The sequence below is a fragment of the Uloborus diversus genome, chromosome 8 (genome assembly GCF_026930045.1).
Source record: "Uloborus diversus isolate 005 chromosome 8, Udiv.v.3.1, whole genome shotgun sequence".
NCBI classification, from domain to species: domain Eukaryota; kingdom Metazoa; phylum Arthropoda; class Arachnida; order Araneae; family Uloboridae; genus Uloborus; species Uloborus diversus.
In genome coordinates, this window is record NC_072738.1 from 124261568 (window position 1) to 124333656 (window position 72089).

General features: G+C 32.9%; 2 protein-coding genes across 2 annotated transcripts in view; one reads left to right on the plus strand and one right to left on the minus strand.

Annotated features, from left to right (window-relative positions):
* Window positions 1-14817: 14817 nt before the first annotated feature.
* On the minus strand, window positions 14818-54734 carry LOC129227502 (WD repeat-containing protein 13-like). The gene is made up of 13 exons (XM_054862077.1): window positions 54531-54734; window positions 52551-52606; window positions 47702-47787; window positions 40279-40333; window positions 38166-38364; window positions 33850-33990; window positions 32775-32943; window positions 29168-29225; window positions 29004-29087; window positions 25145-25203; window positions 24884-25003; window positions 20729-20853; window positions 14818-15110 (listed from the first exon to the last, which is right to left on the minus strand). The coding sequence occupies exons 1-13, from the start codon at window positions 54607-54609 to the stop codon at window positions 14923-14925; spliced, it is 1419 nt and encodes a 472-aa protein (XP_054718052.1). The 5' UTR covers window positions 54610-54734; the 3' UTR covers window positions 14818-14922.
* Window positions 54735-65301: 10567 nt separating this feature from the next.
* LOC129227236 (ras-related C3 botulinum toxin substrate 1-like) overlaps window positions 65302-72089 on the plus strand; it is a 56740-nt gene continuing 49952 nt past the window's right edge. The window contains 1 exon segment of the mRNA XM_054861746.1: window positions 65302-65459. Coding sequence (XP_054717721.1) covers window positions 65425-65459 — 35 coding nt within the window. The 5' untranslated portion in view covers window positions 65302-65424.

Here is a 72089-nt window from a genome sequence, read left to right on the forward strand (position 1 = left end):
ACTTGTATTGGATGAGGTTTTGTTAAAGTCATCCAAAGTGGCGGAAAGTGAAAAATTGTTTTGTGCAGAAAGTGTGCCTCTTGCTACCAAAGACTCATGTGCTCAAATAATTCTTCAATCAAATGAGCCTATTTTGAGTGAAATGGCTAAAGATCATTCTACCATTTCAGAGAATGGTATTACGGAAGAAATATCTTGTGTATTAAAGAGAAATGATCAGAATGATGAATCACTCGAAATTGAAGCTCATACTCAAATAGGTTCAAGTACTCATGCGTCAACAGTGCAAATTTTTAATGAATTGGTTGATGAAAAGACTTTATCTCAGTCTGATAATACTGATAATGATCATGGTTCTACGTTCGACTTGAGTAAACATGTGGATGTACCACAATGTGACAATTCTACTAATACTACGCCATCGTGTACTATCAATGATGAAAATGAATTGCTTATGTGTTCTTCTGGCATAGTGATAAAAATTTCAAAGTGCGATGATTGTGATGATAATTTAGATACAAATTTTAGTGAAAAAGAAAATACTCCTGCTATACTTTTGCCCTCTAAAAGCACTGTACCAGAAATAGTAGTCACACCAGCTAGTGAGAGTGACGTAGAAGATGAATTGGAAGAATATTTACGAGAGCAACTGGCATTGTATCACGCACCCTCAGACGATAATGAGGACTTCTCTGTAACTTCACATTATACTGGACATCCCTTTGAAGATTATTTTGGGGATTATCATATACCAAGAGATACCGCTGGCTACACGGAGGCTTTTAATTTTGAATTTGATCATGGTGAATTTTTTGAAGACCTAAATGAATATCCAAATGAAATATCTACTGAGGATATAAGCAAGTCATTTTCAGATTCATGTATGCAAAGAGAAAGGTCATCTAGTTTGCCTTCAATGCTTGAAAACAGTGAAAATTTAGTTTCAAAAGATTCTAGTCTTGCATACAGTTCTTCACAAGATTTAACTCGCTTATAAATAATGAAAATACATAAGTACATAAGTATATATATATATATATATATATATATATATATATATATATATATATTTCTTATGATATATATGTAGTTTATGCTTTTTTATCCAGTTATTGGTTGCATATTTTAAGATTGACATCCATCAAAAGTTATTTTAAACAAAATCTTTTCATCAACAAGTAATAGTAAGTTTTGATTTCTAAAGCTTTTTGTTTCAAGTGCAAAAAAAAAAAAAGTTTAAAATTAAGTCACATCCAAGTGATTAATTCACCCTTGAAATGACACAGCATAATAAAAATTATTGTTTATACTGTTTGTGAAAATCATAAAAATTTTTATTTATTAACTTTCAGAGAAATTTCAGATCAATAGAGACATTTATTAGAATGCATTCCTAGTCAATTAAAATAATTGGAGAACTAAATTATATATCTTTATATATTATACTTGTTATCTTCCTGAAGCAACTTTTTAGACACTTATTTTGACACACATTATTTTGTATTTAATTGTCGTTATTTTTCAATGTGAAGTTATGCTCTGTGTTTTGTGAGTCATTTTTATTTTATTTTATTGAAATGAATTGCTAAATGAAAGAAATGAATTTGTGTTTTATAGTGTTTGTGCTGATGTTTCAATTTTAGCTATCATCAAAATTTGACATTTATGATAGATAATAATGAGTAATAACATGTCCTTTTGTTTACTATTACTTTTGCAAAGTACAAACAAGTTTTAAAACTTGCAAATGTGTATGTTTTCAATGTCAAAGCTGGATGAAATTTTTAATTCACTTTTATGGAGTTAAAAGATTTTGACTCATGCACAAGAAAAGAAAAAAATTGGTTACTTAAAAAATAAAATAAGAAATCTGCATGTTGTGTGTACATGAAGAATTGTTTAAAAAGTAATCTTTCCTTTTCTTGTATATGAGCCACTCTTTGATTCCATAAAAATAGTTGTGCAAAATAAAAGTAATTTTCAGATATCATTCATAAAATTCCATCCCTTCATCTTTGAGTATTAACTAGGGAAATAAAGGGCTCTAGTACCCTTAGAAATCTTAGCATTTAAGTCATAGGCCTGTATAAATTTTTCTTGCTCTAAAAAGTCGAATCATGTATTTGGGACTAGAGGGAAAAAATCAATTTAATTATTTAGCTTTAATCATAGAGCTTATTAATTGTGTAAATAATATGAAAATAATTCAGTAATCTTTATGAATAATAAGCCTTGAACTTTAGTTCTATCTGTTAAGAGATTTTACAAATCATGTGAAACAGTGAGAAGCAAACATATGTAAGTGCCATATTAAAAATTTTAAAGATAACCAGTACAAATGATGACCTCTCCTCTTCATTGGTGCACGGGATAGAACTAGTAGCCCTGGTAGGTGTTGTTTTACAGCATGATTTAAAAAAAAAAGTTTCAATGAAAGCCTACCTAGGACCTGCACTTAAAATGCATTTTACTCAAAACTTCAAAATGTCCCCTTACATCCCTTTGAGTCTCACTGGTTCATATGTTTATGCTTTTCTTGAAGATAAAATTTGGGGCTTTTGCTGTCAGTGATTGAAAGTAAAGTAGAACCTCTTTACTCCGAACTAATAGGGACTTGGGTGAGTTTGGACTACTAAATTGTTCAGTTTACAGAACATATTATGCTTTTCACATGTACTCTACATGAGAACAGCTAAAGCATAGCAGCAATGGATCATAAATGTTACGGGAAAGAGAGAAATGTTTTACAGTGTAAAATATTGTTTATTTAAATAATAGTAGATATGGAATATAAAAAGTATTACAGTAGGGGAAAATTATATTAATAAACATTACTCTGTGCTGTAGGGGAAGCTGCTGTACCCACGGACAAAATTTACTTTTCAATTTTCGCTAATCTCTGTGAATGGATAATCAATTTGCAAAATTTTTTGGCAGAATCTACAATTTGGCTAATTTTGTCTGGTAAAAATTTCAAAGCTCTCAAGTGCAAAAAAATTTTCTTTAAAATCACCTTTTATGTCAGTGGGTGTAACACCCTGTTCACCCCTTGGACAGGGGTCTTTGTACCCATGGACATATAAAAAATAAATAAATAAATAGGTCTGAGGATCTCAATACATTTTCATAAGCCATTTTATATTGAAATACTTCAAACATCCATTGAAAATAACACTAAACAAACATCCAACAAAAATCAAACTTTGAAAACTAACAGAACACTTAAGGTTTTTCCCATTTTTTAAATTATCCTTAATTTTTAACATCAGTGAACACTTAAAAAAAATATTACTCTTAAGTGTAATATGTTTTACAAAAGCCTATTATGTTTAAGAAAGTCTTATATGTTCACAAAAAATTAACTAAATACATGAGTAGTATGACTCTCTATGTACCTATATAATGACTTCAAGTTATATGAAAATTGAAACCTTTAACGAAATTAACTCATTAAATAAAACTTAGTTTAAATTAACCTAACAAAAATATAGAAAGTCGACTTCAAATAAAAACAGCTGGGATTGATGGCCTGTTGATCTCACAACAGGTAGGAGTAACTTCAATTATATCTTTAAGCCTTACTTCAAATTCATCATCATTATTGAAAGTAAATTTCGGACGTTGGTGACAAGGATCCATTTTGAGGTACTTCATATTGTAAAAAGACTCAGGTGTGACCCAAGGGCACTAAAAATTGCCGTCCGTGGGTACACATGGTCCTTGGGTACAAAAGTACGCCATTTTGGTTTTGCAAACCAGTCACATCAACTGGACCAGTTTCACGACATTAAAAATCAGAAACAACACCTTATAAACATAGGGCAACATGATGCCAACAATAATGAATAATACAATACACGACGTACGAAAAAAAAGACGTACACTTTTTTTTTTTACTTAGATCTTACTAAAACCAAAAAATTGTGATTGAATCAGGAACGTGCACAGGGGAGGGGGGGGGGGAGAAGGGATACCTGTTGGCCCGAGCCTGAAAGGGACTTGAGATTGGTGAAATATATGTAGACATGTCGGGGTAAACTATGAAGGGGGTTCCTGAGATATTGGAGAGGGTTGAGACACACGTGTTGAACTTCCCGTCCAATCTCTCTCCATAATACCCCCAATTTCCCAACCAACATCCGTGGGTACAGCAGTTTCTCCTACTGCTGTGCATAATGTGCTTATTAGTCAAAGTTTTAAAATAAAAGAAATATTTTTTTTTTCTTTCAAACTTATGACGCAGTGTGTTTTTTGCCTGACAAATTTGCTAAATTAATTTTATTTACAGCACATGTAACGTAACATCTTAGTGCATTGAGTGGACATTAGAATTATGGGGGTTCGGATTAAAGAGGTTATATTGTATATCAAAAACACACAAATGATTTAGAAACCTAAATTTAAATAACTGAGTGTTAAAAATGGAATATAGATATATGTTCCTTTAATTTTGTATTTGATTTCCTCCATTTAAAAAATGAATTATGTAATTCAAATTGTTCCCAAGCGTTCTTTAAAGAGTCAGTCTAGTTACTAAGTACTGCAAGACTGTGTCACATATTCTGAATCTATATGTGGCAAATATTAACATTTATATTTTAAAGGAATCTGTAAATGATTATGAGAAAACAATCTTATTACATTATTGCTAGAAAACTCTACTAGATGGAAGAAAGCATCAAAATGTCTTCAACCCTACCGATATTTCTTAAGAAGTTGATTAATCCCCCCCCCCCCAGTGAAATAATCTATTTTTCATTTTTGCTATTATGAGATTTTCATTGCGCTGCTATCTCTTTTATTTATTTATTTATTTTATATGAAAAGAAAATCATGGTGCATGTCAAATTAATACCTGCTGTAAAATAGTGAGATGTATTTTATAAATTATTACCAAGATTTTGTGTGCTTAAATTATTTTAATAAAGTGCCATATAAACATTTGTTATTTATGTTTAGTAGCCATATCTTTAAAAAAAGAATTTTTTCTTTTTTTTAAATTTCAACTTATTAATTGCAAACTTTAATTTAGTTATGTTTTAATAACCATAATTGGAAGAAAACAAAAAGAGCTTAATTCACTTTTTTCCCTCTTGACAATGCTCAATTGTGTCCCCCTCCCCGTTCTAAATAAATTTGTGTGTTAGAGTGCTTTGTGTTTGTAGGGGCAAAATATGTTTTTGTTGTCTGTGAAGACAAATTACTATTTATGTAAAAAGTTTGAATTTGTGTTATCATTTTGTTGTATTGAAAGTATTGCAAATATATTTATCAGTATTTTTTTTTTTTTGTTTGTTTGTTTATTGAATTTTGTATGTTTCAGAAATAAGGAAATCACAAAAGTGAAGGAGTTGAGCTCCTGGTTATTGCAGTCATTTGTTTACTATTGCACAATTATGTTGTTTAGGTATAAATTAGAATATAAATAATCAAAACTGCCTCCATTATTTTCATGTTGACATTAAATAGTTTTTGACAATCAGTTGTTGTTGTAGCATTTTGTCAGAGTGCCTGATGTAAATAATATTTTTCTCATGCTTTATTGCGACATAAATGTCAGGAAGGAAAAATTTACCTGTAAAATTTCTGCATTCAAATTTTACTATCACAACAATTTTTCCCTAAAAAATCTCTCTCAATACTAAAACCATGTAAAACTTAAAGCTTTTGGGAATATGTTTGAGTTTATGCCATTGAAATAGAAAGCCTGGAAAGGAAAATTTTCATTCAAATTTAACATTATTTGGATGAGATAACGTCGGATCCAGCATTTGGACCATAGCTGGGAAGCCCAAGTTTCAAGGGAAAATATCACATTTATTATGGTGCTCTCAGTTTTGGTTTACTACGAGTATTTTAATAATTTGTTTGTTATAACAAAATATTTATGCTTTTTATTTTTTTTTAATTGAACAACCAGTAGTTGATATTGTTACCGAACTGATTTTAAGGATTCATAAACCCATATAAATATCATAATACTTAATTAGCACATTTTAATTGATCATTATAATGATGAATATGCATGAATGAAGTTTTTTTAATAGTAAAATTTTTGAAGTCAAAGTCAGGTGCATGTATTCTGTAGTATTTACAAAATTTTGTTGTACCTACTCTTAAATTAACGTGATTCGTTTAATATAATATTAAATTAACAATTAAAATTACTCCAAACATTAAAAGATTTTTTTTTCTTTTCTTTTTTTACATGAAATTTCAAATGTCTATGCATTAATTATTACGACTGTTTAGTTAGCGTAGCCTTTAAATGAAATGGTGCTCTAAATCCTAAACAACTACTGAGAAAATTTGCTAATAAAACTTCTAAATGTGGTTTAAATGTTATGAACTGATATCAAATTCTTTTGTATAAAATTTCTGTATGCTAGTGATATACAATTTGCTCAAATGTAAATGCATTACCTATGCAGTAGATGAAATACTTAAATGTTAGAATTAAATTTCATAAAGATTTAAAACTGATTTTTCATACACCTCAAAGTAATCTTTCTGTTTAATGTTAGTAAATTTTCAAAATGATTTGACACTTCCGCATTTTAATCAGGTTGTTGGTACATTTTTTAAAATATATTTTAATAAAATTATTACATGTTAAATTCTTTGAAAAAATTAAGAAAGCACATTATGTATCAGTTCATGTGCTTCAGGACTTTGTTCCTATTTTAGTTTTGTGTTTTCAAAGTACTCTCAAAGATAATTAGTGTAAACAGTTCTCATTTATGCAAATTTTCAATTTAAAAATCACTAAATGAGCCGTCCGTAATTAATGCTTGTTATTTAGATACTTATAGAATAAAGTAATTTGGTTTAAGCTGCTCAAAACTGAATTCTGAGCAGAAAACTTTTGACATTTTTTGAAATGAAAGGGTTACACATTACAGGGGTGCCCGCCCTAACAGCAAGGGCATCCTCCCCAATATTGCAAAAGCAACCCTCGAAGGAAAAATTCCCCTTATCCCCCCCCCCCCCCAAAAATCAATAGCATGGTCTATGCCATGAACCCTTGCAGGTGGGCAAACCTGCATATTATTTAATACTACACCATTTGGCAATTTAAAAATTTACATTGAATTTCTTTTGACATCACTTTTGTAAAATGTCACAAGTGGCATGTCATTTCTTTTTTGTTGCTATTGTTTATTTTGAATAATATCATAATTATATCGTTGTTGCTTATTTAACAATTTTTAGGATGTTTTAATTTTCGTTTTAGAAAAAGTTATAGTAAATTAATTTTTGCTCATTAAAAGTTGTTTTTGCCCTGGCATCCAATAGGCTTGCCAATTGACAACCATAAAAATGATTAGATACGTTAATCAAATAAGTGCTGAATTAAAAATGTTTCGAGTGTGTAAAGAAAACTTCAAGTTCTTCATCTTGTTAGTCTGACATCTTTTTATAGGAATATTGCCATGTGATGCTTTGAAAAAGTTATTGAGTTTTATGCAATGTTAGAAAATGTAATATAATTGTGCAAAAGTTGTTGGCGTCTCAGAGAGTTATGAGATTATTGAGATGTATTTTTGTACCTAGTATATAAAATTGTAATTTATGTATATGAGTGTATGTATCGTTTAAATTGTATGTTATCATGCACAGTTATTGATTTTGCATGCTGTGTATTCTTACTATACACATTATTCTATTCCTCTGTTTAATACTCACGTTCACATGGAGGAATAGCATGTAATATAAACATATCATTTTAAGTAACATTAAGATCATTTGATTTTATAGGAAACCATCCTGTTCTTTTGTAAACTTAAAATAATCTAGGGAGTGATTTTAAAAGTTTCATGAATATGAAAACATCGCTTTAAAATCTTTTACTGAAAGTAGTGTAAAGTTGATGCTGCATCAGTACAATTCATTAGTCTTTTAATTATTTTCTTGTCGTTTTCCCTTTGTTTAATTATACATACATGATGATTGTAAAGTTCTCACAATTAAGAAATCAGACTATTGTAGTACAGTGGAACCTTGAATTTACTTTGTCCATTTCGTACATTATCCCACCTCCAACGTCATTTTCCACTGGTCCGTGAAAATTGTTGTACTGATAAGGTTAAAATTTTCTGGATTTTTTAAAAATTCCGCTTAATATGTTTGTCCTACTAACAGGTCAAAATCATTTTTTCCAGGTAAGACTAACACAAGCGTTGTTTTCTTCTTCTTTTTTTTTAACACAAACATTGTCTTTTTTTTTTTTTGACCAATCACATTGCTTATTGTTCTCACTTGATGGTTTTTTGATGTCCTATGATTTTATTTTACCCCCGCCTCCCTCTGCAGCACCACCGTCGACCGGCCCCTCACGATGCTGCTCCTCTAGCGAAAACCGTGTCCAGGTTGCGTCCAATCCTACACACACACACGCATACATACACACACCCACTCACACACACCTACACACACACACACTTGTGGTTGCGAAAAACATAATTTGAATTCAAGATGTCAAAATTTAAATTAATTTTTTAAACTTGTTTTGAAAAAATATTTTTTTTTTTTTATAGCTGTTAGAAGCCGCTCTGGAGTTCTTTTTGTCCTATCTTTTTTCCTTTGCAATTGAGGACCCGAGTTGCTGACACTTTTCTTGAAAATCTTCCAGAATTCGATAAAGCATGTATCATCTCATCACGTCAGGAATTGCTTAGATATTGAGTTTAATACCCACTTCTGATGATAGGATGAAGACAATGAAAAAATAATGGAAGATTTCCCCACAGCTGATTAAGCGATTCAAAGTATAAAAACTCAAAAATAATTTTTATACCATCAAAAAAGCAAATTTGCTACTAAACTAAAAGTCAGATTTGCAAATTGTTAATATAGAACATGCTATAAATGAATAAATCTAAAAATAAATAAAGATTACCTTACATGGCCGTCCATATACAAACTTTTAAGGGTGGTCTCAGATATTTCCCCCATGGTTTAGCAGGATATTTTCCCCATGGAAACCGATTTCAGTACAGATTAGAGATAGATTACTATTACAATTTAACATTTTTAATAACTTCTTCATTAATGGCTGGAGAAGAAATGTTTTTACATTTTTGCAAAGAAAAAAGGATTAAAAGTAAAAGAAGTTCTAATTTCTAAGGGGGGGGGCTTGAGCCTCCACTTGCCCCTCCCCCCCCTAATACGGGCGCCTATGTTTCCTTATACACTACGTATCTGTCAACCTCCCTACTCTTAGGAGAAAAATCGGTAAAAAATCGAAAATCCGCCTATAAGTCTTGCCCCTACTTTCTGAAAAAATTGGGGACGTTTGACCTCGATTTTTGAGTGCAAACATTAAAAAACATTATAAAAATGAAATGTGTTGTTTTGAAAAATGTCCAATTTTTATCGTTTTGCACAAAAAGGTTCATTTCTGTGATTACAATCTTTGTAAAGGGTTTGACTTCGCTGTTACGATATTTATTACTTGTTACTTTTATTTTGAATTAATATCAATAAAATTTTGCACTAAAGCGATATTATTATTATTTTTATAAACATTAATTCACGACAATCGTGAAAAATTGTGAAGGTGGTAATTCCTCACTTTTCGCATAGTTGGTCTTTTACTGTAATTATTTAGTCTTTATTTCACAGCCATACCATGTAAAATTATAGCAAAATATGCATGTATTTGCATCTTAAGCATCTGTTTTAAAAAAATAGACTAAAATCAGGAAAGTGTTTATGTTTTCAAGTGTTTTTTCAAGAATAGCTCGGCGAAAATATTCAGAAATTCGCTCTGCATATAAGTTGACCATCTAACTTATAACTTCATTTTTGTACTAAATTTCTTGATTTAAACTCAAGTATATACGTTTCACATTTTTCCCACTAGTTCATGGGTAAGGGTCAATTTTTAAACAATGCATAGATTTTTAGCCCCGCCCGCCGATTTAACAATTTGCCATTTGGTATGTCTGTTGTCACTAGTCTAACATAAATGTCTAGTCAGAACGTAAAATCAGGGTTTCACTGTAGTTGGAAAAATTATGGTAATCTTAGTTAAGAGAACTATTCACATTATTTCAAGTGGTTGAAATTTATTTTTAATAATGTGATGCAATATCCTATGAATCGTAGGAGTAATACAGGTCTACTCAGTCATTTAAAGAACAAAATATGAAGTTAACAAAAATTAAATAAATTAAACTTAAAAATAGCCAAGATGAGATAAGGGAGACTTTCGGTTTTCATGATTTTGGCAAACCAGGAAACTGGGGCAAAGCAATTGTAATGTGGTTGTGGTGAGCTTACAACTCTAACAAATAAATAAATTAGGCCACAAGAAACTATTAAATTTTCTACTTAAATGTAAATTATTTTCCAAATGGAACAAATTCATTAAAAAACATTGAAAGTTTCATTGAAATGCAAAATAATCCTCCAACTCCGTTTTTAATCTCCAAACCACCGCGCAAGAGTAACCCTGCGGAAAACTCACCAACCTTCTAACACTAAAATATTTGTTTATTCTGTTATAAGATACTTTTTTTTTAAAAAATCCGAAGAGTAGATCACTCTACAGTGGAGCAACCAAACCGCATTGTAATGCTGTGGTTAGAATATGCATAGCATTCACAATGCTGCCAAGTTATGTTTGTCCCTTTGGGACAAACTTTAAGGGGGTCTTCTTTTGCCAGTATCCTTTTGTTTATGAGGAAAAAAAAATCTTATAGCTGATGCTACCACATGTGAAAAGACCAAAATGGCTTTCATTACTTAAAATCCTAAGTATTTGAATTTAGAAAGCTGATCAAGATTTATCATTGCAAAAACATTTCCAAAATGAATTAGTTGACTTCTGAGTACCATCAAACCCCTATTCAATTAATACTGGCTAGATTTCCCCCATATTTTATTGTAAGTGTTGATTCATTGACTAAGTGCTTCGTCAATAGTTTGGAGAGCCTGTCATAAAATATGCAGCACTGAAGCTTTTTATTGAAACAATTTTTCAATATTGTCAAAAATACTTATTATAAAATTTAAACAGACAGGTGCCAGCAGAAAATCTTTTTTTTCTTTTATACATACAAGTATCTCGTTCTTAAGTAGTCTTTAATTATCTTTTGTTAAGCCTTTGAAGAAAGGGAGAATCAAGTGACCTGAAGTTTTTTTTTTGTCATTTTCTAAAAATATCTACAAGGTGACTATGGGAAGATAGGAAATATAGGACACTTTTGATGATTTTTTTTGAAAATATAGAATATATATTAATACTTCTACCTTTGTCCCAACTATAAAGAGCAGATGTTCTGCATGGGTTTGGCTAGTGATGTATAATTTCATTTCCATAGTGTTTATAATTTTTTGTTTTTAGAAATTCATATTGCACCCAGTCAACAAAAGTCACACAACTCAAAATTTTAGTAAAACATACATTGAACTCCCAATTATACGCAGAATAGGGTGGCACGGTAACCGCGGATAATCGGTAAAAAATGATACTAGTGTATGCAATAGCTTAAAGATATTAATAACACTCACACATTCATTTAAATTACTGCTAAAAATGATCACAATGAATGTAAAAATTTTTATAAAAGCTAAAAACAAACACTAACATAATTTTTAAATGATTAGACCCCTATTTTAAACGAAAATCGGTGGCACTGCTACTCAGATTGACGTCAAGGCTTCTCCCCCACATTGCTTTTCTATTCGTAGAAATTTTGCAAACAAAGATTCGTTTCCATCCGAAGCAGAATGCTACCAATTTTTTTCTGGAGTAGGACTGAAATTCTAGGACTTAAGTTTCCTGGAATAAGTTAGGTTGGGCAAAAAAATGTGAAGGGAAGAGAAGAGGATTTTTTTTTTTTTATTGAATAAGTGGTCTAATTCTCTTGAGAACTGCAGGTGCGGTGACGCTGGAATTTTGATTTCGTGGAAAGGAAGAAGAAGAAAGAAATAAGAGAATGTCTTATATATATATATATATATATATATAGAGAGAGAGAGAGATTTTGCACTTGCAAAGATAAAATGGATGCATTCTTCTACATTCAGTAAATCATCACACTTAAAAAAAAAATCGTAAAAAGACGCGAGAATAATCTGAACCGCAGAAAACCCTACCGCCAATAATCGGGAGTTTAAGGTACTAATTTATTGACTTTAAAATCTAAATTTAGTGCTCTTTCACGCCACAAAACTCTCACAAAGGTAGCTTACATAACTGGTGTGCGGTGATGTTAAAACAGTATAATCAATGTAATGATACATCATTAAAATTTCATAATTTAGAAGTTATATTTTCAAACTTTTAAGATTGCATTATTAATCTAGACAGCAAAAACTAACCAGTTAACATCACATTATAAATTGTTTGCACATATTGTAATATTTGAGACTAAATCGCTTAAAACTACTCTTAGGTCTCCTCCTTGATTTGCTCCATTGCTGTTTTATTTTGAGCTGTGTCACTTTCCTTGCCAGGTGCGACATCTCTATAAAGATGAGAGAGAAAAAAGATTTGTACAACATTTATACTTTATTTGAAAAGGGTTATTTTGTATAAGGTTTACATGTGAGAACTTTACTTTTATTATGACAACTTTTTCAGACTTTTTTTCATTCCTTACAGTAACAGACAAAGTGGGAATGTTTTATTAAATGTTTCATTATAATTAATTCTTCTGTTTTCATATAACAGTTTGATCATTTAGTCGCTTTAGATATATAGTTGATAAATTTCAGTTTGCAAAATCAATTCTTCACTAATATTTTAGGCATCTACCTTTGATGTAGTAATTTAAATGGACAGTTTTTATCACAATAAGTCCCCACAGTGTCTCTTTGATACTGCAAATAAATTGAAGCAATACAATTTGCTGTAGTTTTTGGTCCTAAATACAAGCAAAAACATGTGTGCTCTTCTAGTATGAGTTTGTATGAGTGATTATTCAATAAATGTTAGATTGAAAATTGTTGTTTTTATTTATTTATTTAAAGAAACTATAACACTAACACATGATTTTATTTGTTGTTCAATCCATTCATATGGATGTGACATTTTCATGCATATATTTGCACTTTATTCTCGGGAATTTTAAACATTGACTTTTTAATAAGTGTTCCCCATGGTTGTTTGGTTTAAACCAAGTTTTTTTTTTTTTTTTTTTTTTTTTTTTAATTAACCAAATTATTTTCCCTCATTTTTTTTATAAATTTTACATGTTATTATGAAATATAAAATCCAATCAATGCAAAGTAACCAGCAAAGCTGTAGAGATAAATTACAGATTAATAAATTTGCAAACTTTTTTTTTCAATATAATGCAAGTTTGCTAAATAGTTTCTTTTCTTTCTTTCCTTTTTTAAAAATCAATGCAACATTTCTAATCAATGCAAATTTTCCTATTAGGTACATGAATATAAAAGGTAGCCAACCATGGTTTTCTAAAATTCCATGAAGAAAAAATCCAAGTAGCTTGTTGTCCTTATTTTTTACATTTCAAAATAGCCCCTAAAGCATATTTCAGCCAAAACTTCCTTCTAATTTTTTTAATTAGTTATAAGTTAGTTTTTAATTATTTAGAGAGAAACTGTCAGCTACGCTTAATCGGGTAACAAAAACGAATACCCCCGTTTATTCAAGTAAAACCTCCTGGAACAGAATATTTCCCCATAGACGCAATGTTAAAGATCCTCTCTCAAACGAATAATTTCCCCAAATAATTGAATAACATTGATCAGCTTTCGCAAATATTTTTCTTGAGAAATTTTTTTAACAAATTAGAAATAAGTTATTGACATGAAAATGTAAAACGATACTTTTCATCATCAACGGGTGAGAAAAACATTTATATTCCATCAAATTTCCTCGATTCTATCTAATTTCTTTTGTCTTTGCCGTTACAAAAAAACAAATATCGCAGTTGATAAAGAAATATACCCATTTCAGACAATAATAGACTGATAAAATATGAAATGTAAAACACTACACAAGGAAGGAAAAAAAGTGTTCCCAAAAGACCTTGAGCGAGCAAGCAATCAACTATTACGGAATTTTTCAAAAATAATTTACTGAAAAAAGGTGCCAAACCAATATTTCATAAAAGTTACTTTTAATAATTTTCATATGTACTTAGATTATATATACTAATTATTAAACTATTTTGTTTTTGACTTGGCTTATTTCAAAAACTTATTACCAATAACATTATTTCTTTTATATAGCTAGTGATACATTATTTTTTCGTTTTAAGACGAATGTTGTCGATTTAGAAAGGTAAAGAAAATTTCCCCACTTAATCGAATACTTTTTGGAATCTAAGATATTGGATTAAGAGGGGTCGGCAGTAAATCATATTTCATTGAATCAATCCATAGTGTATATAAAACTTAAGTCTGTAAAATAGTCAAATTACAAAAGAAAAAAACTAAAGTCTAAGAGCACTTAGAGTAGGCATAAAATGATTCTAATATCCACACACTTTTGGTATCCACAATGAACGATGCAGTCAGAGTGAGAAAAAGATTTACAGTAGAACCCCAATTTTACACATTCTGTTGGGTATTATAAATATTATAGTTAATGCACAATACATTTTTAAAACTTTTTTGTGTTATTTAGTTTTCTTTAAAAAAACACTGGTTAAAAAATAAAATCAGTAATTTAAGTTAAAAAAAACTGGCTGGTCCATGATTTTTTTTGTCTAGTAGTTACTGGTCCACAGGTCAAAATTGAGGAATGCTGATAGATATGTGTTTCGTTTGTTTTATATTTGTGTGTCTAAAAAGTTCTCCAAAATCTAAAAAAGATCAAAATGTTTCACTTATAAAAATACTTTTATTTTTTAGGAAATATTTATAAAATCCAGTATCACAATACAAAAAAAAAAACACTATACATGGAATGTATTTGAGATTTCATCGAACGTTAGAGATCAGCTACTGTCTTTGCTCTCGTTTCCAAATTATAACCATTCCACGAGCATCACTTGAAGCTAGCAAACTTTCATCATAATTGAAGCAAACATCAATAACCGTTGCAGAGTGACCTTGCAGTTTATTAACACAAGGCTTCTTTTCGCGTTCCAAGTCGAAAAAGTAAACACAAGTATCTTCACTTCCAGTCACTAAATAAATGAGAACAGTTGAATAAAGTTTTGTTTACATTACTCACCAAAAAAAAAATAAACATTCTAGTTAAGAAATGGGAATAATTGGGAAAAAAAATGGAAATTTTGGAAACTATTTTTTTTTCTTTTTTTTTTCTGATAGGTTTTCCACTTAAAAACCTGAATTTTTGTAGATAGGTAAGCACTGAGAAAGATAAGACGTTTCATTTCTCTATTGTTCAGGTGTTTTATGCCTTGTTTTAAAAAACAATAATGTAAATAAAATAATGAATTTTTAATTTAAAAATTAAAATAGTTTTCGGAAATTTCTGTTTTTTTTCTGTTCGCAACTTGATATTATAAAAATATTTAATTGACTTTTTAAAACTTGCTACAAGTTATTTCCACTTTTAGTTTTCTAACTGTAAAGCGTTCCTTTTTATAAATGTTCATTTTCATCTTTTAAGAGTATTATTCTGTTGTGTTTGTTGTTGATACTTTTTAAAATTTGCAATCCTGACAAGTTTTTGTACAAAGTTTCTATTAACCGAGATTTTCAACATCTGAGGCATTAGCGGTCCCAATTAGCTTGGATAATCAAGATCCTACTGTATTCAGAAATTTATAATATTTACATTTCACTGGTTTTTTTTTTTTTTTTTTTTCTTTAAATATTTTTTTTTTTCATTCAGTATTCCACAAAAAAACACTAACTTTGATAATGCAAGATCTGACATAATTTAATTTTCCTGTACATCAAAGTACTATTTGCTCTACTTTTCTCACTGAAATTGAAGCAAAGTGATGTAAGTGCCAAAATTAAAAATTTGGAGATAATCAACACAAATGGAAGGAGAACCGCACCTCTGTTTTGAGACAAGAGATTGTACTTGTAGCCCTGGTGGTTTCTGTTGTACAGCATTATTTAGAAAAAAAATTCAATGAAAGCCCACCTAGGATCGGAACTTTAAACGTGTTTTACTTGAAACTTTAAAAAGTTCACTTACATTCCTGTGCTTCTCACAGTCTCAATTGTAAATGTATCTACAGAACAGTCAATAATATCAATTTGCATAAAAGTTGAAGTTGAAATTTTGACATATGTTCATATTATGGGTGTACATATAGGTACACACATACAAATTATGTATAAATGCATGTAATGCACTTCATTAAAAAAAATAATAAAAAGAAAACTAAGCAACTTTCTGTTTAAAATTTTCAATCTCCAAAATATAAAAAAGGGGCAGGGGGACCTAAAAATTTATAAAACAACTAAACAATTTATAAAAAGCTAATGATTAATTGATGATTTGACTCATTTGGATAATTTTTAGTGTGTTGAACAAAGGAAATGGAAAGGCTATTTCTATATTGATAAAAGTTTTTTGCATATTTCTATTTAAAAAAAAACACACACACACAACATGAACTGCATAAATTGTAAAATTTGTAACATATGAATATAAATATTAAAAACTCACATTTTAATTTATAAAAAATCGATTTTTATCCCAATATTTCCGCTGGCTTTTTTTCGACTGTCTCAAAATTTACAAATACAAATGTGACAACCAGCAACAGGCTCTGGGCCCAGCTAGGTTGGTCCTAGTCAATTTATTAGTCCTCAATGAAGATCAATGGCCCTCTTAAAGCTATCCATCCCCTTGCTCATTACCGCCTCTTGCGGTAAGCTGTTCTAAGTGCCCACAACCCTACTAAAGTAGTAATTTTTCCTGATTTCCAAGTTAGCATGAGATTTAAATAGCTTAAAACAATGATCCCTTGTTCTGCTTTCAGTACAAAAATTTAATCCATTAACATCTTTCATTTTGATACATTTAAATAACTGAATCATGTTTTCTCTGACTCTCCTTTGCTCCAGGCTATAAATATTAAGCCTATTCAGTCTGGTATCATAATCTAAATCTGAAAGTCCCCTTACTAGTCCATTTACCCTTCTTTGACCCCTTTCCAATACAGAAATATCTTTCTTCAGACAAAGCGACCAAAACTGAACAGCATACTCCTAATGGGGTCTTAAACTCCTATATAAAGTCAGAAGAACCTTCTTTGATTTGTTTGAAATAGATCTACTGATAAACCCAAGCATTCTGTTGGCTTTGTTACTTGCAATGCTGCACTGTTGACTAAACTTGAAATCCCGATTTATTAAGATACCCAGATAAATAACGTTTTCTGCCTGACTAATGACTGAACTCTGTAAACGATAACTCGTACGCTTATTTCCATGACCTAAGAATAGCACTTGACATTTCCTTACGTTAACTGCCATACCCCACTTATCCGCCCACTTAATAATATGTTCTTCATTTTCTACAATCCCCATAACTTTTACATCATCAGCAAAACAATTCATGCTTCCAGAAATATTTTCATTGATGTCATTCATAAAGATAATAAACAAAAGAGCCCTAAAACTAATCCCTGAGCAACCCCGCTTAAAACATCACTCCATTTAGAAGGATTTCCCTCACAACTACTCTTTGTATCAGCTGAGAAGAGCAACATGTGGTACCTTATCAAAAGCTTTTTGAAAATCAAGATAAACAACATCCACACACTTTTTGTTATCTAAAGCCAAGGTGACCCTGTCATAGAAATGCAATAAATTAGTAGCACACGATTTACCCATACTGCAAACTAGTCAACAGACTATTTGTCTCTAAGAAATTCATGATTTTAATTTTGATCAAACTTTCGAAAATCTTACAAATCACTGAAGCCCAGGGGCGGCAAATAGGGGGGGCAAGAGGGGGCGGTCGCACCCCCAAATTTTTTGAGCAGAATGATAGAAAATGGGTGAATTCAATTTATGTAAGTCTGAAATCAATGTTCATTAAAGGAAATCTCGCTGTTTCTCAGCAACTATTTGATGAAACTCGACACATTTCCAGACTAGAAAAGGTATTTTTCGTTATTTGATGATGACTTAGAAATTCATGAAGTATTTTCGGCTCTTTGAAAACATAGAAAACTGATAGAGAACCATGGTCAATTTTAATTGAAAAAGACATTGCCTCATATAGGCTAAAAATTTCACACTTGTGTGGTATGTTCAATATGAGAGGCTCGTGAAAAGTGGTGTGGCAGCATGGTTTTCACAAGAAAATTCCTTGATATTTTACATTCACTTTTACGCTCATTCTTTAAGCGTATATTTATTTAATGAGTGTTCATCACTTTCTTCTGCTAGAAACGTTTCAGCTGCTCAATACATTATGATGCTTTCATAGAAATTTCTTAAAAATGCATGTGATTATTGAATAAAAAAAGACATATCAACCAAATACCTTTTATGGGGCTCTATAATTATGCAATCGTGGAGTGACACAAGATAATCTTCAAGAGATAAAACGATAAAAACATTTCTCCATAACTTCAAAGCAGTGATTTGATGACTGGAAGAATTATTGCAAAACGATTCTTTCAATGGTGAAAAAGCTCATGCCCTTTAGCATGTATGACTTCGTTTGAATTTTTATCCAATTTGTTTGCATCGGTAAAAGGTTTTTGAAAAATGCTTTACTCTATCAAAATCTATATCTTTAATCCGCTACTCGACTGTTCAAACCACAGTTCAATCTACAATTATTGATCTGTGCACCATACTACCTCAGTTCAATCTACAATTGAAACTGAAAAAAGATTTTTTATAGATGTATATTTCAATCAATCGTGAAAATTTTCAAAAGAAACCTTCCTCCGAGCCAATTTCTCCAAAAAAAAAAAAAAGCAAAAAAAAAAAAAAAAAGAAAAAGAAAAAAGTGACAAAAATTCACATGATGATGTGAAGTCAAACATTGATTTTTGAATAATTTGTATGAAGTAATAGATTCAGTTTCGAATGAAATTAACACAAGATTTGATGATAATTATTTTTCTGTATGGTTGGCTGGGATTATGGTTATTTGGATTGAATTTTGAAAACGAAAAATAAAATGTTTCAACTGTGAGTAAAATTTTTAGCATGAGGCAAGAAAAATTACAAGCAATATAGAATGGTTTTCACATCCAGAGACTGCAGTTTCGTCCTTTTTATGGACTCATAAGTTTGGAATAGTGAATAACAGAGCTGGAGGCAGATGATATCTCATTGAAGCTGAGAGCGCCGACATGACTAGATTATTCAATGATGAAGGGTTTAAGCCCCTCACAGTTTTTGAAGTAGCCTGGGTGATTTTGAAGAGCAAGATATAAAAAGTGTTTTCATACATAACTTTGTGTTACTTCAATTATTTTTAACTATTACAGTCAGCTCAGCTAGTAGAGAAAAACTTTTTTTTTATGTCTCAGGAGGTTAGAGAAATATTTTCGAAGCACAAGGGGGGAGGGGGGGACTTTTTCATTTAGCTGAACTGGCAAAACAGCACGACATTGGGCACTGATAGATTAATAACACAATTCCCTGCTCTTACGAATGTCAAAAATCATGCATTATAACTTTTCCAAAAGGTATAAAAACTTTAGTAGCGAGATGTTTTGTATGATAACTTTCTAGTCAATGAATCAAAGTTTTAATTGTTTCTAAACACAAATTTTATTCATGCTAAACCAATTTTATGACAACTTCTCGTTACCTAATGTGTGTATTGTTTCGCTTTGGGGTTATACATATTTAAGAAACTCGACCCCCCAAATGAAATGGTGAAATGCCGCCCCTGCTGAAGCCAGACTTACAGGTCTATGATTCCCAGCATTACCCTTAGACCCCTTCTTGAAGAGGGGCGTTATGTGAGCCAGCTTGCAGTCCTCTGGCACTGTCCCCAAGTTATAAGAAGCATTGAAAATATTTAAAATAACATCCACTAATTCCTCTGCACATTCAACTAAAATTTTTGGAAAAATATCATCTGGTCCCGGAGCTTTAGTTGCTTTAATCTTTTACAAATGAAATTAAACCTCCTCCCTGGAAAACACAAAATCCTCAAGCTGTATAATAGCTTGTGTCTTGTTGAGATACAGTTATCGTTAAACACAGTGGAAAAAAAGTTATTTAGAACATTTGCAATGTCCCTATCGATTTGGATTAAATTTTCATACTCATCAACCAATGGCTTAATTTGACTGTTTCAAGCTTTCCCAGAATTAGCGTAAGCAAAAAACCTTTTAGGGTTCCCATCAATGTCATCTGCTAACCTTTGCTCCAATTCCCTTTTCTGAATCCGTACCAAATAGTTAAAATTTTGCGTCATCTACCGAATAAATGTGATATAATTACATTAATATTATAGATATACAAGGCTTTTTTTAAATTAGAAGGTAAGTTTTGGTTTTAAACGAAAACTATTAAACAGAAATTTATTAGTTACATAAAAGCTTTTTTCAGCACAAATCAACTATTTGCCTAGGTTTGTACTGATAAGGTTCATAACAAAAGTTATTTGAAAAATTTTCGATTATACATCGCTTTCATTTATACAGTTTCATCTTAGTCCTTTGAAAAGACATATGAATGGTACTTTACTGTACTTAGATCCCTATTTTGAAAAAATGCCCTTTGTCATCAGGTACAGATTTATTTTGTATGGAAAACATACTTTTAAAATGCATTTATAAACTTAAATAATATAAAATATTTTCATTAAAAATCCTCTAATAAGTATTAAACTTACCCATACAAGCTCCTTGACGAAAAGACATAATTGGACAGAATGAACTCCTGATCATGGCCAACTGAGATCGATGTTTTATGGAAAATTTACGTTTTAATTCCAAGCTTCCGTCTTTTCTTACTATGCTGAAATTAATTTTTCATTGAGTAACAAAATTTACTTCAAATCCTTATTGACATATTACTTTACAAATGTTAAGCTTAAACCATAAGAAGAGATATGCAATGAAAACATATTTTCAACATTTCAACATAATATTTTCACTGAGTATTCAAAAGTAGAGGCACAGTTTAAAATTATTTCTAATATAATCAAAAAGTATTTTCAGCGGATAAAAATATGAACTATCTTCAACATGACATACACCGCCAGTTCAGTCATTTCCAGCCGAGGACTGCAGTTTCGTGCTTATTAGCATTCATCAGCCTGGCATAGGAAAGTGACTGAGCTGGAGATGGAAAACCTCTTAAGAAAGCCAAGAGTGCCAAACAAACTGGTAACTAATATAGAATTGACACAGACCAGACGAGTGACCGAAGCAATGGTTCAGTTCAACTCGAAGATTGAAGACAAGGCATGGCAAATTCAGTAAATTACAGCTAAAAATTAGTGCTAATAAGCACGAAACTTCAACACTTTTACTGTTTACAGTAAAACCTCTTTTATCGGGATTACCAATACCAATCAACAAAGTCTGGATCAAATAATATCAAGATTGGAGTCTGGATCAAATTTGAAGTTTTGTTTTACTTTTGCTTTACTTTTATGCTCATGTGAATAGTTTTTTAATTCATTATAAATGCACTAAACATTAGCTGTTTTTGTTATTTATTGATGATGAAACATTTATATGCCTGTACTCCAATTAAACGCTAGGCAGGTCTAAAACCAGGCCCGGATCTACATACCTGCAGACCTCAATTGCAACAAATTTTGCAACATTGTTGCACTATTGCATGTATTGTTAAAAATGGCTTGTTGATAACACTTTATCATCAATTAGGATTTTTGATGATGCTGAAAGAGGATCTACACTGTTAAAAAAATTTCTGAAATTTTACAATAAAAAGTACTGCCATCTATGTTGCCAGTTCTTTTAACCGTAAAAAAATCTTATTTTACGGATTAAATATATTTAGTACCCAAATGTTCTTAAGAATGATTTTAATAAGTAAAAAATAAAAAACAACAGGTCAAAGAATCTTCAATCTAAAAGAACTACACAAAGCTGTAAAAAAATCAACTGGCAGCAAAGCAGAACCTACGACTCTACTGATGCAAACTGTATGGGTGCCCACACTTCCTAAGAGCAAGGGGTCACCCCCTCTCTAAATACTGCAGAGACCACCCCTCTCCAAGAGCAAAAGCCCCCCCCCCTCCAAATGAGGAAAAATACCCCTAGAAACAACCACACTCCCTGAAAATTTCAATGGCGTAATCTGCACCATAATACCCTTAAGTGGGCACTAGGGTGTCCCAAAAAAATGAAAGTCGTTTTTTTAAAACGCATACCCTCTTATTTTTTTCCTTTTATATCAAAACCGTTGGAAAAAAAGTTTCATGCAATTTGAAGCACGGTAACCCGTGCCGACTTGCGCCTAAAGGCCTAAACGTGTAAATAGCACGTGTATTCATATAAGCAAGCGAATGCTGGCGACGCGATACTTTGCAAAGCTCAAAACAGCTGTAAATAGTGCACAGAAAACAAATGAAAACAGAAAAACATATGTTGGGGGAAGGGGTCTTATCCGTAGTAATTTGCAAACCGTCAAACATGTCAGTACGAATACATTCCGGTCAGCGAGCGCAGTATAGTCCTTCCATAGGGAATGAAACATGGCAGTGGAATTGCAAAGTTTGAAAAAAGGGATATTTTTAATAGGAGTCGTAAAACAACAAACTACGGGCTTGAAACTTCCCTCTAACGGACAAGTTCTGTCGGTTTTGTTTTATAACATTCGAGAAGTAAATTTAACCATCAGTGAAAGTGCAAATATCGCTATTCGGGAATGTATCATCTTTTGGGAAAAGGCTCGCGTTCCCACAAAATCGTTGCTAAATTGTGTGAATAAACTTAAAAACCTGTATCAAACCTAGAGAGACTTACAAAAAAATGCAGAGGAACTGCAAGAAGTATTCAGGCAGCGCCAACAAGAATTTTCAAGTAATTTAAACAATTTATTCAATATTGCACATGCTGATGCACTTCGGTTAATCAAAATAGAGGAAGATGGGACTGTTGCCTGCTTTGAGTGCTCAAAAATCAAAAGAAGATCGCTTATCTATAGTTATTTTATATGGATGTGACGGAACAACTCATTGCTGAGTCTAAACTGGATAATTCCACAGGAAAAGAACAAAGGCTGTTTGAAAGGCAGTTTTAGATTGGAATCTCGAAGACAAAGTTAAGTTGTGATATTACAGCTTCCAGAACAGGTTTTTTAAGTGGTTCTTGCGCTATTCTTGAGCAAAAATTTGATAGAGAAATGCTTTCCTTTGCTTGCCGCCATCACAAATATGAACTGATCTATCTCACTTAAATACAGTGCTATGGAGGAGCTGCGGAGTTGTTCCGAACTGTACCCTAACTTGGAAAATTTACTTGACTTTTACCGTGCTGAACTTACTAATATTACGCTCAGGGATGACTATCAAGAGTTGACAGAACTGCCTATCATATTTTTAGGTGGAGATACAGAAAATGAATTTAAAATAAGACCACCGGGAGTCATGCACAAAGCTCGATGGATGGCTCGAGCGATTTACTCCCTAAAACTATTATATTTAGTTCACAACTAAAATTAGATACGAAGGAAAATGAAGCATTGTTTGATGTCTGCTTTTTTGTAGTGACAATATACGTGAAACCATGGCTTCAATGCATTTTGACAGTCAAAGCACCCAAAAAAGATTTGTGCTTTTGATAAAAGTGTACGAAAATGTGGACCCAATTATCTCAAAAGCTGCTCTACAAAAATTCATCCAGCTTTTATGGTATAGTCAATAATATTTCATTCCTTTATGTGAAAAAGACTGTCTCAAAGCTTAGTGCAGTAAACGATGCAGCTGAAAGAGCGGTAAAAATGATGCAGAACTTTCATGGTTTGCTAACAGCTGATCAGGAACAAAAACAATCTGTTACGTTGTGTTCAAGAGCAGAGGACGTTCTATTCTGACTGCAAAAAGCAAACATTGAATTAAAAATATGTACAGTAATGTTTCTTTTAGTCTAATATAGTTGTAAATATCTGCTTTAAATAAATTGATGTCGCGTGTAGTAATGAATTATGCAGTTAGCAATTTTTCCACTGTAGTCGCCTTACAGGATTTTAGGTCCAACTTTGACCTCAAGTCGGCACGGGTTCCCGTTATTAAATTGCAATGGAACTTTTTTCTCATGTTTCTGAGGTGAAATGGAAAAAATTTGGAGGGTATGCGTATTCGATTTCACAAATTTTTTTTTCGCCATTATATCTTGGGACACCCTAGTGGGCACCCCTGTAAACTCCACTATGTATTTTCTACTCCTACACTTATTCCTGATTTAAACTATGTAGTCTGCTTTTTTCTTTGTACAACAACCAAAATTAAATGAGTTAACCGTTTTTACATCAATACTTCCTCTGTTGAACAACAAAAACTTACATTTACCACTAACACATGCAAAGCTACGGGTGAAAGTTAAATGAAAGTAAAAAGATGTATGTCGCCTGAAGCATCTTTTTTGGAAAATTTAATAATAATAATAAGTAAAGATCCTACAAATCAGAGTATGTAAAAAGCAGTTGAAAACTTGGTAAAATAAGATAACGTGTTTACCAGCGCAAATAAAACCGTTAAAAAGAGTAAAACTCAGAAAACAGAGAGATGTTTCGACACTATCAAAAACAAGCCTCTTCATCAGTGCATAAAAGAAAGAGTGGTTGTCCAAGTGCAAACTAAGGGTCAATTCAGTGCTAGTCAAGTGTTCACTTGATCACTCAAATCAGAGTAAACTTTATGAAAAGACTCATGTGCCAATCATGAGTCTTTCATCATATTGTCATGCCTGCCTGTAATGCAGTTGAAACACATTTTATGTTTCATTATGATTTGTTGCTGAACACAATACTGAAAACATGACATATTACATATCCAGAAAACTCTAATGAATACCTGAATAACAAAACTGAGTCATTGGCACAATTAGCTAACAATGAAGGGTCTCTGGCTTCTCTACTTGCCCAATTCCGGGCTGAAAGACATGTGATTGCACAATTTTCAGCAACTAGGATCCTAGAAAAGTAAACCTTTTATTTTAGTTACAGAAAAAATATTTTCTTAATACTTTACCATTTACAAAAAAATTTAACTGATGTAACAGAATAGTTAAAATTACTTCAAGTTTTGCAGCTATAATGTAAAATAGATATTTACTTTTTCCCTTTGGTCAATCTGCCAGTATGCAAATCAAACAAATATGAAACAATATACCCCTAAACAGAAAAAGAAATAAAAAATAAACATATTTGAAAATATGTTATATAGTACATATGGTTCACTTATTCAAGAAATTGTCATGTATAAAAATCATAAAAGGACGGATTTAAGAATGTTTACTAGGATAAAGATGTTGCAAAAAATGCAGCGGGTAAAACTGTTTGGAGCGACAAAAATACTGACTTTACTGACCAATACTGACTAAATACTACTGACCAAATACTGACTAAAATTTCAAAACTTAAGAAACTTTGGTGTAACAAAATAGGATATCATATTTAGTGAAATAGATGCAATGTGTAATATTTGTAATGTGCAGCAACATAAAGTAAAGTTTATTTGATACAAATTTTGACTGAAAGTTGTGAGTTTAATTCATATATTTGCTGAATAATGAGTAAAACTTTTTTGAAACTAGGAAAATAAATTAAAAGATCTTGTAACTGGTCAAAATATTAAATTATTAAGAGCAGTGTTTTATTCACAACTTTCTTTCTTTGAAAACTCACTGGAAAATGCAACTTCAAGGAAAATTCTTATATCAGAAATTACAAAGTGAAAAAAAAAAAAAAAACCTATATAAATTATACATTTAACCTTGTTAATTTTTAGTTAAAAAATATTTTAGTAAAATTTAGAAAATATTTAGAAAATGGTTTTAATTACTAATCTGCAAATAGTTTTCTATGTGTAGAAACTAAGTTCACTTATACTGCAAGAACATATGATAAAAGTTAAAGGCAGCAAATAAAGATAACAATTTAAACATAACAATTTTTTTCTTATCTCGAAATTTCCCACAAATGTAGTCCTACTGTATACCTTATTGTTCTGATATTATCTTCATCTTACTTTACTTTAGACAAAAATAGGAAAAGAAATTTTTTTAATGATGATTAAATACTATTATAAGAATATAAAGCATAATTAATGGTTGTATTAATTTAATGAACAGATGATATATATATAATCTAGAAAATCTGCAAATAAATTGAAAAATACTAGTTTATATAGAAATTAGTATATAATGTGTCGTGCAAATTTATCATACACACAATACATTTAAAAATATTATGGGAGTGAGCAATGGGACTATAGTGCATAAAAAATACAATCAATTTTTCGATGATGCTTCAAGCTTTACTTTTGTAAGCAATTTATTTAACTATTTTCAAAGATTACTCTTGCATTTATATACAAAAAGAAAGTATCAGGAGGTAAAACTGTTTGGAAGGTCAAAAATACTGACTTTAGTCTCCAAAATTTTTTAAACGGTGACTAAACACTAACAAACATTTTAAAATACTGACTAACTTTAGAATAATAATCAGCGTTATTATGTGTTGTAAAATGGATGCCCGGGCAGTCTGGCACCCAGAATTTGTCAGATCCTGACCATAAAAATAATAAATTTTTACTGAAACTAGGAAAAAAAAAATTAAGTTAGAGGATCCTTCAAATGTTCAAAATTTTACTTAATTATTAAAAAAGTTTTTCACTATCAATCACAAAAAATTTTCTTTTAAGACAACTGTAAAATTACTTCAAAAAATTCTAAAATCTAGAACAAGAGATGGAAGGTAAAATGTCTAAAAATTGTACATTCAGCAAAGTTCATTTTTTAATCTAAAAAAAATAGCATATATTTGTTAATGCGAAAATAATTGTATATGTTTCTCAAAAAGCTTTAAGCATTTATATTTGAAAAAGGAGATAATGATGAAAGATTGTAAGAGAGAAAAAAACTAAACAGCCTAAAAAGAAAGCCTGAGAACTTTTTAGTAAATCCGAGAACATATTATGTTCAAACAACCTTTAGTTGTAAATAAGAAGTACTGGGTAGAAACTGAATTCTCTATCTTATACCGCAATAAATGCATCAACACAATTAAAGTTACGAGATATTTAAAAGAAGCATAAAAATATATTTAGTCTTTCTTGAGAATAGTACACAAACAATGCTGTCATCCACTTATTTGTTTGTTACATTTGTGACAAAAATAGGGGAAAACAATCAATTTCCTGAATCATTTTTTGAGAAATAATCAACTCTTATTTACCATGTACTGCATGATTAATTGTTTTGTACACATTTAAAAATAAAATATACACACTATGATCTTATGCAATGATAATTGATAGATAAATAGAGGTAAGTACTACATGACGTGTAACATAATAATTATTCTCCTAATAAACTTTAAAGTATAGGAAAGGGAGTTCACTTTTTTCAGCGGAAACCAAATTAGCAAGCTTGTATGTATGCTAATAACGCTGACGTACAAAAGATGACAAAAATGCAAAAAAAAATGAAAAACGAAAAATTTGCAGTTACTGCTGTTTACCTGCACATGGCAGCATATGCCTGTATAAGTGTTCAGAGAATTCTTATGGGAAACCATAAGAATCCCAATTTTAAATTGGGTAAATTATGTTGCAGAAAACCAGGGTTTTTGGAGTTGCTCCGTGAATTAATCCTTACTTTCTCCATTCCAAATTTCAGAGTTGTAAGCGAGGAGCAAGGTGAATGATTCTAGAGTAGGGGCAAAGCTAACTTGGCAGCAGTGTAATGGCTGCTTTTTGAGGAGCCTAATACGTACACTGTCAAGCTAGGCTTTCCCTAACTATAGTAAATGTTTACTGATCTTCCCTTCTGAACTAAGTTGATTTTCTGTGTGAGAATGTTTTGCACATAATTCTGATTTCAGTTACTATACATTGTAATGAGTTTTACAATCTTTCTGAAAAAAACTCGGATGGTTTGTAAAAAAAAAAAAAAAAAACAAACAGACTGAGAAATTCTAAAACTACATTTGAAATCAAGAGTTCTGACTTTGCTAACGCTTTGTGGAATAAGTAAGATATACCTGATCCTTAAATAAAAATTGAATTCATCCAACATTTTTTAATGCTAACACTGATGCTTCATAAAAATACTAGTGGTACTCGCACAGCTTTGCCCGTAGTAGAAAAATGAAAAGGTCATTTGGTTTACCTGTATATTTACAAATAACGGATGATGAATTTCTCACCAATTTGCTATATTCATTTGTTTGCCCATGTTACGGACCCACGTTATGACAATTTGGTAATTTACTCGTCCACAGTATGATAATTTGCTCGGTAAAATATTCTTAAAATTGGAATAGGAAAAGAACAAAATCGAATTTTCAAAAAATCGCTTTGAGGTGCTCACTCTTATGCTACAAACTAATTCTGTGCCAAATTTCATGAAAATCGGCCGAACGGTCTAGGCACTATGCGTGTCACAGAGATCCAGACAGAGAGACTTTCAGCTTTTTTATTAGTAAAGAAAAACAATGCAAGAGACACTGAAAAATATGCTAAAATTTTACAATGCAAACAAAGAAAAATATGGCCGAATGATCTGCGAAAATATAATCACAAAATTCAAATACTGCCAAAGGGTTGCACATTGCATTTGTACGCATTTTTCTATACATAATTAGTTGCATGCCTGTGCAATTACTACTCTCTAATCTTACCTAAAAATCTAATGATAAACTAATTAATTTTCTTTCTAGCATGCAATATCAAAGTTATACACATTTCAAAACGTTTTTTTTTTTAAGTGGGGGGGGGGAGGGCATGGTAACCTGAAAAACTATGCATTTTTATAAGTATTATACTCTAATTTATTATTAAGAGAATAGGGCAAATACAAATAGGATGGAAAATAAACTGGTCATCGATTCCAGAGTGACAAGAACTTACAGCATGCTGAACAAATCCAGAAATAAATAAGATAAATATAGCAAAATTCAATTAAACATACCTTATCATCTCCAACCCACAGTAGCTTCCCAGAAGAATCAAATACAATGGATAATATACTGCCACTGGTTTTGCTACTACCGCCCTATTAAATTAGTAAATTTTATTCACATAAGAACAATAACCACGAATTGTTTATCTTTAAAATAAATAAACAAACATTACCTTTAAATAAATTCCAGTGGATACATTCAGCACCTGGACCATTCCTTTGTTATTCCCAATTTATATTTGTATTAAAGAAAATAAGATAATTAAACCCGTCATTCATAAATAAAATTGCTCCAGGGGATTTGCTCAATCTGAATATAGGGTCATTCCATAGAGACGAATGTAACATTCAGAGACTCTGTTTTGTTGCATAACATGAGTTTTAAACGTCAAATAATCATTTACTTGTGGTTTTGCACAATTTTATGCAAAAATATAACTTTTATGTAATATTCATGCAATAAAACACAGTATACATCACATAAATTAGTTTTTTAAATTAAATTACTGTAGTGTGATGAACTTGACGTTTTTGCAACCTTGAAAATGCAACATGATATCCAGCTCTCAATTTCCCTAAAGTTTAGGTAGAAAACAGTGCAATGCTATATTTTCATTCCTTAACTTTATTTTTCATGCAGAATAATACTCATTTTTCTTATAATGTAGCAGAAATGAATATTTCTTCAAAATATGACGTGTGACGAATGTAACAGTGAGGAAAGCAACTCTGAAGTTACGTATGTCACGGTGAAGACTCATTTAATATTTTAGACCGTTACGTGACTGAATATTAATTAATAAGTAAGCAATGATAGTACATCTTTGTCTTAAAAATAAACACTTTTTTCAACAAATTTTCAACATGGATTAAATAAATGCTTTTTTATTAGCTTGGTGCAAAATTTATTTTTTTCTCCTCTGTTTTAAATAGAAATTCTTATGCAAGAGGTTTGAATTTTGGATCCCCAAACTTTTTGGGTAATGGAAGTTACGTAGTTGTTTTTTAATTGTTGCCAGAAATAATGAAAAATTTTAATTTATTTTTGTCAATAAAATTAACAATTTAACTTCAAGGCTCAAGTAAGCATAATATATTTGTGGATTTTTGTAACTTTAAACGTTTCAAATAATGCAGATTTTCGAGAATTTCTTTGATTTAAGTGAAGTTAACAGTTTAAGCACGTAATCCACATTACTAAGGTTTAGCCTTGAATTTAGTTTGTTCACTTTTATTACCAAAATTAACTTCATTATTACTATTATTTTTTATTGCTTTTGGCAACAATTAAAAAGCAGATTTTGAGTAATTTTTAGTTTTCTCACAGCTTATAATCTATTTTCTTCATTAAAATACACAATCACGTTGTGAATATGCCTAAGTCAGGCGCAGAAAGAACAAGAGCGTAGCGTGAGAGAAAATGTACAAATGAAATGGCAGTTTAGAATGTAAAAAAGAAGAAAATATAAAAGTTTTACTTCTATTGTGGGTCTTTACAACCCACTTTTATTTTTAAATCACTGAAAAGCGGAACTTCTTCTTCCAGAAAACTATCAAGAAATGTAATTTTTTTTACAAAACCAAAATCAATATCAAGGATTGTTTCTTCAATAAGGTTTATTCCAGGAACTTTTTGATTTTCATTTCTACCGCAGTAATTCCAATATTATTATTTCGCAAGATAATATGAAAAAAAGTTGCTGCTTTTTTTCTGTCATTTTCTTTTTTTTTAACCTGTCATTCTTGCACAGCTTTAACTCTTTTTTTTTGAGCTTCTGTTTTTTCCATAAAATACAACCAAAGAAAATTCCACAAATATGTGTTAAAAAATCGAGTTTATTGTTGCCAATAAAATATTATGCAGTGATGTTAAAAAAATTAATTTATTTCAAAATATATATTTTATTTATTTGGTATTGAGCTAAACGTTTGAAAGATGCAGTGTTTGTTTCAAGCGATTACATTCGTCACAATCAATTTGTTATGTTTGTCACGCTGATAACTAATAGCTTAAATAATTTAATAAAAATTTAACACTTTAAATGCCTTCTAGGTAGCTCTTGGGAAGAGGATAAAGCAAAAATTTTCTTTTTATAGTCCTATAAAAAGTGTGGAAGAGAAAATACGACGTTTCGTGACAAACGTAATAGGTCGTTTAACACAGAATTCAAATTAAGCTGAACGAGAAAAAAAAATAAAAATTCAATTAAAGAAATGAAAAAAACTCAAATCTCAAAATATAAGCAATAACTGAAAAAAAAAATTTACGTAAAATGTATGCTTAAAAAATTACAGGTTGCGTTTCTTGAATGCGTTTTAGTTAAAATTTACATCATGTTCTTGAAGATATTCAAGCAGTAATTATTCTACGCAGGGCATCCATCTTGAAAAATGTTTTACTAGATTCGAAAATTTAGAATGTTATCTCCAAAAATGATGTATAAAACATTAATATTGATTGAGTTTAAAATTTTGGCCTACAGGATGACATTTTCGTAGAATGAACCTACATTAGAATTTGTTTCAAAACACTGAAAACAAATGCATTCAAAATAATGTCAAATATAACTCTAATGTAAATAAGCTTCTATTAATAAAGGGTGTCACAAAATTTGAATTAAATAGCAAATCAAGTAATTTAGTGTTGGCAACGAAAAATAGGTAACACACAGTTGACAGTTTAGGGTTTGTAAAAATGCAGCACAGCACTAAAGAAGGCTTTTTTTTTAAATGTGTATGCAAGAATGAAATACAGTAGTTACTCCATTTAAAAGTTTATTTTTGTAATAAAAAACTATTTTCTAACTAAAAAATATTACAAAGAAAAAAATTAAACAGTCAAAAAAAGTCCATATTTTTGGTCTTTTTTTCTGAAATATATGTTACAGTTAAAGGGTTAAAATGTAATAAGGCAATTCCATGGCTGACTGACTGACATTTCCAAAGCAAAACGATAAACATTTTCCACATTCCATGTAAAATAAATATTATTTAAAAAATATTTTTCTCTGGTTTATTGTTCCTTTTAAGCATAATTTAATCTTGTGACAGAATTCCTTAAATATTTTTTGGATGATTTTTAAAAAAACCTTTCAAACATGGTAACTGACTGACATATATTCTGCCATCGGAAGGAAAAAAGCAATATCTTCAGAAATGAGATTTTGAGACATTTGAAGCATCACGTTTCGGATTTCATACTAACAATAGGGAAACATTGGAAATTGACCTATTTATAGTGCTTTATTTTCATCAGGAACCAATTAACCAAGCTTGTTTGATAAAGCTAAAGTACAATAAATGACAAAAATGCAAAAATGGGAAAATTTGTAGAGCTGTCCTTAAACTATCCACAGTAGTATTGAGCTTTAACGTCAGTCAGTTACCCCATATTAAACTATTTTTTAAAACTCAATTTAAAATAAGTTTGAAAATTCAATTTTTCCATCAAATTCAGCTTTAAAAGGACAACAAACCATGGAAAAGATGTGACAAAATGCTTAACGTTTTGCTTTGGAAATACAGTGGCCGCCGCTTTTATGAATCATGTTTGTTCTAAACAGATTTGACTCCATAAAACCGCTGATTCTATAAAGCGGTTAATTCATTTAAAATGGATTTTGTTCTGTTTTTGACGATTTGATTCATTAAAGCCTTTGATTCAATTAACCACCGACTCAATTCAATGGCATCCACTGTAGCAGTCAATTAGGTGGAGAATTGCTCAATAATGAAAATCAAGAGGTATTTGACATGACTCTTTATATCACACTGAAGGATATCACAACCATATTATTATTGAATGGTTGAAAAGCACAACACTGTACAGAGGCAGAAAATGGATCTTCGACAATACGAATGCAAATACCAAGAGCAGTATCCCAAAGTCTCACAGTGGCATCCAGAGAACAGGAAAGTATTAAATCATTTGAAATGGACCATTCAAAGGCTACACGTAAAAAAGTTTTGAGTTAGATATGCAGAATTTAACACTGAAAGTTCACAAATGTTAAATATTTATTTTTGAAACTTCAAAATGCATTTTTAAGAAAATTCTGGAAATGCAAACAAGTAATTAGTACGAATAACATAATCATTCATAACAGTAAAGTTCATCAGCATAATAAAAACAAAAGGTAGATAAGAAGAAAATTTTAAAATAAAGAAATGAGCATATTCACTGGTGTCCAAATTTTAATTACCAAACAAACAATGGAGTTGTTTCCAAAATTATAAAAGTCTTTTTTTCTGAAAGAGCATGCTTAAAAATATAGGATCTGACCATTTTTTTAAATAATTTGTTTAAGTTTAATATTTTTAAAACTACTTAAATCGGCACGTTTTATGCTTCTGCCGACGACATCACAAATGATGAACTGCCATTCAGTGTTACCATTCACAGAGCAAAATATTTCATTTGCATCTTTACTCACGTGCATTGGCAAAAATACGGTTGATAGCAAGCGTAGAGCGCAATATTTAATTTGCTTCTTGATTATCATAGCGTGGAAACGCGTTAGAAAGATGTGGCAAAGTGCATCATTTGTGACATCATCAAGACCACGCCTTGTTCGAAAAATTGGACATTTAAAAAAAATGATCAAAAAATAACTGTTGAGAAAATGAAAGTATTTTCTCGGTCCATGTTATAATTTTTGCTTATTCTATCAATTTCAGTGACTAAAAGTAGAACTTTTGACTGAAGGAAACAACCCCATTATGACCTTCATTTTGGGTACAGTGTAGAAGTTTAATTTTTTGTAAAAACTATATTTTGTTTAATGTTCTGAAAAGTAGCAAAAATTGAAATAAATTTTACTAAGAATTGTAGAGTAATTAAACATTTATAATATACCAGTAATTCCAGCTTTGTGACCACTCAGAATGTACAGTACACTTGCAGGTGGTGGTGTAAGTTGACAAATAGAAAGTTTGCCATCCAGTGAGCAACAAGCCAATAAGCTTTTATCATTGTTCGCAAACCTCACAGCTGTCACTAAAGAAAAGAAAAATACAGTCGAACCTTGTTTATCTGGTCTTCAGTTATTCGGATCAATTTTGTAGCTTTAAAAAAAAATTATATTCACACTGATCATTTCAAATTATGATAGCAAGAACCTAACTATAAGTTCACCAAACATTTGCGTTTATTTAGATATAAAGGCTCCTGCATAGATTGTACAATAAATTACGATAACCTAACAAACGCCACTGTAGTTAAACGATAAAGTTTTTGAATGATCAAATATTTATTCAAACAGCAAACATGTTTGAACTAGAAGACAGTTGAACCAATTCTTTTTTCATAAATTATGTGAAAAATTATTTTGATATTTTTTAATGTCTTTTAACAATTCTACTTAATTTTACAGCAAAATATGGCTTTTGGTATTGATGAATGGCAAGTCTGATTATTTAATTGTTTGCTTAGCTAGTTACCCTTACTACCCGGATTTTTGATCAAATTAATATTCTTCAAAGAAGTAATAAGAACTCAAAATCTTCTGAGCTGAGTTTCTGCAAGATCAAGAATTAGACTAATGTTTAATTTAATTACATATTTCGCCCTGGTTTACAGAGAGATTCAGTCTTTACCACTTTTCTCCCAAAGCTGCATAAATTTTATATTTATTTCCATGCAAGCTCTTTTTTACGCCTCTTAATACAATACATGCCAGGGTTCAGGCTAGGATGGGGTATTGTATTGCTCTCACATTTTCCAAAATCCCACTCAACAATGATCTTATTGTTGAGTGGAGTGGAATTAATGGAAGTTATTGACCTTCAATCTTAAATAATTCTTGCGCTGATCAGGTTACGGATTGATAGGTATCTGGTGAAACAATTTTATCTGATCACCGACTAATCTCTTTCTCTGTTACAGGCCCCCCGCCCCCCTTTTAAAGAGATACTTTCCCTTTTAGGAATTCCCAGGAACCCCAACTGGGAGGCCTTTAAGGAGGATCTCAAGTTGTCTATTCACAGTTTGTCAGGTAAGTTTAATTAATTACTAGATTAGTAATTAGACTAATGTTTAATTTAATTACATATTTCTCCCTGGTTTACAGAGAGATTCAGTCTTTACCACTTTTCTCCCAAAGCTGCATAAATTCGGAGAATCGCACGTTGCAACTGGTCTGTTGACCAGTTGCAAAGTGCCATTCTCCGATCCTACTACTAAAACTGCAAGGCTAATGTTACTGACTCACCAAGGTTAGTTTCTTGGTGGTCTAGAGAAATCAGTGACCTATGCAGCAAATGCAGAAAGCTCTTCAACAGAGCTAAGAAGAATGGTGATTGGGGTACTTATAAAAGCTCCCTCACTGATTAAAATAAAGTCATCAGGGATGCCAAATATGCTTCCTGGAGGAATTTTTGTGATAATGTTAAAGATGTCCCTGCTAAGGCTAGAATAACAAAATTCATAACCAGAGACAGGAACTGCAACTTAAAGCGTACTACTGACGGTAGCTTCACAGAATCTTGAGGCTCCCTAGCAGAGATGCTAAAGGTCCATTTCCCTGGTTCAAATGTTATTGATGGCCCATTCCCTTCTGTCACAATACCTGTTAACAGGTGTACAAAATGCAAATGGGACTGTGATAGAAGTATTGTCACTTATGAAAGGGTTTTTTGAGCAGTTAACTCATTTAAACTTTTCAAAACTCCTGGTATGGATGGCATTGTTCCTGCCCTTCTTCAAAAGGGTATTGAGGTTCTTGCCCCGGTATTCTGTAGGATTTTTAGAACATGCTTTCAAGCATGTTCCAACTAATTGGAGGCAAACCAAGGTTATCTTCATAGAAAAAGTTGGAAAAGATAACTACAATGAGGCTAAGTCTTTTAAACCTATCAGTCTCACTTCATTTCTATTAAAGGCTTTGGAAAAGTTAGTCATATTAAGGAGACAGTGTTGAAAGTCTCTCCTCTCTGCCCTTCTCAACATGTATATCAGCCTGGCAGGTCTACAGAAACTGCCTTATATAGTCTCTCCTTTATTTTAGAGCAGTCTTTTAAGGACAAGGAGTTAGCTCTGGCTGTCTTCCTGGTCATTGAAGGTGCCTTTGATAGAGTCCCTGTTACTACTATCTTGGGGGTCCTAGCTAGAAGGGGAATTAATGTAACTATTGTTAATTGGATCAAAAATCTATTACAGTATACATTTGTCAATGATTCTCTTGGCAGTGTCGATTTAACTATTCATGCAGATGCTGGATGTCCACAGGGTGGTGTTTTCTCACCTATCCTTTGGTGTCTAGTTGTCGATTCACTGCTTGAAAGCATTACTTCTTCTGGTCTTTTTTGCAATGGCTATGCTGATGATGTCGTCATTGTGGACAGAGGCAAATTCTAGGATACTGTCTCCACAATCTTATCACAAAGTTTAAACTGCGTGGAAAGATGGTACCATTCTGAGGGTCCTGCTATAAATCCACTTAAAACCACTACAGTTGCTTTTACATGTAAAAGAGCAATTCAGATGAGTAATTTCATCGGATAAACTCTCAGTTGCTCTGACGAGGTCAAGTATCTTGGGATCTATTTTGACTCCAAGATGAACTGGAAGAAACACTTCACCTATTGTCTGGCAAAGGCTAGTAAAGTCCTTTGGTCCTGCAAGAGAGCTATTGGCAGAACCTCGAGGCTTAGTCCCAGGGTTATCCATTGGATCTATAAGATGGTCATCTGTCCTATCATTACGTATGGCCCCATTGTCTGGTGGTCAAGAACCAGACTTGACATTGCTAGAAATGAGCTCAACAAGCTGCAGAGGATGGTCTGCATAGCCATGACTGGTTGCATTAGGACAATGCCTACTGCTGCGCTGGAACTACTTTTAGGTTTATGCCCGCTCTATATACGGATTGAAGCTGAAGCTTTCTTGTGTATGGAGAGGCTTAAAAGTTCAAAGCAATGGAAAGCTTACTCTTGTTACCTTTCCTGGAAAAATTTTAATGAAGTTATACTCGATCATCCGTTTTCTGGCCTGCCAAGTGACTATATGCTTAGTGAGTATGCTTTTGACAGGCCATATCAGGTTATTTTTCCCTCTCAAAGTGACTGAAAGGATGTTACCTTATTTCATGGTAAAGGTTGCACTCTCTGGTACACCTGATGGTTCTAAAATGAATGAAAGCGCTGGGGCTGTCTGTCCCGGTGATGGTATTGAGTATTCTTGTCCTTTGGGCAAGTTCACTTTTGTTTTTCAGGCTGAAATTTATGCCATCCTGGTGTGTTGCGGTATTTGCTTGAATCGTAGCTATAGAGACCAATGTGTTCACATATGTTCCCCTAGTCCCCCCATTGCTTGGGATTGCTATAATTTGCTCTGCGATCTTGTAAAGTTCAATAAGGTTACCTTTTATTGGGTACCTGGACACTCTGGAGTGAAGGAAACAAAAAAGCTGGCTACTTTGCTCGGAAACGCTCTGATATCCCTTTTGTTGGCCCTGAGCCAGCAATAGGGATTTGGAAAAATCTTATTAGGACTGCTGTTTTTGATATTTTTGGTAGAAAACAGTATCATAATTGGCGCAACCTTGATGGACAGCGGCTGGCGAAAGAACTTAATAGAGGTTGCACTAGTATAAGGGCAAAGGAGCTCTTAAGTCTGAACAGAAACAGTGTCAGGAGGGCTATCGGCCTCCTTACTGGTCATTGTACCTTGAAGCGCCATCTTACTATAATGGGCGTCACTGATGACACAATTTGTAGAGGCTGTTGCTTTCATGAGGAAACTGCTGCACACATCTTGTGTGATTGCGATGTCTTTTCTGCTTACAGGTTTGAACACCTATGTTGCCACTAGCTCGAACCTTGGGAGATCTATGATATTCCCATTAAATGCCAGCTAATCTTTGCTTCAGCAACTGGTCTGTTTCAGGACTTCTGTCTGGGGTTTATTACAATAGACCTCTGGTCGCAGTGCTTGGCTCTACTGAGCCCCCCTCTCCATCATTTCATTCAACCGACATTATTCAACTGAGCCCACCTGCTCTCAGCTCGGAATTTTTGTTTTCTGTGCCTCAAAGAGTTAGAAAAATAAAAGCTGTTTTCATAGCAATGGATGAAATAATTTTTCAGATTTGATTAAAGTTCAACCACCTTATATAGATTGTATATACCAACATAAGATTTACCTAAACAATTAATTAATGAGTTAAATATTACCAGCATCTTTATGTTGATCAAATATGTGGTGAACACCGGTGAATGCATAGTTTTCAGATATTGATGTGCCTCCAACCAAAGCTCTACTAGCATCTGCCAAGTGTGTTGGCACAACACCTTCACCTGTAGCCATACTGGTGCGCCTTAATACTCGTCTGCCTTCTGCTAAAGCTATACGGTTCTCAAATGAATCACTAGTCTGCATAAAGAAAAAGGAATTGTTATGGTCGAGTTTTAAAATGTTTTCAAATTTCAGAAGTTTTATTTTTATATTTACATTTAAAGTAATTTAAAAAGTCATTAAACATATTATTGATAGTTGGGATCCTTTTTTTTTAGGAGAGATCGAAATATATATAAAACAACTACACGCATTCAATAAAGAACTAAAACCTAAAACTGTCAAAAACAATGTTGATACTTCCCATTTAGTGACACACATGTAATCAAGTAAAACATATCACTGTTGTAAATATAATCAGTAAATTATATGAACTTGTTAAATAGTACATACATACTTTAACCCTATGCCACCCAAATTACTACTTCTTGTAGAAAAAAATATTTTTATGCACAGAATGAAATAATAATGGTCCCACTTTATATAACACATATAAGTGGATTTTTGTTTACAAATTTTGTTCATATTTTCAAAATTGGTTTGTGACTCTGACTGTAATACTAACTTGCGTCAATACCAATAACCTAAATGTAAAGCAGCCATATTGCACCACTCAAGTTACACAGGTCATTTTAGTTTGTTTGGAATAGGAAAGAAAACTTAGGTAATTTTTCTCAAAGGTTGAATTCCACAAGGTTCAGTTTTAGAGTCATTGTTGCTAATTATTTTCCTGAATGACATTAGTGAAAGGCTTTCTGTGAACTTCAAGCTTCTTCATAGATTCCGAAAATTTTGCACCGACTTCAGAAAATTATACATCATACCTGTTCCAAGGACACATTTTGCCTCATAGCTTAACAAGACCTCATTGAAAATTTGCTCTTCACTATTAAAACTCTAATCATAAATAAATCATTAAAAAACCATTATTAAGCCAACAAATTAACTTTCGGAATTAAATTTTGTATTCTATTTAGGAAATACAAAAAGTCCTTAAGCACGTTTGCTATAGCAACAAATTAGCACATTTGCACGATAAAAATGTCACTTATTATCAAGTTTCGAATTAGCAGATGATACTCTGTCTTTATTTTTTTTAAATACAAGGGTTGATCCAAAAGTAAGGTTCCCATTTATTTTACAAATATACAGCACTGTCTATTCTGGTTGAAATTTACATTGTTTGAAAGAAAAAACGTTTCTCTATTTTTATACATAATCGCCAAAGTTTTCTATGTTTTATTGAGGATGGCGCCCTAACTTTTGTATCGAGTGTCACAGAATTCCAACGCCAACCCATTGAGGAAGCGTTTCAAACTTTTTTCGACTTTGTAGTCGCTCCGGAAACATTAGCCATTAAAGTGTTCCTTAAACTTAGGAAACAAGTGTAATCACTCGACTCAACCTCCGAACTGCAATCAAAAGTGGAGTATTTCGTTAACTGTCATGTCCCACTCTGGAGGTGGAATTCTGTGACACTCAATACAGAAGCTAAGGCACCGTCGACAATAATGCACAGAAAAAGATGGCGATTATGTATAAAAACAGAGAAACTTTCTTTCTTTCCAACGATGTAAATTTCAATGAAAATAAACAGAGCTATTTTTAAAACTGATGGAAATCTTACTTTTGCATCAACCCTCGTAGTGGTAGATTATTTTTTATAAAAATCAACAAAAATAAGACACTTGAAAATATACAACGCAGTTAACCAAAATATAAAGTCAAACATAATACTGAAATGATTTTGGATAAAAAATCATAAAAGTATTCAAACAACAAGCAAATATGTCAAAGTTTTTGACAATACAACAATAATGGGATCATCTTCAAAACAGAAAAATTAAAATCACAAATGAAATTCATGTGGTCTGTGCAATGTGGCCATTGTAAAGACCACATTTTTTAAACTTCAATACAGAATAAACTTAATGGTATAAAACATAAAATTTTAAAACAATATCACTTTTAAAACAATTATTCAGAACTTACTTCTAGAGTAACTCTACTATTGCTCCGGGCCCCCATACTTCGACTACGAAGGCTCCTAAAATTTAAGAAAGAAAATATTGGAAATTATTAAAGCATCAATATAGATGTTGGGATGGGATAATTGTTTAAGCGTTATAAATATCTAGGCATCTAGCATGGACGCAACAAATAGTGAGTTGGCCGAATACTGAATATTCGGTCATCAAGGTCATATCGAGAAATTTTTTTCGGGAGGGGCTGAATTTGCACATTGCCCTAACACAGCGGTTCCCAACCTTTTTCTCTTTGCGAACCCCTTGGAACAGGCAAAAAAGTTCGCGAACCCCCTGATGTTGAAATTAGTAACATGTAAGAAACAATAAAAAAACAGCATGTTTGCTTTCCATTTTTTGCAGCATTTGATTGCAATAAACAAAAATATAATTGTAAAATATCATTAAGTGCAAACATTAATAAAAAGTTAAAACTACATCTACAAGAAAGATTATAAACAAGAAGTTTTATAAACCAACTATTTTTTTTAAGCATACTTTAAATTGGGGAAAAAATCCTTAATGCGATATTTGTGGCTGTTTGACGGAACAAAGAAACTGAAAGTTTGGTTCAATGTCTGACAGTTTGAGTCTTAAATCAGGCTCTGCATTCAATCTGCTTCGGTATTTATCTTTGAGATAAGTATAGGAGGAAAATCCTTTCTCGCACAGATATGTTGTACAAAATGGTAAAATTCGAATTGCTTTTTTGGACAAAACGGTATAGTCATTTCTTACACTGAGCCAGAAGTCAATTAATGAGAGCTCTTTAAAGGTAGTTTTCAATGAATTATCACAGGATAACTCGATGAGCATTTCCTTTTCAGGTAATGTCAGGGTGTTCTCTAAGCATGGATTTCCTTCAAAAGGATTGCGTATCCAGTTGTTTGAGAGAGGGACGTTACGCCTATTAGGAAAATACTCGTCAAAAGTTAGTTCAAGATGTTGCAGATGTTCACATACATTTCTTTTAACGCTTTCATCAAGTTTCATTGAGTTTTCTGATAAAAAACTACTAAGAGAAGTGAAACAAGAAAACTCACCCACTTCCAGGCATTGGATCCAGAAATTCAATTTTTTTACCATATCATTTTTTTATCATATACAACGAAAATATTAACAACTGCACCTTGCAAGGATATATTTAATTCATTTAATTTTGAAAAGATGTCAGCTAAATATGCAAGCCTTTGCATCTAAAGAGGATCGAATATGCAAGTGGACAAGTGAAATGGATGATCAACAAAAAATGCTTGGACTTCTGACTTCAATTCAAATAAGCGTGTCAAAATTTTGCCACGGGAAAGCCATTTAACTTCTGTGTGAAGAAGTAAAGTAACATGAAGGCTTCTCAATTCCTCACAAAGCACGTGAAATAGACGGCAGTTTGTGGCACGTAATTTTATGAAATTTACAATTTTTACCGCATCATTCAAAGTAGCGGATAATTCTGCGGGAATACGCTTACATGCTAATGCTTGTCTATGAATGCAGCAATGAGTCCATTCAATTTTCTCGTTGATCTTCTTTACTCGCACCACAAAGCCAACAAATTTTCCTGTCATTGATTTTGCACCATCCGTGCACACACCCACACACAAAGACCAATCTATTCCATCTTCTTCAAAGTAACTGTTGACCAGTTCGAAAATTGCTTCTCCAGTTGTGTTGGTTTTCAAAGGTTTTGCAAATAGTACATCTTCTTTAATTGTATCGTTAAAAATATACCTAACATGGACAAGTAATATTGCAGCGTTTGCTACATCAGTCGACTCATCAAGCTGGATCGCAAAATTATTCTCTTTTATTCTATTCACAAGTTCTTTCTCCACATTACTTGCCAAATCAGTAATTCTGCGTGATACTGTGTTGTTTGATAGCGGAACCAGGTCAATTTTTTTTGCTGACTTTTCTCCCAGCATACAATTAGCAATATCTTTAGCACACGGTCCAATTAAATTTTCTGCAATTGTATGTGGCTGTCCAGATCATGCAATTCTATAACTGACTCGATATGAAGCTTCAAGGGCCATTTTACTATCTTCGTTGGATTCTAACAGGAACGTAGAGACGCTACACTTTTTTATTATATTCCAATTTTCTTTTAAAATACTCGATAGGTTTGTCCTTGTGTGTCGGATGCTTTGTTTCGAGGTGTCTTCTCAGAAGTGACGGTTTCAAACTGCTGTTCGCTAGAACTTCCTTGCAGAGAAGACAAAGCAGTTTAGGTTCAGACTCTTCTCCAGTAAAATAAAAGCCCATTTGTAAATAGTCACTGTCATATTTTCGCTTTTTTCCTTTTTTCTCCCCTAGTTCACTTTTCTGTTTAGTCGGGGGAGGCGGCAGTTCATTACAGCTATCTATTTCAATATCCTGTGTTGATTCGAAAGTTACTGTTGATGTTGAGGGTTGATCGATTGACTGCTTGTCCATTTGTCGCTCAACCAAACTACCAGTTTTCAACCATCGATCCATAACAGCAGAAAGTTATTAAATCATAAAAATTACCAACACGATTATAACTTCACAAACAGAGTAGCAAGTTCACGTAGCAAAACCAATTGCAAACAAAATCACTTGTTTTCAAGCATCTCTAAAGTATCTCTAAATACGTCTGTTAACAACTATTTCCCCAGAACTATGAGCATGCTGATGTTATATATTTTTGAAAACGAACAGATCCAGTAATACATTTTAAGTTTGGAGCCTTTTGCTGTCATTTCTGCTATTCGATGACTGAATACGACGGAAATTCCCGAGTTATATTTCAACCAGATTAGAAATAATACCCCTATGATGCAGTGTTAGAGAATTCTTTATTTTTTTCGACATATGTATATTATGTATATTGTTTGATTGACTCCACGCGATGGCGCCTTTTTAAGGTCATCGTGATCCCCGCCACAGCTTAATACAACGTTTCTGCATGGCGCCTCACAATAAAGAAGGAAGGATATCTCTTTTTGTTGTCTATCGAAAAAAAATGAGAAAATTTCTTTTTAACCAAGATTATAAAACCGCTGAAAGATTTTTTTTTTTTTGAGCTTAATACAAGAGTCTGGCGCGTTTTCAAATTAAAAAAAAAAATTAGTAACTATGTGTGCAAATTGAATATTTTATAATAATTTTTTACCAAACTAGGAAAAATCCGCCATTGCACCGAAATTTTCGCGAACCCCCTTCCTGCATCTCGAGAACCCCTGGGGGTTCGCGAACCACCGGTTGGGAACCTCTGCCCTAACACAAACAAACACACACACACACACATATATATATTCATATTTCAATTTCTTTCAATTTCTATATATATATATATATATATATATATATACAGTGAAGCACCGTTTATACGTTTTTGAAGGATCTGTATGAAAAAAGCGTATAAATGAAAAAAAGAACAATAGGTTTACGTTAACATGTATTAGACTCCACAAGGACCAATTTAAAAAACGTATAATTGATTAAAACGTATAAAAGAGAAACATATAAACGGTGCTTCACTGAATATAGAATCACATACACGCCTAAAAATATAGCATAATAACATAGAAGTACAAGTTCTAAACTCACTTACAGAGCCGGATTTAAACTTTGGCGGGCGGGGCACTGACAGCTATTGCAGGTACATTTTTCCTTTTTGCGGTCCAGAAATTTTTGTCTCAAGTGAAACAGACCTTTTTCCCCATATGTTTTTGTTTTACTCATTTCTTTAATGCTCCCACTGTTTTTATATTTTATTTTAATTTTCTTATTATTTATTTCATTAACCTTGTAATAGCTAGGATAACAGGAGAGTGGCCCTTTAAATGGGACATAGAATATCCATAATTTCAGGGGGTCCAGGGGTTTATACCCCGGGAACACTTTTGAAAAATAGGCATAAAAGTCTGTATTTTGAGGCCTTATATCGGGATAATTGAGACTACAAAAACATAAAGAAAAATAAGCAAACAAAACCTTTTAAAAATTATGCATTCTTTTGCAAATCATGATCAATCAAAATAAAAATTGCTTGTTCAACAAATTGTTGATATTAATTGATAAAGAGGAAAAACAAGGGAGGAGAAAAGAGAAGCACATTGTCACCTGTTCATGACAGCTTTTAGTGTAGTGTGTTTTTGATCATTTCCTCAACATCCCTCCTCCCAACTATTTCATCAAATGCTCTATAGTAAAAATTGTACAAAATGGTTTAAAAGAAATGGTGTAGAGATTCAGAAAATAAATAACGAAAGAGTAATATTCTGGCCATTTGGACAATACATACTTTATTTTTTTCATAAGAGACAAAAGTGAAGTACTTTTCAGGGAATTTCAAAAACTTAAATAATTTTCAAACTCTAGAACAGTTGAAATTATTTAAAGCACTTCATTTGCACTTTTCAGAAATTGATTGCACAGTCTTACAAAATGAAGACCCACCAGTTTTAAGTTTAAAATAAATGTATAACGAAAAATTTCTTAAAACAAACATTTTTTTTTTTTTCAATCACAAGTAGTGCAGAAAATGAAATAAAGTAGAATAAGTGTTATATTTTTTCTCATGCTTAAGATACTAACAGTATGCAGTAGAAGTAGGATAAAAACAAGCAATAACAAAAGAACTTCCAAAATACTGAATTCAGTATTAAATAAATGACAAGACATGAAACATATCAGTCAGAAAAAATATGCTACAAAAAGGTGAAAATCATGATTTTTGCATTTTTTACGCAGAAGCTGAATTTGACACATCTTGGTAACTGGATACTAGCATAATCGGAAGCTAAAGGTTCGGCCCTTTGGGCGTCCCCGCCTCAAAATCTATGTAGTATAAGGGTTTTTGGGGGGGGGGGGGGAGGACAAGTCTACAAAACTGACAAGTGGCCGTCCTTGGCCCTGGATGGCCTGAATTGAATAGAGAATGAGAGCAGTAAATCCTAATAAGTGTCTAAATTTCAAGTATGCTTTGCAGCTAATAATAACAATCTTCTGTATTTTTTCAAATAGTGCACTTGTTTAATAGTTACAAAATTAAGAATTAAAAAAAATTGTTATTTTATTTTTCTGACATTAGAAAGTTTAAAAGAAAAAAAAATCTTCTGTTTTACATTACAAAACATTTTGGGTTACGGTTCGGCCCCTCTAGATACGGCCCTGTTGGCGGTTGAATAGTTAACTTGCTTTTGTCTAAAAACAAAGCACAGATTGAATTTAAAGTATAATTTTGTATGGTTAATAGTTCACTATACATTGTGGCCATTATAAGACTCAGTCCTGCACAGTGTTCTTAAGTTCGTGGTCCGAGTTGAAGCGCTTCCCTTTAAATGTGTTTTCAATGGATCAAACATATGGAAATTGCAGCAAGACTTGTTTGGGTTGTAGAGCGGATGGTTAAGCTGCTCCAACTTAAAAAGCTCCACTCAGGCGGTCAGTGACACCTATGTGACACTGGAGACTTGAGGATGTGCATTATCACGGAGCAAAACCACTCTTCGTGAACAGCCCTGGTCTTTTGTTCTTGATGAACCTGTGTTGGTTTCAGAGTGTCTCACAGTACACATCAGAGTTAATGATTCTCCTGTGCTCAAAGAATTCAACAAGGGAGCAGCTTGACCATCCACCCTACAACCAGAACAAGTTGCCCTGTGATTTCCATGTGTTTGATCCGTTGTATAAACACTTGAAAGGGAGGCGTTTCAAGTCGGATGATGAACTCAATTACCACACTGTGAAAGACTTGAGCCTCGTCTCGGCCACAGAAATTCTGGAAATAAGAAATCCTTCAATCAATTAATCAGTGGGATTGTGGAGATCAGGCCTATGGTGCATACTTTGAACTAAGTCTTCATTTAGACCCAGAGTATTGTTTGGTACCTTTTCATTTAAACAACCCTAATAGTAATCAAAAATAACACACAATTTTTTAATGCAACTATCTCAAAAGTAATATTAACGTATAGTGATTTTATGCGATAAAATTGTAAAAAATTCAGTCTTTTACTGGATAATTCTCTTCCTTCTACCTCTCCCCGCATATTGATCAAAGAACAAAGAACGACAAGCAAAGATAAATTTATTTAAAACAAAGGAGGGGGAAATCTCTAGTCTTGAGTTACGGTATGAAAAAAATTAGCACACTGTACACACATTAAAAATTAAAAAATTAAATACACTGAACAAATAGGTGGCTGGTATGGGTGGGCAAGGGAGGCAACTACCCCCTCACTTCCAAAAAAATTGGCTTTGCCCCTTCACTTTTCCAAGTTCAAAATTATCAATCAATCAAAAAAAAGCTAGCATCGATGAATGCACATGTTTAAGCAAAGAATTGACTTAATAAGAGTGTGTTTTATATTTTTCTCATATTATTGTTTTCACACAAATTAAAATGGAACTTTGAATTGAAAGATGGGAGTCTACAGTGGCTACCTGTCCAGATTTTTGAAAAGATCATTAAATCATAAATAATTACCTTAAAATCCAATAACCGAGCCAAATTAACCAAAATAATATTAAACTTTAAGGGCCCAACCTCCCCCCCCCTCGTCTTCTTTGATACAGTACTTTTTTGGTGCACCAGCCACCTATAACTGTACAGTGTACATATATCATGACATGATTAGACAGTTGCTTAAAAATACTGGGCAATGATTTAATTCATGGATTTTTTGTTTCATTTTAATATTTTATAAAGCATAGAAGGGTTGTGTAGAACCATAAAGGTTTAAGATGATTAGCCAAGATTTCTCATAAATATATGATAAAAAGGTGTTACAGTAGAAAGTCGAAAATCTGAACCACAGGCAGTTTGGATTTTTGAAAATAACAAAGCAAATACGATTTGGTACACAACTGGTACGGTGGCAAGCAGGCCGTGGATGCTCTGAATTTTGAAGGTAAGAGAGAACAACATAATGTAATATCAAGAACATTAAGTGGACACCTTCAAATGTCTTAAGTTAGATTTGATCAGGGTCAAAAGATCTTCCCTGTATGTAAAAAATGCAATGACTTGGAAATGACTCCTGATCATCTCTTTTCCTGCCTGGGACTTCTGCCAGGAGATATAAGATTTCAAACTGAATCTCCTATATGTTTTAAGTTTTTTGAATGTCTTCTGTAAGCTGGTTTCTGTGAGCTGGTCTAGGCTAGAGTATAGCAACAACAAAATGAATGAAACAATGTAACATATATGCAAATTTTAACACTAATTGCAATGGTTAAAATTATCTGAAAAAAAGAGTTGGATTTAATCACAAGAGATTGCCATCATTTTCATTGAAAAACACAAATTAAGACTAAGGTGGAAAAAGCATAGCAAAAAAAGTACTGCATTGAGCAACAAATTACTATCATTCATAAACTACAAAACTCAATGTATTGATCAACATCAATCAAACAAAACTTACGTTTGGTCAAGAGATACTCCATAGCGCTGAGCAAGCAGTTGATTCCGAATACGTAAGTACTGTTTACGTGCAGTTGGACTTTGTTGCTTAAATGAGAAAACTATATTATTATATTACTTTTTTTATCAAAAATATACAAAAAAAAAAAAAAAAACTATACAAAAAAATTACAAATTTAATCATTCTTAAAAACAGGAAAAGTTTGGTGCAGCAGCATATAATTTACACAATACCTTAGCCATCATCTAGAGCAGCAGTCTACAACCTAAATTAACTGAAGATCAACTTTCAAAGTTTAGTGAACCCAAAAGTCAACTGGTTGAGGGGAGGGGGGGAGAGTTGATGTTCACGCTATACACTTAAATTGCTGTGTTGCACACACTGTAAACTTGAGACTGTACCAACTACAAATTTTAAGTTCACTCTTATCAAAATACTTTGATATTTTTCAAATAGTTGCTTTAAACTGCTAAAATAACGTTATATGAACACTATTAACTTACATCAAAATATTTTTAGGCAACTATATTGTTTGATTTAAAATTGATAAAATAATGCCTGAAAATTTCTGCAGTAAGTATAGAAAGTTAGGAAATTTTATAATTTGTATCAATTTCGACATTAAATCTTGAGCTGCAGAGTTAGTCTAGGGCACTTTGACTAAAAGCAGAATCCAAAGTACTGCCACGATCAACTGAAAATGGACTCAAGATCGACCAGTCGACCGCTGATCTAGAGTTCATTCAGATGTGTAAGGACGAAGCATATTACGTGATATTAGGAGAGTATTTAGGAAATGTCTAAATTTCTATTTATACTGTTTTCGATAATAATAGGACCAGAACCACTATTTGTACAAACTGCCATTAGTGATTCCTCCATCCTTCTGATTTGAATGAATAATGATCCCCTCCAAAACTAGAAGCTGGATCTGCCCTTGCGCCTTTGATGATGCTGATGGACTCTATTTTTACAGATGACCAGGACTAGATTTAGACTTAACAGAGCCCTAAGCTATATCAGGTATGTGGGCCCTTTTATTATTCAGACAACTTATGTTGGTGCATGGCCCCACTTAATTCTTACAGCCCATGGACAATTGCTAAAACTCATCGCGACAAAGAGGACGCTACAGGGTATTCCTGTTTCCATTACTTTGTCATTGGTTGGTGGATTCAGAGGTTACGTTCAGCGCCTCTTGCAGTCAAAATCGGCGACGTCCAATCAAAAATAAACAAACTTTGAAACGTTGACATTGACTGGTGGATGCATGAGCTGCATCAATTTAACACAGAAAAGTCATAAACTTGCAAGGCCCATTAAGCATCAGCACCATCTAGTGGGGCCATGGTTGGTGGCAAAACAAACTATTTTTTAAAAATAGTTTCACTATGTGTGAAACAAACCAATGTTACCTTGGGTCCCCCCTCCCCCTTGCTTTTAGATGCTGGCACTGTCTTCCTCTGGATTGAACTTGAAGGGGGAGGATATCAAGAGAGTGATATAGAAATCCTCTTTAAATGGAGTATAGAGCATCCACCCAATTAAAAAAGATGGGGTATCTCTATCGGAAATGTTTTGAAAAATAGACAAAAAATTCTGCATTTTGAAGCTAGTAGAGGGGGTGATGTAAGAATTTGAACGAATTTTAAACTTGCTTGTTTAAGTTTTACAAAGTATATAAATTATATATCATGCCAGATACGAATCAACAGATTTCAGAACCAGAAAGAAATTCATTATATTGTAAAGCAGTGCTGAAAGCGCAAGTTAGTGAAAAATATGGAGGACAAGTTTTGAGAGCCTGATTTTTCAATGTAGAAAGTTGTATAAGTAAATATATGCAAAGTTATGCAGTCCATTCAAAAGCTCAAATATTCTTGCATTAAAAAAGGGTTCTTTGTAATCAGTAGCGGGAGCCTTCAAGTTTTCCTTGGGAGACAACCCATTCCATCAAAATAAAACCTAAAATTCTGTTTTCAGAACTTCAATATCAAAACATTTCATAAGGCAGCCCCAAACCCCGATGCCTTTCCTAGCATCATCCAAGAGAGCCTAAAATGTGTTTTAAAAACTTCGAATTCGAAAAAAATTCTGGGAAAGATTTCCAAACCCTCAACTCTTTTTCTTAATATTACTATAAAAGGTAGTTTAAATTGTCTTGTTAAGATTTCAATTTCCAAATTAGCTGAAGAAAATACCTGAAATCTTCTCTACATGCTTAACATCTTTAAACGCAGCTGAAAATTATGCTTCTAGGATTTCAACTTTGATAAATTATCGGGGGAGTGCCCAGACTACACTTAGTTTGAAGACTTAGTTGTTGAACTATTTTCATAGAGAGCTTTCAAACCTTCTCATTTTTCAAACGTCACCAAACATAGCCTAAATTTGTGTCTCTCAGACTTTACTGACAAAACCTTTTCAGAGAGACCCCTCTTCATTTCCTATTTATCATCAATAGCCTAAATTTGCATGTTCAATGTCGAAAAATGTTTGGAGGTGAACCGCCTTGTAACGTAACTTCACCAGAAATTGCGTAAAATTCTTTCTTAAAGACTCAAATTTCAGAAAATTTCTAAGTAAATCCCTAAAACTTTCTTCTCTTAACGTCTCCAAAGATAGCCTATAATGGAGTTTTCCTTAGTTTCACAACGAAAAATTTCCAGACAGAGCCCATGGACCTTCCCCATCACCTTACCATCATCCCAGATAGCATAAAATTTCGATTTTCAAACTTTTATTTGTGCAAATTTTTGAAAAAAGCAATTGATCCCTAAACATAGCTTGAAATTGACTATAGATCAAACAACTCAGGGAGGAACCTCAACCCCATTTCACCTAACGTTATCACCGAAATGTTCCGAAAATTTCGTTTTTAACATCTATTTTGTAAGTTTCTACGGGAGGGTCTTGACCCCCTTGTGGTTATCTGAATGAATTTTACCCATCAATGTGATAATCGGCTCAGCATTATATGAGGTTCTTTGCATGAGCATTGTTATGATTGTTCCAGACTGATGAGCACAAAGCTAGAGCGCAGCTGCAATCTCTGGATGCTGTCACTGACCTTTTCGGTGTTTGCTTGCCTTAGCTCCGGTTATGGGGCGGTAATTTGTAGTTTCATATCCATTTAAGGGGCTTATAGTGTTTTGAGACCTTTAAAATGTTCACGACAATATTTATATTCTTTAGCATACTATATAAGTTTTTCTCATAAGTAAAAAACCTAATATGTATTTAAAGCCTTAAATTCTTCAGAAGAGGGATGAGATATCCCTGGTAGAGAAAATTTCATATTATTTACTGTCCCTCTTAGAACAATGACCCCCCCCCCCCCTTCCCCCGATTGAGAGTGCCCACAAAAACGAAGAAAAAGACCCTCGAAAACTGATTCCCCCACTTGGACCACGGCTAGCCTCCCTCCCCATTGCTCGATACGCCACTGACTAAGAACACATGTGCAATTCTTACATGTTTTGGGAGAAATGAAGGTCTAACTCTTCGCACCTTCATTGTTAAACCAGATTGGATTGAAAAACAGCTAATTATTAACATTAGTGTAAAAAAATTAGAGATTAAAACGGCAGCAACCCTGGTCCGATGTCTGTACATCGGAGCAGTATTGATGCATCGGCTTCGAGAAAAATGCTAAACCGGTTTAATGATGTTGGACGCACACCTGTTTTTGACAATGCATCAATGCATCGCTCAGCTCTAGCAGAGGATAAATAGGACTATAAAAATATCAGGAAAAAATAGGCTACATTTTTTAAAAAAGTTATGCACTCTTTTTCAAATTGAAATCAATCAAAATAAAAATTGCCTTTGGTTTATTTGACAATAATCGACAGTTTAAGAGAAAAGGTAACGGATCGTCATTTGTTCACATTGCCTTTTTTTGTTTTAGTAAGTTTTTGATCCTCCTACCAACCCACCGACATTAACAACACTGAAGTAAATGTAAAATGATCAATAGTAAAAAACACCTAAAATGCTAGAAAAGAAATGAAACAGACATTTAGAAAATAAGTAACGAGAATATCATCATATCATCTTGGTCATTTGGACAATGCATGGTTACATTTGATATGAAATAAAATTTAAGCATTTTTCAAGGAGTTTTAAACCTTATTTAATTAATTCCAAGGACTCTAGAACAATTGAAATTATTTAAAGCACCTCATTTACACTTTTCAGCCTCTGCCACTTTAATATTTGTCTGTACAGTTTTACAGATTTTGTTCTAGATTTGTAAGAAAAGCCTATTTGAAGTACAAAAATAATAACTACAAATTTCTCATTACATTAACTTTTTTTACAATTACAAGGAGTGCAAAAAACGAAAAAACATAGAGGAAGCGTAATATTCTTTCTCCCTTATGCTAAATAGGGATGACAGTATACAGAAGAAGTAATGTAAAAGCAAGCAATAGCACAAAGCTTCCAAAAAACTGAATTCAGAGTTAAATAAATAGTACGATATGAAACATGTGAGTCACAAAAATTTATCACATACAATGTATTACAAATATGTGAGCCATGATATTTATATTTTTTGATGCAGAATGTAGCCGAAAAGCTGAATTTCGCACATTTTGGCATCCAACCCCACCCTCCTCCATGCATTTGCTAAAATTTTCAATTCATGGTTTATATAATTACCGTATTTTTCTTTCTATTATCTGTTTCAAAAGTGGAAACTCATTGAAGTGTGAATACGCACTGCCACGGGTTACTTGTGCTTTTTCTTTTTCCAACATTAACGCATTGAACCTCAAATTTTGAAACATAAAGATAAAACTGTTACTTTACTTTCTAAATTATTTTTTGTCAAAAATCAAATCACCTCTTGTTTGGCGTTTTCACGTAGTAGTTGGCTTCTCCTTCTAATGTACAATGTTCCTGAAAAGAAAACAAATATCAGAGACAGTTGCTGTACCAAACTGATAGCACAATATATATTATATATATATACATATATCTTTTAAATACAGTTTTAACTTTAAAAAATTTGATTTTTTAATATATTCAATAAAACACATACTAAAAAAAGGTCCTAAACTACTTCTCAAAAAAATATCCTATTATTAGCCATTGTTTTAAGTTTAAAAAAGACATTGTGGTCAATAGAGTCTTGAACTACATTAAGTATTCTCTATAAAGAATTGATGATAAGTTAATTATTACAGGAACTATATCTCTCAGACAAGAATCCTTAGTAGTTATCAGTCATCGAAGATCCCTGAGGGGTTGCCCAGCCCTGGAGCTGTTAATGGTTTTAGCAAAGTTTCACAACGATTATACAAGGGAGTGGATACAACAGAGGGTTGAAAGGAGTCATGTTTGCCATAGGGGGTAAAAACCGGTAAAAACTGTCCCGGAAAGAATACCTTTTTGCCAAAGCGGTAAGAATGGAAATTATTTATTTTTGGATAAATGTAACTATTTTTACTTTATCAAATTTAACTTTGGCAATAATAATACATTGCTTTAGTGTATATATATATATATATATATATATATATATATATATATATATATATATATATATATATATATATATATATAATTATAACTTAGAATAGTATAGAACAGTAATCTAAATGCAAGTGCTATACACAAGACTCTTACGTATACACTTGTACAAGACACTTACACATACATGTACTAAAAACATGTAAACCTACAGTTGAACATTCAAGCAGTTAATAATACTTCAAAAACAACATGACTACATTTAAAAAATGGAAAATCAGTCTGTATTTCATTGTTTTTCAAAGACTGACTATTTCTTGTATCTATTTTTTTTTTTTAATTGGAAAAAAGACAGATGAACAAGATATCCCCCCCCCCATAGGAAATGGTTAAGTAGTTTCAATTTATAAATACAAATACAGATGTGATAACCAGCAACAGGCTCTTGGCCCAGCTTGGCTGGTCCTAGTTAATTTATTAGTCCCCAATGAAGATCAATAGCCCTCTTAAAGCTACCAACCCTCTTGCTCATTACCACTTCTTCCAGAAAGCTGTTTGCCATAGTTAATTTTTTTTTAAAAATGAGCATCAATTCGCGACTATTGGAAAAATTCGCAAATGTAGCAATTCCCTTCTTTTACGTAGTCGGCTGTTTACTGTAATTAGTACTTTTTATTTCACTTTGAGGTCGCCCGCACCTACCGTTTGCACGGTCTATCGGTCGATCCTTTATTTCAGTCAGACCATGTAAAATTATAGCAGAATGTGTAAGTACTTAATTGTTTAGCATCTGCTTAAAAGAGGTGGACTAAAATCGTGAAAATGTTCATCTTTCCGAGTGTTTTTCCCCCCTAGAATCGTTCAAGGAAAATTATCGGAAATTTTGCTCTGTTTATAATTTTTTGTACTAAATTTCTCAACTTATACGAGAGTGAATATGAGAAAATATATACGGTATACACTTAAGCATGAATGGCGCACCTCCCCCCCCCCCTCCTCCTTAAAAGGTCAGCATGAAACGGCCCCTAGACATATCTTGGTTGCTTGGGGAAAAAGCTGTGCTATGGAGGTACTGCAAATTTTGCACAGATGCAGATAATTTACCTTTATAATATTCACTCATATTTGCAACTGATTTTGAAAAATGAAAATAATATTTGTAAGACAGTTCAAAAGAACAGATCTCTTAATTAGTTACAAAACAATTAGATACAAATTTAAAGATAACAAGTTTAGAAAATTGAAGCAACTTTTGCTTAGAGTTAAACTAACGCAGTTTCGTAAAAAAACTGCAACGCATTTAATTTTTTTATTTTTAACTAAAAAAAGCAAACTTGAGGAAGAAGCCTACTAAATTGAGGATTATTTGGAGTCCTATACGTATTATAACGAGCATCCAAAGCAAGTACTTGCTGCCAAACAGCGGCCATTTGTTGTATAAATTACTTCATGTTTTTTAAAACTATTGCAGAGCTACAACTCTTACAATCAGTAAACTTAATGCGCCATATATACAAAACACGAAGCATCATTATGACATGTTTACACTTTACACAGTTTCCAGGGAGTAAAAGGAAGGAGACGAATCTCCATGTTAGCAGTTTGGCAACAAAATTCCACTTCCGCCAGAGGCCGCTAGAGTATCATCTCTCGCACTGCTTATATCTTTTCGCTCGTAGCGAAGCATTGTAAACAAGTGTGTTTTAAAAATTATCACCTGTATATTTGGAAGTATTAAACTACTTTCGCCATGAAAGCTGTTCAAAGAAGCATATAATACTTTACCCTTGGTTTTTGGCATATTTTGCATTCGATGTGTTTAATTTGTATTTCTGCTACGACTTTAGCGAGCATTCATTCTTGTTATGTGTTGTACAATTTGTGTTCTATTTTGTATATTGTTTTTGATATGGCTGTTCTGCTCATTTGCCATGAAACTAAAAATGATTTTAGCTGACTTTTCAAAACATTTTCTCCCAATAAAAACCGTAAATTACGATCATAATTTTTCTGAGTACTATGCATTTAATTTTAAGAGTAAGCGAGAAGACTTGATTTTAAAGTTATTCATTTAAAAAAATAGAAAGAAAGTAGCAATGAACAACTAAAGTTTTGGAATTTAAATCACTAATTTTGTTTCCTTCTAGTTATATTTCCATGTCCTTTTTCTTCTTATTTATTAAATTTCACATATGCTTAACTTGAATAATAGAAACTCCACTGTAGTAGAAAAACCCAATAACGCACTCATATTGAGAATTCAATTGAAATTAAGATTAAACTGTTCAACATATAATTTCCATCAAAATATTTATGTTTTGCCTTTTTTTTCTTCAAATTTCACTTGAATCGAGAGCAGAGCAACAATTTCAAACTAAACGTAATACATAAAGTTTAATGTAAGCTTATATCACACGAAATTTATGAATGGGAAGAGGAGAAAGAAAGTAACTATGATAAGTGAAAACGAAACACAATGTGATAAATATAAGCTATAAACTAGATCAACGCTTGTAATAAATAGCACTTTCTTGTAACATTATTTGTAATAGTTCACTAATAACTAACGATAAACAATTTTTTTTTCAATATACAGAGTATTAATATTTTTTCTAATCGTTTTTAAAGATAAATCCAACGAAACAAAAAAGAAAAAAAAAGGTTATTTCAGCAAAAGTAATTAATTAAACAAAAACGAAACTAAATATTGGTGCACATAATACAGTGAAATATATTAAGTTATATGAGCTAATATCGCACGAAATTTGTGTGTGGGGGGGGGGAGGTGCAGGATAAAGAAACTCGGTGTAATAGAACCAAATATTGGAATAAAAGAACCAATAAACTAGATTAGTGCTTGAATTAAATAGCACTTTCTGTAAGATTCTTTTTTAATTGTTCACAATTAACTAACGAAAAAGCAGTTTTTTTTTTCAATGTTCAAAGTATTAATTATTTTTTTTCTTATCGTTTTTAAAGATTAATCCACCAGAAAAAAAGGGGGGAAAAACGGCTTTTTCAGCAGAAGTAAACAAAAAAAGAAACTAAATATTGTTGCACATATTACTGTGAAATATTTAATTTTAAATGAGCTTATATCATGCAAAATTTATGGGGTTAGGGAGAAGGTTGATCGAAGTAACTGCATAAATTAATTGGAGCAAAAGAACTAAGGAGAAAGAAGATCGAGGACACACAGAATTAATGTCTAAATTCTAGAACAAATATAAGAAAGAAAGTAATTTTATTTCCATCGTGCTGACCGCTCGATATTATTGAGTTCCAACAAATTTTTCGTATCAATGGTCCCAAACTAGCTAACTGCCGGCATCCACCCAGTCGAATACTCGGGGTCGGTTAAAGGCGAGCGAACTGCGAGAGATGGACCACTAGCGCCACCAGTGGCGATGGAATAATCCGGTCACTTTTTCGTCCCGCTGCCAAAGGAGATGAGGCTCCTTCTTTTAGCCTCCCTGACAGTTTCTTTGCCCCCCCCCTTTTTTTTTTTTTGTTTTTTTTTAGTTACGGTTGCGAGTATATAAGTTGACATCGAAACATTTCAAAACAGACATGATTCAAAATTCAAGATCGTTTTTAGAAAGCTAAAATGATTGTTTTTCAAGTGTTAATTCCATTTTTGAATTTTTAGGCCAACCGTTTTCAAGTTAATATAACATAGGAAGTGTCCTGCTACTCCTCGATTTTTCTGGCAACCTTTGAAGTAACTTGGCGTGGTTTCAGACGTCCTCGATATTTGGCGATCACGTTCGCGTTGTTTTTTGGCAGCAACTGCTGCGCCTCGTGCTTTTCTCAGCATTCTTTCCCATATGGATAGTATTTTAATGATCTAATTATTGTAATTATGGAGAAATGATTTTTGAAGTAGGGGCGAAGTTTTCTTCATTTGAACAAATTAAAATACACCAATGTTTTTGGCGGGCGAGAGTGCCAAAAAAAGGAAAGAAGACAAAAATGAAAGGAAATCCAAGTGAGTTTAAGTTTTGTGTGTTGACCAGTACACCGAACTGACATGTAAGAAATTTAATCTAATTTTCTTACAAGTTGCTTCCTCTTTAAAAAATAATACTACGTTGCATATATTAGCTGTTTTATAAGGTTATAAATAACTACATTGCTCAAAATGTGTCGGAATTCATTAATGAGCCTAAGTTTGCCGATGATTGGTTTTATGAACCGTATTTAGTCACCAAAGAAGATTTCAGTTGTTTTTGGGACCTCGATTTGGTGTATTTTTAATCAACATAAATGCAGCTTTCTGTTTGATGATACATTTATTGCATTAACTGCCATTTTTTATACTAAGAGCTCCTACAGCTCAACAGGCAACTAAAATAGCTATGGGTTATTATTTTATACTTAATGCTAATTGCGTCATGTAATATCTTTTCAATAATGTTTTTATAGCTCTTTTACTGTGTGTTATTCTTGTTGCACTGTAATGTTGGTATCATATTCCTAGCTTCTTTTTTCTTTTCATGGCAATGCATTACTGGTCCCGTTTTTGTGAGGCTACTTTTATCTTAAGATGGACAGCATTTTGTCGAGTGGATGTAAATAACAGCTAAATCGTTGGTGATTTTTGACCTGGAGTTTATGGCAACTATGACGTTAGGCGGCTGCAATGGTTTCACTCGCATGAACAAACGGAGGATAATTTGGTAAGGCAAATTTAAACAATTTTATTTTGTTTCACAAAAGAACTAGATGAGTGCCAAAAAAAACAGTATTGAAAACTTCAATTATTAAAGAATCAAATATGTATTTAAAAATTGATGCACCTAGTTAATCTATTACAAAGTTGTTTCACTCCGCCTTGCATGTGGATAATATGATTTGATGCCGGTAAAATGTTACAATGTATTTAATATTTCGTATTGAGGTGTAAATGATGTTTGATGCACTTTTGAATCCATTGGGAGACCTGTAATCCTATTTTCTAAAGTATTAACCTTGAAGTGTCCTCTATTGAAGCACTGATCACAACTGGTGTGTTTATCTTATATGTCTGCGAGCACTCCAGGTTAAAATGCATTGTGTGCAAAGTGTTTTCCCGCTTGATATTTGGTATTCTTGATTTTTTTTCTATGCACAGAAGGCAGAAATTCATATTAATTTATTATAATTGTTCTCCTTTTGGATGCTATTCTATATTGTTCATCTGAGTAAGTAGAAACCTGGTGTAATAGACAACAGAAATATAATAATTTGTTTATGAAAACAGGGAAAACTCATGCATTGCGTACTATTCCATTGTGATGCATTGTAATATTGTTTGCATTTAAGATTTAAATTAAGTTGTTTTTTTCCCCCCACAGTTTAAAGAAGTATTTTGGGTGTGCAGCTTCAGAAACTGAATTCTTTACTGAATGGTACATGGTAGAGAGATTTGGCTTCATTTACTGTCAGTCATTTCCTCTGCTTGTACTTTTCAGTTTAGCCTGAGCCTGAAGAGTAACAACTGAATCAACAGAAGTATGGATCTGTACAATGTTTCAAGGGTTTTCATCTGTAGAGGTAATCAAGTAGAAAATCATACAACTTTAGACTTTAAAAGTTGACAAATGACACAAGCCTACATGAACTTTTTCCCATGTGTTCTAACTTTTGATTGTTTATTGATTTGTGTTCGAAAAAAGTTAAACAGAGTAAGCTATTAAAAAACAGCTTATGAACCTATTAAAACTATTAAATAAACAATTTAATTAGAAATAGATGAGAAATACAATACTGTTAACTCTATTTAACGACTTTCAGGGGACCACAAAAAAAATCGTACTTAAATAGAATGCTTCTAAAACTGCAGTAGAGTATCTGGGACTATGAAATGTCATTCAATAGAATGTCGTTAAACAGAGAACCAACTGCAATTTGATATTTGAAAAAGTAGAAAAAACAATGCATTGTGTATTATTCCAGTATGATTATAATGCATGGTAATATTGGTGCATTTAAGTTTTAAATTAAGTTGTTTTTCCCCCGCAGTCCAAGAAGTATTTCGCATGTGCAGATGCAGAAACTCTAAATGGCACATAGTAGAGAGATTTGGCTTCATTTGCTGTCATTTCCTCTGCTTATGCTTTTCAATTTAGTCAGAGCCTGAAGAGTAATAACTGATTCAACAGAAGTATGAATGTGTGTGATATTTCAAGAGTTTTAATCTGTAATAAGTAATCAAGGAGGAAATTATTCAACTTTAAAATCATCAAATAACAAGTGTACATGAATTCTTTTCTTATGTTCTAACTTTTTATTATTCATTGATTTGTGTTATGTAGTTGACTCTAACTCGAATATTTTTTTCATAGATTTCATTGGGTCCCTAACTCTTGAGAAGGCTGTGGGTTGCTTCCCGTAACTCAAAGGTTACAGCCGGTTTTTCAGGACTTTGTGATTGAGAGTTAACTGTACGATGTAGTATTTTGTCTACACATCTGAGGAGCAAAAGCGAACTGTGTTAACTTTAGCTAACTGAGCTGTTAGCGAAAGATAACAGCTCAGGCTCATTGATCTCTTGAATTTACAGTGATTGGCATAGCTAACCTAAATTATTTTTTACTGTGTATTTGTTGGGTAATTTTTATGCCTTCTGAAACCTCTTTACACACCCTTGATGAAAAAGTTACCCAATTTTACTCCATATAGAGATGTTTGGAGCTTCTTTAGATCACCTGTTTCTTTCATGTCTTGATATCTCTTACCCCATCTTTGTTAATAGCACCCATAATTTTTTGTAAAATAGTTTAAATGAAAATTCAGAAAGTAAGTTTTTAAGCTCAATGGAAGACTTAAGTAGGAGCATATTCTTGAAGATTTAAAGCTTGGATTCTCCTTTTTGTAGATATTTGCCTAGAAGCTTGTTAAGACACCTTTAATGGCATCCTACAGAGAACGTGTGATGCAGGATAATGGTAGAACTAACGAGACATTGGGACAAAATATTGAAAGTATTTTGTGTAATTTGTCTGCTTGTCATCAAAAAAGGGTGGAAGTATCTGAAGACATAACATGCCTCATAACAATTCCTTTAAGAGGAATTGGTTAATTTTTAAAAGGTTTTTACCATATTGTTTGGAGGCTTGCTCCATTTCCCTTGAATTAGGATCTTTTGATCAATTCCAATTTGTTAAACAGTTATATTTCTGTTTCATTCATGAAGAAATAAAGATTTGATCATTTGAATTGTTACCTACTATGCGTATATTTTTGGAAGCTATAAATAAAAGTTCTTGTATCAAATCTATGTGTCTGTATATTTAATGTTTTCACCAGATTGTTATAAATTTTCTGCAACCTCTCGAATTAGCTACTATGTATTTTTTAACAGCTACATCTAGCCATTTCATATAAATCTTAGAAGTGTGGTGGAAAAAAAAAACATTTTAATCATTTGAAGTTTGGTTGCTAATATTGCTAATAAGTGTTGGTTCAGTTATGTTAGGACAAATGATGAGTAAAAGAAATTGTTTCAGACATGCACTGCTCATGGATCCTTCAAGTGTGCATATTAGAGAGGATATGAATTTCTTTTTCAAATTAATACATGATTTATAATTATCTGTTTTTAGCTGATAGCCCTCAGACATTTTCACTTGTTTTAGTTTTAGCCATGATTTCTTAGATTTCAAAATTTTGTTTCTTTAATCTCTTTTTCAAGATTCTGTCATTTTTTTTTTCAAGCATTTGCAGCATAGCACATTCTGGTCAAGAGATCCCACAGTAATACAAAGACCACACATAAACTTTGATTTCAATTTTGCTTGAAAACGTATAAATTGTTGTAACTTGGGGGAAAAAAAAAAGCCCCCGCCATTCATTTGAATTTTGACGTCCTTGAATTCAAATTATGTTTCTTAAAATCACGAAATGCGATAGGGACCCTACTCGTTGAGTTTCTTGTTTCTACATACAGAATGGGAGTAGAGGACAAATTCACACTCATATCATGACCAGTGGTTTTCTAGGTTAGGTAAAACGAGGCATTTTCATTAAAAAAAAACTAGTAATTAGGATGGGGTAATAAAGATAAGATATGACCAAATTGCACTCGTGCACTTTTCATAAATACCTTTATCCTTACCAGAATCAAGTATTTTTAGATGTTTTTCCCAAAAATACTTGATTTTATACAAAAAAAAAAACCCTTTATGCAAAAACTATTTGAGGTAAGCCTTGAATGCAGACGATTTGTAACCATGACGACGAAAATTAGTCTCGCTAAAATTTAAAACATAAAATTTTTATTAGTTTATAAATATTTTATTAATTTCCTCATTATATATTTGGGGGTTTGTGTATACATATTTTATATTTGTTTTCTTCTATTATGGGAAGAAAAAAGGAAAATAAATTTTTTGATTAATTTTGTATTTAATGACTCAAGAATCTCAACGGAATATCAATTTTCCTTGATGTGGAGTTGAGATACATCCATTAATTAGCATATCAATCACTTAAATTTATTTTACCGATTAATCCGTGAAAAGATTCTTGGCGTTTTTTTTTTTTTTTCCTACCCTAACTTAAACTCCAAATTCGACATACAGAATCTGCTTTTCCCACTAACTATGACATAAACGGAAAAATCGCACTTTTTTTCTTTCGAGGAATAAATGGTTTTGAGGTTTTTTTTTTTTTTTTTTTTTTTTGGACCAACGTTCCAGGAGGGGTTTTGTCACCAACCCTAATCTACGCTACACTGGCTGGGAGTTCCCCCCCCCCCCAAAGGATTAATTAATTTCACTACTTTATTTATAAACATTTTAATTGACCTTTCTTTTGCATTTTTTACGTAGTTGATTAAAAAGAACACAAAAACACACACAGCATATTTGCTTGCTAAGGAAGTATTACTGGGGTCAGAGGCTCAGAGTTTGCAGAATACATTTAACTCACTAGTTTCGAATTCAAGGGACCGTATTATCGCGATTCGTCCACTAATTCTTCTTTGATGGAATCAATAATTATTTTGATTTTTAATTTTTCTTTTTTGATTTGTAGGCGCGCCTAAAAGAGTCATTTTGATCCAGGAACCTATTTGCGATTCTTTTTCAGCTTACAAAAAATGCAAAATGAAAGAAATCGTATGGTAGTTTCTTGGAAAAACCATGATTTTAATGGAAACGGCATGTAGTATCAATATGTTATCTCGACTGTATCATCAAGAACAAATCAGCAATTGTTTTGAAATTCACACAGAAATAGTTTCTGAATTCTTCAGTAAAACTTATATGTTATGATTTTCTTTATAAATTAATTTAAAAAACTCAAGTGAGGTATGGGTTTATTTAATAACCTTGCCCTTGTGTTATAATCTTAATGGCAAATGTTCCTGAGTAAAAACTGCTCATTGTCTAGCATCTCGGTGACATTATATTGGGTTTAGTATTTAAATGGCTTGAAACATTAAAGATGTTTTCGGTCCACATTAAAAGTATATTAGTGCAAAATATTCATGTACTTCGAAGTAGATTCCTAGATAAAGGAGAAATAAAGTCATTAAAACTTTATTATGAAACATTGAAGGTGGGGCGAGGGCTATTCAATTTTCCGTACCCCCTCCAAATGATTTTTCTGTATCCGCCCCCTGCTGGCTGGTCGTCGTATTTGTATTAGTTAATCAGCACAAAGTACTTTTTTTTTTATCAGGGACAATTGCCACAATAGGCCATTGGGGTGGGGGGGGGGGGTCAGGCCCGTTATTTGGACAGTTTAGTCTTAAAGGAGGGTAGTCTCCGATTGAAGGAAAACTCAAGCTCTGGTGGTCCTGTATTGGTAGGCCCAATTTTTTTCTTTACCAGGGGCTCTGTTTTTTATTTTACTTTGAACTGAGCAAGACCGGATCTATAAATTTTGTGCCCCAAAATCTGTAGGGCTCTTCCCTTAGTAGTATGTGTGTGACATAATTAAGTCTTTGTGTATTTTTTTATTTTTATTTATTTAATTAACTTTTTTTTTTTTCAATTTTTTCCCCAATTTCTTGGGACGTTGGGCCCCCTTCTACCGCAGGTCTGCAGGTACGCAGATCCAGCCCTGGAACCGAGGACACTCATGCTCCCCTCTCCCATTGTGCATATATACAGTAGGGGATTCATAACTATATCGTCCAAATAAGCTGTGCTGTCTGTGTGTCGCTCAGAACCACGGTTACAAAGCAAGATTCATGCTTAGGAACATATGACGTTAACGTAATGCTGACGCGCGATATGCATACAGTGTTGGAGTCGGATTTCTCTCCTGAAGAAATACTAAAAATGATGCTGAACAAAAAAAGTCAACAGTTTCGGAATAGTGTTGACCTTGCCAATATTCATTAAGATAAAATATAGTAGTTGACATTAGTCCAAAAATTTTTTTATGACGGGGGGGGGGGGGGGGGGGGGGGGCGTCGACACCTCCTAATCCCCAAAAGTGACAATTTTGGAATGAAGAAACAGTTTAATAGTATCAAGAGTACCTAATCTTTCTCATGAGCGATGTCCTAACTCCATTTAACCCCAGAGTATATTGATATATCATTGTGATCCCGGAAAATATGGGCGCTCATATGCAACATTTTGTGAAGAGCGGGCCCAGATATTTTCCCCATGGTGTAGCAGGATATATTTTCCCCGTGGAAACCGATTTCTGTACAGATTAGAGTTATTAAACATTTTACATTTCTAATAACTTATTCATTATAGTAGCTAGAGAAATGTTAATACTACATTTAAAAAGTACTAAAATCATGGAAGTTCTGATTTCCGAGGGTGCTCACCTGGGGGGGGGGGGGGGTCATGGCGCAGACTGCGCCATTAAAATATTTATAAGAAGGCGTATTTTTCTCATTTGGGGGGAGGAGCGCAATATTGAGAGGGGTGCGCCCTTGCCCTTAGGGGAACACTTCTGTGATTTCTAAGGGGGGAGGGCTTGAGCCCTCACTTGCCACCCATTTGGGGGTCTATGGCCGGAGTACCCCCCCCCGTAAAAAGAGTCCCTCTAAAATGAGGATAAACATATCACTTAAAACTAACCCCTTAAAAACCTAATTAAAGCAGCCTGTGTACCATAAACTCTCTCTCTCCACTTATATTTCTTCCTAAATAACGTCAACGGTCCTATTCAAACGACGCATCAAATTAAGGACAGTAGTCCCTGAAAAACTTCATTTGAATGACAGGGGTGCTCATCCCCGATGGGCAAGGGCGCAACTCCTCAAAATCGCAAGAAACACCCGAGCAAGAGTCCCCCCGAATGAAAAAACCCTAAAAGCACCCCCTAAAAATGCCATGATCCTCCCCCCAGGTGGGCACCCCTGTGAATGGGGACATTTAATACTCAAGAACTCAAGCTATATTATAGAAAGAAAGACATTCCCCAAAAGTCTCCATTAGAATATTAAGAGATCTCCTTTCCAATACATAGCTCTTAACCCCTTCCGCCCTCTAAAAATGTAGGGACTCTACTCTATAATACTAGTTCGAAAACCCATGAGAACTAGTACAAGTAAATTCCCCCCCCCACCCCCACAAGAAAAGGAAAAAAACAAATTCAAGGAAAGTCCTCATCGCAATAAGGATCCCACAAAATTCTCATACACATCAGCATTTCTTAAAGAATAGGTAATCAAAAAGGAAACATTTAAAATGCTTTCGCTTACGACAAAGCCTCAAAGCTTTTGTAATATTGGTTCCGAGTGTATTTCTCTTTACGCAAGAAAAAAATGGCAACCGACAATATTACTCAACTGTATAATTCATCATGTAATTTATTTCCTGTAGAATTAGAAGGTTTTCGCCAAAACGAGCGATTATTTTGCCAATAAGTAGTCCCTACTGGAGTAGACTACGTTAGCCAATCATAGTTGCTCTTTTTCGAGGAGTAGTAGCAACGTCCTATAACATATGCATTTTTGACTTTTTCTTTTTCTCAAATTGAACTCAAAAGAACACCGTTAAGTCTAAAATAGAAAAATGCATGCGCCTTAAAGCGTTTTTTTATTAGTCAGTTCGTTATTTCCCCACTTATTAAATGTTTTGTTTATATTTCGAGACTTCGGAATTTGCGATTTAAAGAAGGGGGGTTGAATAAATAACGCCATCTTGTTTCCCCTCCAGTGTGTTCGTTGAGGTGGAGTACGGCAGACTAAATTTTTGTGTTTGAGAGCGATACTGTAATTTTTAATTATTCTTTTATATTTAGGAAGTTTTTAAAAATCTTTCAGTGAATTAGCATTTGGGACAAAGAAAATGCAAGCGATAAAATGCGTTGTTGTAGGTGATGGGTAAGTAGTAGATATTTTTCATTTAAATCTCCGTGCTCCTGACATACACTTGCTAAATTTAAAAGGAAAGTTTGTTTTGATACTGAAAATTGAACTAATCTACAACTTAGTTAGTATTTCATTGGATACTTTCAAATATTGCGATTTTCGTTTAAACTGAGTGTATTTTTGTGCATCTAGTTTTTGAAATCACCTTCACTAGCCTAAGTAAATGTTGCCTCTTAATCTTCAAAAAAAATGAAATATTCGTACATTAAGATTTCTACCGAAACTAACTATTTTATCCATTAATGCCGTATAAGACTCTAGAAGTTTCCTTCAAATATAATTATTCTTTCTCTAAAATATATTTAAGCGAACAGGTGTTAAGCAGTGAATTAAGTAGGTATACAAGCTAATTTATTTTAATACAGATACCGTTATGACCGATTAGGAATTCGGTTGTTTGGTTTTTACAGTTCTATCTCTACATAAAATGATATTTTCTTACAATAAAAGTGGGCCAAGGGAATAAATTATCAATTTATAAAATAAATCAATCGATTTATTGATAGATAATGAACTTCAATGTTACAGATCCTGAAAATTCGAATGATTTATATGCTTGAAAATGTTATTCTAAATAGCGTTTTGTTAAAAGTAGTATTCACCCACTCGTCGAAATTCGACCATATTCATAAATGAATATTTGAGAAAACTTGTATGAATTTCTCTGTTTCCAATATTTTTATTTCTACTCTTACTCATTTGTTTACTGCATATGAACATGCAATTTTTATATAAACTTATAATATCAAACAATAGTAATTTATTCCTATTTTGCTTTTTATCTGTTAACCTCGGAATGAATGGATGTAAAGGGATATTTCAAAAACTGAGAAATTGGTGTGGTGTAGTCAAATTTTTGTTTTGAATAATTTTATTTTGGATATCATGTTGCTTTGTGATAATGGTATGCAAATAGATGTTTCCCTACTTTTTGTTTACGTATGCAAAGGGAAAAAACATTCTTCGCTGACATTGGAAACAAAAAATTTCACGCCAATATGTGAAAATTGCCAACTTCCCAATTATCAATCTTCCCGCCTGAAATGATACTGCAAACCTCAGATTATACGTAAAACTTCTGCATGAACAATATTACTTTTAAAAAGTTATTAATAAAACAATTATTCAATAAATTATAATTAATTATTGAGTAAGTTGCCATGACCTTTGCCATTAGAAATATAAAATTTCAAACAGTCAACTGAACGAACTATGTGCTGCATTAAAAATTGTCCATTCAAAAATTGCATTTTTATGAAAAAAATCATCTTTGTGATTTGTTTATGGTTCAGGGGTTTATCGACTAATGTACTTATCAAAATTTTTGACCCCTTTCCCCTTTGTCACTAAGTTTCACGCTTCACCATACCCCCTCTTTCATTTGTCGCATGTCAGTTTTTCATAAACCTTCTTATAAAAAAAAGCCTTGATGTCACCATAGTATGTCCCTCTTGTTATTTATATCCTCTCTCTTGTCACAAATGGTTGTAATTTCATGAACCCCACCTTAAAGAGAGACTTCGTAGTCAGCCCCTTGGCTTTGAGCAAAGAGCAAATAGCTATGCTAATAGACATTTCTCTTCTTTTTTTTTATGAACATAAAAGAAAAACGATTCTTGCTCTGGCATTGGTGCCAAAAATTTGACACCAATGGATTAAGTTCGCCAATTTCACAATTATGGAAGTCTTCCTGAATGAAATGATACCATAAAACTCCTTTAATGGGTAAAACTTCTATAAAACAATATTTTTTGCAAAAGTAGACATGACCTTTGGAGTTAGAAATAGAAAATTTCCTACTATCAGATGAATGAATTCAACTCGTGGCAACATAATTGTCCATGCGAAGGCACTGGACGCTTAGAGCAGGAATTAAAATGGAGGGAGCAAATCCAATCATTGGCTTAGCAAAAGCTGACCCAAAAGACCCCAAGTCACGTGACTCGACAACAATGAATAGTTAGCACGTTTGGCATAAAACAAGAGAAAGAAACCTGATTTCTTCCAATGCTTTGCTTAAAAATCTATCACGTGACTAGGGGTCTTGGTGTTATGAATAAAAGTCTTCAATCCCTCTATCTCTTCTCAATGACTGGACGTCGTAATAATGCGCCAACGTTAGCGCCAAATTGTAACGGATTCGGTGCGACTTCCACTTTCTTGAAATGAAGACACAGTTCTTGATAAAAGCACAGGAAATTTATTTACACTATGTACAGGAAAGATCGTCAACAACTGCTAAATTATTCATCAGCAATTAAGCAATTATCACACAACACCGTAAACTCAACGTTTACACACGTATTTACTTCCAAATACGAAAACAACACAGCGAAATGCCTCGCAATAAACAGAGCAAAAATGCTCTCAGTTCGAAATCTCAATCGAAACTAAACTGTTTATCACGTGGGACGCCTTTATAAACATCGAAAGAAATCTCTCAAATATTCCACAACATTCTTTCGGCTTCCCGAAATGCGTAGACCGTTATCAAATTTTATCAATGAAAAGAAAAGGAAATAGGGGGTCGTATACTTTAGCGGAATGAAAAGGGGTTGTATATTCATTACGGGAAACTATTTACAGGCTACGTTACTACAATAATTTCTATTTACAGGATTTGTAACAATATAGTAACAACATACCTCCTAAAATTTAAAAAGAAACAATCATGATTTTTTTTTCTTTTTTAAATAGTTTAGAAGTGAAAATGAAGAAAATATCGAATGTCCTTTTCTGAAGGGGGAAGGAGGGGAAACGTACACTGTATTACAAGTAGTAAAGCTGTCACTGGGTTGCTGAAATTGTGTTAAAAACAATTATTCTGAACTGAAAATGATTAGAGCAAGTATATAAGTGAAAATATCGATTGATCAAGCTATGCGTTCAGCTGCAATACTTAAAACACTAGACGGTTATTTCAACAAATTAGAAGCTAAAACAAAGATTTTTTTTTAAAAACTTTACCTATAAACTAAACAAGCTATATTCAGTAAGTTACCGCCCTATAGCCAGGGCTAAGGCAGAAATACATGAACTACACCGCCAGCTCAGTCAATTCCAGCCGAGGACTGCAGTTTCATGCTTATTAGCACTCATCAGCCTGGAATAGAACTGACTGAGCTAGAGTGGGAAAACCTCTTAAGGAAGCCAAGAGTGCCAAACAAACTGGTAGCTAATGCAGAATTAGCACTGACCAGACGAGTGACCGAAGCAATGGTTCAGTTCAACTTGAAGTAACTTCGAGTTGAACCGAACCATTGCTTCGGAACTATTGCACAACTTATCAAGGGCGCCTATATGCAAAATTTTAAGAGGGGGGGGGAGGTTGGATATTTCCCACATGGTTTAGCAGGATATTTTCCCCTAGAAACAGATTTCAGTACAGGTTAGAGTTATTAAAATTCGACATTTTTAATAACTTATTCATTAATTGCTGGAGAAGAAATGTGTTTACATTTTTATAAAGAAAAAAGAACTAAAAGCTAGGAAGTTCTAATTTCAAGGGGGGGGGCTTGAGCCCCACCTGCCCCTCATATGGGTGCCCTTACAACTAATGTTGCTTAAAAAAAAAATCCTGCCCCCCCCCCCCCCCCAGTAGACTGGGTTCTAAATCCGTCTATCGGTGAGTCAAGGAAAACATACCTGCAGTGCAGAGCCCCCCTTCTCAAAATGACTTGCTGTCTACACCACTGCTGCCCAGGACTACCCAGCCCCCTTGTCTTCTCTCCCTAGTTGTAATGTACCATTTAATTTTTAAATATTGATTGTTTAATAACATGAATAATCCCATTTCTCTGTTATTTAATCAGTTTTATTATACTCATTGTAGTCCTATTTTTATTCTACACCAGTGATACCCGCATGGCTTTGCCCATAATAGAAAAATTAAAAGGTCTTTTGGTTTGCCTGTATATTTACAAATAATATATGGTGAATTTTCTCCCCGTTTGACTTGTACCCATGTTATGGTTCCACGTTATGATAATTTTGTATCTTACCAATTGGCTTGTGCCCAAGTTACATTCCCATGTTATGATAATTTCGTAATTTACTCGTCCATCTTATGATATTTTTGTTCTTAAAATTGGAATAGAAAAAACCACATCGAATATTCGAAAAATCGCTTCAAGGTGCACGCCCCCGTGCTACAAACTAACTTTGTGCCAAATTTCATGAAAATCGGCAGAACGGTCTAGGCGCTATGCGCATCACAAAGATCCAGACATCCTCCGGACAGAGAGACTTTCAGCTTTATTATTAGTGAAGATGTTTCTTAGGTCATTTTTGCTTCTAAAAGTGTATGAAATGGTAACTGTAAGCTATTATATTCAGTAAATTACCGCCCAATAGCCAGGGCTAAAGCAGAAATACATGAAATACACCGCCAGCTCAGTCATTTGCTGCCGAAGACTGCAGTTTCGTGCTTATTAGCACTCAACCCAGCAAAGGAAAGTGACTGAACTGGAGATGGAAAACCTCTTAAGGAAGCCAAGAGTACCAAACAAAGTGGTAGCTAATATAGAATTAGCGCAGACCAGATGATTGACCAACGAAGCAATGGTTCGGTTCAACTCCAGGATTGAAGGCAAGGCATGGTATATTCAGTAAATTACCGCCCAATAGCCAGGGCTAAAGCAGAAATACATGAAATTCACAGCCAGCTCAGTCATTCCAGCCAAGGACTGCATTTTTCGTGCTTATTAGCACTCAACTACTCCTATGGCGGTCTGATGGTATGGCGAGCTAGCTGTGTATTTCATGTGTAAGCTATTAGTCGTGAACAGGCTTATCATAAGGGGCTGAGGCACCAATAAAGTTGCGAGTCAAAGAAAATGGCTGGTGGGGGGGGGGTTAGTTGGGCGGCGCCAGTGGCGTAGATAAGGAGGGTAGTTTCAGCGGTGCGCCCCGGGCAGCATTTTTTTAGGTGGGGGCAATTTCACACTTTTGATGCGAAAAAATTCAACACGTTTTTTCAATAAGGAAATTATGCTTTTGATCTATTACTGGAGGCAAAAAAAAAAATAACAGAGGTCTTTGAATTGTAAGGTTTTGGTACGACTATGATAATAAAATTACTCCAATACAAAACGTGTTTTTTCTTGTAGACATCTCAGTACTACTGTTTGTTTTTTCTCTTCCTTTCTTTGAAGCTACAGACTGAGGGAGATGGTTAAAGTCAAGATACCATGTCAGGGGTCTGGCCAGGGGATATTTGGGTCCGTTAACGGACCCTTCACAAAAATCCGATCAAACGAAACGGACCTTTCACAAAATCCCGATCAAACGAAACGGACCCTTCACAAAATTCTGATAAACAAGATCGGATCTGTCACAAATTGTTTATTGAAAGAGCAAATCTGAAAGCAAAAAAAAACGCATATTTCTGTGTATAAACCGATAATTTTTGGAACCTTTTTTTAAGTCAAATTAGAGGGATCAGCTTATACAAAATCGGCTAATTTTGAAAAAAAGAAAAAATCGGCACCCTTGCGATGCTCCTGCAAGCGATAAATAATTGCTACTGCCAAATAAATATAATGATTGTTTGTTTTATCACAGCTAATTAGCAGCGGTGTTGTTGTAAACTTTTTTGAAAAGGCATTGGTAAGCACTTTTCTCCGCTCATGATTTAATAAACAATAATAATTTATATATCTGCCGAAATGAACTTAGAACTGCAAAGGGATAGTAAGGGTGAGGAAAAAATATGATCGCTTCAGATAGGGTTACCAACTTCAAAACTATCACCACTTAGTGTCTGGCGTTGAACCTTTATAATGACTTGATTAGAAAATATTCTCATCATTTTGTCGGCTTGTCAATATTTGCGTTTTTACGGTGCGGTGCGATGTTTGATTGTTACTTTGGGAGAAAATTATATGGGTTTTGATTTTTCGATGCTAACAAGGATGATTAACTTTAAATAAACTCTTTTAATTACCGTTTTTTTTTCTTTAGATGTCTACATTTTGAAAAATGCAATCTTTTAACATCCGATATGAGAATCATATTTTGTTCTTTTTTCAAGCTAACTTCGCTTTATTAGGATTCAAATAAATGAAAAGTCTCTTTATTTAACTCTCATTTCAAGTTTTTAAAGCAAAATTCCATTTTCTGTAATGAGTCAAAAATAAAAATGCTGAATAGATGGTTTATTTTATTTTATTATTATTTTTGGGGGGGGGGGAGGGGGGGTCAACTGTGTCCACAGATATTAATGATATGTTATCATAGGACTCTAAAATGAAATTTTAAAATAATTTTATCGAAAATATTTCTTTTACAAGCCGTTTTTATACTTTTGATGTTTTCACTTTGAGAATTGCGATCTCTTTGCATCCGCTATGGGAATCCGATTTTTCGAACTTTTGATGATTATTACGCTTTGTTAAAAGGTAAACAATAGAAATATCTTTTTATTTTTGTTAAAATCACGGAATTTATAAGTTTTAAACGAAATTCTGTGCTTTTTAAGAGTGTCTTGGGTCAAAAAGTTGAATGCCGAACTCTATTCTGAATTTTGTTTTATTTATTTATGTTTTTGTTGCTATTTTAAATACTGTACAGAAATATATCTAG

Bases quoted from the DNA above. Each gene is read 5' to 3' on its own strand.
- LOC129227502 (XM_054862077.1), bottom strand. From the start codon at position 54,609: ATGGCCGCTGTTTGGCAGCAAGTACTTGCTTTGGATGCTCGTTATAAT. The intron at 40,334-47,701 runs GTAAGTTTTGTT...CTTAAATTTTAG, and splicing joins GGAGTATCTCTTGACCAAAC to GAGCCTTCGTAGTCGAAGTA. The intron at 15,111-20,728 runs GTAAGTTTAATA...TCATTTATTTAG, and splicing joins TCGTCAAGGAGCTTGTATGG to TGACTGGAAGTGAAGATACT.